Below are 53,236 nucleotides of genomic sequence, written 5' to 3' on the forward strand. Positions count from 1 at the left end.
TAAACAAGGATTATAACAATAATCTCCACTGGTGGAGGAGAGAAAATCTAGGGCCGGCAAAATACCATGGGCCCCCAAACCGGTCAAAAGACCTCCCAGAAGGGGAGGAGCAATGGTAGTGGATCCGTGATGTATATACCAGAACATAAAATGGCTAATAACACCTAAAACAAACATACAGAATTATCCAAAAATCGGGACAATATACAAAAATATGCAACTAACAGAAGAAAAAACTGCCGGCTAAGACCAGGGCCATAGTAATGACCATCTAAGGCGCCAGCTAACAATAAAAAGGTAATGCTAAACAACCGTTAATAATATATGGCGTCAAGGAAGCCATGCCTAATGAATTATCTTAGCAAAACAGAGCAGAAACCTATAGGTAATTCGTCCCTCGTCCGTCTCCAAACGGAATATTAGACCAAGCGAACAGGAGTCCCAGATCAAGGCGGGGCCGAATCATTTTTATGGGCCATAACGAACTTGTTGCCAAGACACTTAAGGAGGTCGGGTACGTTGTGGTTTAGGAGAACTCGGTGGGCCAGAACCAGTATTAGGTTCGGGAAGAATATCTAAGTCCTCAAGTAACTTTTGCCCCTGTTCCAGTGTCTTGGCCGTACGCACCGTGTTGTCCGCTAAAACTTGGAGTTGGAAGGGAAAGTTCCATCTACATTTTATATTATGTTGGCGCAGGATTCTAGTGATAGGCTGAAGGTCCCTTCGTTTCTGTATAGTAGAAGGTGCTAGATCCTGGAATAATTGGACCTGTGTGTCCCGAAATGTGATGGTCGGCGTATCTCTAGTCGCAACCACGAGCTTCTCTTTCGTCTGGTAATAGTGCAGGCGAGTGATGATATCCCGGGGCTGTTGGCCCGGGGGAGGTCTGGCACTGAGCGCCCGATGCGCCCTATCGAGAAGAAGGTTGTTATCTTGGATACCGGGGAGAATGTGCCTGAAGAGGTCCTTGAGAAATGCGGATATAGACGGAGCAGGAATAGTCTCAGGGACACCTCGGATCCGTAGGTTATTCCTACGCGACCTGTTCTCCATATCCTCTTGTTTTTCCTTAAGGTCGGCAATTTCAGATCTAAGGAGGGAGAGCTCTCGCTCCACTGAGTCTTGGTATTGGCATATTTCGTCCGTTTTGGACAACGGACGTCAGGTTAGGTTTAGGGCTGGGGGGGGGGGTAGATTTAGCTGCCACACAGGGTGTTAGAGTCAGGCTGCAGGGGGAGGTTAGGGTTAGGCTGCAGGGGGAGGGAGGCTTGGGTTTTGGCAGCGGGGATGCAGGTTTAGGTTTAGGCACCTGCGGGGGGATTAGGGTCAGGCACTAAGGGGTGAGGTTAGGGGGCTAGGGAGAAGGGAGAATACCCTCTACTCACCCCTGTCAGCCTTTCGGCCCAGTGTCAGTGTTATGACCGCCGGAATCCCGACAGGTGGCATTACATACTGATTCCGTCACCATTATACACACAGTATAACTGAGCACAATTTGGGTGCATCATCACTTGTCATATCGGATGTTACTGGCTTGTAGGTGGGTTGCCTAATTTTAGTCCATTTCAGTCTGTATTTAAATTAAAACAAAAACAGACTAAAAAACATGAAAAAGTCAAGGTTGCTAATTCAGAAGAATAATACTTCTCAGATTTATAATCTGGAGTAGGGTGGTTTACGTGAGGATTAAGGCTGAATCACAATTGGAGGTAAAATGTGGCCCCTGATGCTTGACCCGTGAGTACACATTTCTTTATCTAACAAACATTTAATTTGAAATATTGCTTGCTAGGAATAATGGTCAGTGTTATCTGAGCAGATATTGTGCATGTGCTGGGTACACACCTGTGCGTTCAGCACCCTGTGTGGAGTCTAGTCGGTTCAGAACGTGGCCAATACTTCTGGACTGCAGCTGTGGATGGCACTCTCATCACTAGTGCAGACCCTGGGATAGAGCCATGGGAGAGCCGCTTGGTCTCCCCCCAGAGAGAGCACATACACAGGCACATACTACTGTTCTCTCCAGGTGTAACTTAGGCAAGATCCCCCCAATTTGGCGGCAGAACCAAAGATAATATATTAAAAGGATAGCGAAGTAAATTTTCTAATTTTGTACTACATATAGTGTTCATATAGATTTTCTATATACCCCTTAACGGCCGAGGGCCGTCCAGTTAAACTCATTCAGTGACAAACAATTATACTCAACATCTAAAATAAAGACTCGGAGGCTTAAATTTGGCAGAAAAACTTGACGGCTATTCATTTATAAGTAGTAAACTAATAAATCTAAAAAGTAGTAAAGAAATTAAGAGTATGGTGGTCAGAAAGAACGTCAGTAACAGTCCACACCAAAAGCTCTATACAAACCCAGCCAAGTCACAACACTAAAACACTAAACAAAGGTATCCACTCAACCTCCACTTGACTACCCACCCGTCTGGGTGGTGAGGCTGCCCCCGTTAAGGTGATCCAGCAAATATTAGTTAGTAAGATCTACTTGATGAAGAAAAGACACTGATATTTTGCAGGATTTTTTTTGTGTATTGTGTTTTACAACAGCTTCCATATACTGTAAGTGGCCACGAGAAACCTTATATAAAATGCATGTAGCTATAGGGATCATTGTGCCTTACCAATGCAGGGGAATTGCACTGATGATCCCAATTCAATGTATGTATCTCTGATCCCCCCCCCCCCCCCCCCAAGAATATAACAGCTGCATAATGGGGGTCAGGTGCAATCAGGGAGTTTGCTGGTTTATTCAGGGAGTGAGGGAGATTGCTGCTATTTCAGGGAGTCCCCTGCTTAATGAGGGAGAGTATGCAACTATAGTTAATAGTGGAATAATATATTGGCCCTCATTCCGAGTCGTTCGCTCGGTATTTTTCATCGCTTCGCAGTGAAATTCCGCTTAGTCCGCATGCGCAATATTCGCACTGCGACTGCGCCAAGTAATTTTACAATGGAGATAGTATTTTTACTCACTGCTTTTTCATCGCTCCGGCGATCGTAGTGTGATTGACAGGAAATGGGTGTTACTGGGCGGAAACAGGCCGTTTTATGGGCGTGCGGGAAAAAACGCTACCGTTTCCGGAAAAAACGCAGGAGTGGCCGGGGAAACGGAGGAGTGTCTGGGCGAACGCTGGGTGTGTTTGTGATGTCAAACCAGGATCGACAAGCACTGAACTGATCGCAGATGCCGAGTAAGTGTGGAGCTACTCTGAAACTGCTAAGTAGTTTGTAATCGCAATATTGCGAATACATCGTTCGCAATTTTAAGATGCTAAGATACACTCCCAGTAGGCGGCGGCTTAGCGTGAGCAACTCTGCTAAAATCGCCTTGCGAACGATCAACTCGGAATGAGGGCCATTGTCTTTTGTAGGGGCTGACACTAAGGCCCTCATTCTGAGTTGTTCGCTCGCTAGCTGCTTTTAGCAGCCGTGCAAACGCTAAGCCGCCGCCCTCTGGGAGTGTATCGAAAGGATCGCAGCGCTGCTACAAAGAAAGATTGTGCAGTTTCTGAGCAGCTCGAGACTTACTCCTACCTAGCGATCACTGCAGACTTAGTTCCTGTTTTGACGTCACAAACACGCCCGGCATTCGGCCAGCCACGCCTGCGTTTCCCCAGGCACGCCCGCGTTTGTATCTGACACGCCTGCGTTTTTACACACACTCCCCAAAAACGGTCAGTTACCACCCAGAAACACCCACTTCCTGTCAATCACTCTGCGGCCAGCAGTGCGATTGAAAAGCGTCGCTAGACCTGCATTGGCTTTTGTGAAAGTATGTCGCGCGTGCGCATTGAGCCGCATACGCAGAAGTGCCAATTTTTAGCCTGATCGCTGCGCTGCGAACAACGGCAGCTAGTGATCAACTCGGAATGACCCCCAAAGCCAGGAAGGATCTCCATGGAACACAAACCACGTCCCTGAGAAGTATGATCATTTGCCGCTGCCCAAGCTCCCATCTGTACCAGCCACTGGGAGTTTGACAGTGGCTGTATTTTCCTGATATAATGGAGGCATTACTATATATTGTTATTAAATTGGGGGCATTACTGTATATTTCTATTATACTGGAGGTATCACTATATATTTCTATTATACTGGAGGCATCTCCTATATATTTGGCCAAGTCTGTGATTCTGTGCCTTGCCGTAACGCTGGGTGGAGTTACAGCGCTGGGCGGAGGCAACGACCTCTGCTCTATGCCAGCACACCACTAGGGAGGCGGACACAATCCCCAGGGAACAGCCGCCACTGGACGGACGCCTTACCGTGGCCGGCCACACAAGAGCGGGATTAACGGGGGGTGGGTGGAGGGTAACTACCCCGGGGCCCCTCAGCCATAGCTCTGTCCCCATTCAGGTTGCCGGGGCAGGAGGGATCCACGCTGGCGGGGGCAGAGTGCAGGCTGTGCATGCGGCTTCCTCCTCTCGGGCGGGGTGCTGGAGATGCTGCTGGCGGCGGAGGCTGGAGATTGCTCGACCGTGCTGCCCAAGAGGAAGAAGCCGCATGCACAGCCCGCACTCCGCCCCCGCCAGCGTGGATCCCTCCTGCCCCGGCAACCTGGTGTCCTCTCTCCCTGCTGCAGCGCTCCCGTTGCCTGTGTGACCAGCCCAGGTGAGCAGCGCTTGCAGCGGGGAGGAGGGGGGGGGTTGATGGTGATGGTCATTTGGGGGGGGTGATGGTTATTGGCGGGGGGGGGGGGGGGGATGATGGTTATTGGCGGTGCCCCCAGTGCAGGTCTCTGTGGAACGAGGTGACATTCACCAAAAGCCTGTTGTCTAAATGCTGCAGCCTAAAAAGCCAGAATGACTCTCACAATGAGTCCTACTCCCCCAGTCCCCCCACCCCTCCCACACCCGCATCACCCCTGCTCCCAACCCCTCACCCATGGCACCCCCGCCCCTCCCCTACGCACAGCACCCCTGCTCCCGCACCCCCACCCCACCCTCGCACCCACCTCCCACCCAACCGCACCACCACGGCAACCGGCCCACTCCCCCACCCGCAGCACCCCTGCAGCCGCTCCTCCCCCCCAAACACCCACGCACCTGCCCCTCCACCACCCGCAACACCCCCACAGCCGGCCCTCCCCAACTGCGGTAACCCCACACCCGTCCCTCACTCACCCACAGCGCCCTCGGATCCCCTCCCCATCCCCGCACCTGCCCCTCCCCTACCCGCGGCGCTTCCGGACCACCACCACACCCCCGCAGCCACCAGTCCCCCACCCACAGCACCTCCAGCCCCTCCCCCACCCCCATCATCTATAGACACCTTTCCCCGTTCGCGGACCTACCACACCTTCTCCTCCACCACCCCCAGCACCTCTGGACCACCACCTACAGCACCTCAGGACCCCCTCCCCCATCCACGGCTCCCCTGCAGCCACCCGCAGCATCTACATACCCCATCCCGCACCCACACCTCCCCCACCCGCAGCACTTTTACAATCCATCACCCAACCCCCCCTGCAACCCCCCCTCCCCCTACACACACCCACTACCACCCCTCCCCCATCCACAGCATCTACATCCCCCATCCGTCCCATCCCACACCCACACATCCCCCACCCACAGCACTTCTGAAACCCATCACCTAAGCTCACCCCCCTGCACCTCCAAACGCACACCCCTACATCGCCCCTCCCACACACACATCACCTCCATACCCCCTCCTTCATCCACAGTCCCCCTCCCCCACCAACAGCATCTACACTCCCATCCGCACCCGCCCCTCCCCCACCCACAGCACCTCTAGACCCCCTCCCCCATCTGCCCCCCCTCTACACCTACCCCCTCCCCCACCCACAGCACCTCTGCACCCTTTCCGCCATCTGTGCCCCTGCAACCACCCCTCCCCCACCCGCAACACCTCTGGACCCCCTCCCACACCCACCCCTCCACTACACGTAGCACCTCGGACACCATCCGCAGCTGCTACAAGTGATTCCCTGATTCGGGGGTGATCAGCGGCACGGATAGGCACCTCCACACCACTGAACCCACCCCCTTTCCAAACTCCCCCCACACACTCTGAACTTCTGTGACTATAGTTGCTACCAATGGACATTGGATTAATAAGAAACACTAATACTGTGGCCATTATGTGTCTAAGCGACACTGCTACCTGTGGCCACTGTGTATAACTGGCGCTGCTACCTGTGGGCACTGTGTGTATAAACACAGCTACTACCTGTGGCCATTGTATCTAGAACCAACTCTGCTATCTGTGGGCACTGTGTGTATAAGCGACACTGCTACCTGTGGCCATTGTATATAAGTGGTGCTGCTACCTGTGGGCACTGTGTGTATAAACACAGCTACTACCTGTGGCAATTGTATCTAGAACCAACTCTGCTACCTGTGGGCACTGTGTGTGTATAAGCAACACTGCTACCTGTGGCCATTGTGTATAAGTGGCGCTGCTACCTGTGGGCACTGTGTATAAGCGGCTCTGCTACCTGTGGCCATTGTGTGTAGAACCAACTCTGCAACCTGTGGTCACTGTGTGTATATGCGGCTCTGCTACCTGTGGGTATTGTGTGTATACGCGGCTCTGCTACCTGTGGTATTGTGTGTATACGCGCCTCTGCTACCTCTGCCCATTGTGTGTATAAGCGCCTCTGCTACCTGTGGCCACTGTGTGTATAAGCACCTCTGCTACCTGTGGATATTGTGTGTATAAGCGGCTCTGGTACCTGTGGCCACTGTGTGTATAAGCGCCTCTGCTACCTGTGGGCACTGTGTGCATAAGCGCCTCTGCTACCTGTGGGCACTGTGTGCATAAGCGCCTCTGCTACCTGTGGGTATTGTGTGTATAAGCGGCTCTGCTACCTGTGGGTATTGTGTGTATAAGTGGCTCTGCTACCTGTGGCCATTGTGTGTATAAGCGCTGCTGCTACCTGTGGCCACAGCACTTTGGTGTCTTATCTATAGCAGTATATACTACACTATGTTATTCATTGTGCCCTGTGGCCACTCTGCATGCCCTCACAAAGGGCTATGCCCCCTTGACAATCGCACACCCTTCCCCCTTGCAATATTTACCCACTGCCATAAAAACATTTTCAGGTAATACTCCATATAATAACAATTATAGCACAGTTGAAGCCCGTGCAGGGGTTACCGGGTCTTAGCCTCTTGCAACAGTATTTTCTCTCTAACAGCATGCCTCTCTTTATCCTCTCCCTACCACCCTGACTCTCCCTATCCTTTACCGATCGCACAGCGTTTCTGTACATTCCCTTTCTCCCCCCCCCCCATGCCTCTCTATCTTTTCTCAACCAGACACCATTTCTGTATGCCCTCTATACTGCCCTGCGTTTCTGATTCTGTTACCTACCGGCCTGCGTATGTTCAAAGACCTGCAGGGGTTAACGGGGTGTAGCCCCTTCCGACGGTGTGAAGAGCGCCCGTAGGGTGCGATGAATCACCTAGTTACTATATATTTTTAGCCTTGCCTCCAGATTCCCCCAAAAAAGGGTCTGTGTCATGTGGCCACGCCGCTAGTGTCATGTAGCCACTCCCACTAGCAGCATGTGGCCGCGCCTCCTCACGCCCATTTTTTTTTGCTATCAGTACCACTAAGAAAGACTGTGACGGTCAGTTACCACCCAGAAACACCCACTTCCTGTCAATCTCTCTGCGGCCAGCAGTGCGATTGAAAAGCGTCGCTAGACCTGCATCGGCTTTTGTTAAAGTATGTCGCGCGTGCGCATTGAGCCGCATACGCAGAAGTGCCAATTTTTAGCCTGATCGCTGCGCTGCGAACAACGGCAGCTAGTGATCAACTCGGAATGACCCCCAAAGCCAGGAAGGATCTCCATGGAACACAAACCACGTCCCTGAGAAGTATGATCATTTGCCGCTGCCCAAGCTCCCATCTGTACCAGCCACTGGGAGTTTGACAGTGGCTGTATTTTCCTGATATAATGGAGGCATTACTATATATTGTTATTAAATTGGGGGCATTACTGTATATTTCTATTATACTGGAGGTATCACTATATATTTCTATTATACTGGAGGCATTACTATATATTTTTAGCCTTGCCTACAGATTCCCCCCCAAAAAAGGTCTGTGTCATGTGGCCACGCCGCTAGTGTTATGTAGCCACTCCCACTAGCAGCATGTGGCCGCGCCTCCTCACGCCCATTTTTGTTGTTGCTATCAGTACCACTAAGAAAGACTGTGTAGGGCATCTTGTGTGACTGAACAGCATAAACTCACCGGACTGGGCATTTTAGCATGTCAGTCAATGTATCACTGGGGCCTGTCAGGGGTTAAGGCTTTTGGGGGTGGAACGTTGTGTATGTGCTGTTTGGATATGATTGGTCGTGATAGAGTCAGGGGGGATATGGGAATTCAGCCTAGTAGTTTCTGCCTCTTTCCAGTTTTATCGTTGCCCACCCTCCCGCCCTGTGGGAGGCATGTTTTAAAGTTTTAATACGATTTGTTTGTGTTTGTGTCAGCTATTCGGTGGCCGGTTCAGAACGGTTATTTCATTTTCATTTATTAATCCTTACGAGTTGTGTTGTGGTCAGGGGTAGTGGCAGAAGGTCGACCCCTGGCCATTGAGGGGCAGATGGCCCATGGTTGGGTTGGATTCTGGGTGGTCAGGGATGGTGGTAGAAGGCCGATCCCTGAACATCTGGGCAGAAGGCCCTCCAGCATTTAGGATATTATTTCAATTGCATTTTTAGATATTTTATTTTCATGTGCTGTCTGCTTTATGCAGGGGCGTATCTACCCATTGGCCAGGATGGCACTCGCCAGGGGCGCCGGCAGAAGAGGGGCGCCGCCTGGAGGTGCCACTCGCGGCCAATGGGTATACTTACATAGACTAGGCACTAGTAGGTGTCACGAACCTCGGGCAGCGGCGACCGCGCTTGTCCCTGCGGGTGGCCTGGTCTGCCCGGCGCCTCTCTTCCCCTGACGGTCTCCGGCTTCAGCGGCGGGTCGGCGCTGCTCTCCGGCGGCTTCCCGGAAGCAAGGACGCCGCCATCACAAGCGAGGGCAAGGAGGCGGAGCAGGTCTGACGTCACCTGCCTGCTCCGCCAATCAGGCTAGGGCGGGGAATTTAAAATCAGATACCAGGCAGAGATCCGGTGCCTGAGTATCTTCGTTTCTCCTGCGGAAGCTGTGATTCCAGAGCTCCCTCGTCCCTGCAAGCATCCTGTGCTTCCAAGCATCCTGTGCTTCCAAGCATCCTGTGCCTCCAAGCATCCTGAGCCTCCAAGCACCTCGTGCCTCCAAGCACCTCTGTGCCTCCAAGCACCTCCGTGCCTCCAATTATCTCCGTGCCTCCAATTATCTCCGTGCCTCCAATTATCTCCGTGCCTACAAGCACCTCGTGCCTCCAAGCACCTCGTGCCTCCAAGCACCTCTGTGCCTCCAAGCACCTCTGTGCCTCCAAGCACCTCGTGCCTCCAAGCACCTCTGTGCCTCCAAGCACCTCTGTGCCTCCAAGCACCTCATCCCTCCAAACACCTCGGTGTCTTCAAACACCTCCGTGCCTCCAAGCACCTCCGTGCCTCCAAGCACCTCCGTGCCTCCAGTTACCTCCGTGTCTCCAAGCACCTCGTGCCTCCAAGCACCTCATCCCTCCAAACACCTCGGTGTCTTCAAACACCTCCGTGCCTCCAAGCACCTCCGTGCCTCCAAGCACCTCCGTGCCTCCAGTTACCTCCGTGTCTCCAAGCACCTCGTGCTTCCAAGCACCTCATTCCTCCAAACACCTCAGTGTCTCCAAACACCTCCGTGCCTTAAAGCACCTCCGTGCCTCCAAGGGCCTCCCAGCACTCCCTGTACTCCCAGCACCTCAGTGCCTCCAATACCACAGTGTCTCCAATATCTCAGTACCCCAGCCTTCAGTATTTCTACAAGTCTTGTCTTACAGGAGACCTTCAAGAATTCCTCTGGGCCTCCCGCCTGCCGTCTTAGTCCTGCATGAGGAAGACCTACATCCGGCCATCTCTACTACGACCCAGTGGCGGTTCCTCTTCCCGGTCATCGGAAGAAGCCCCGAGTCCACAACACTCCCAAACCAGGTCAGTGATAGTATACTCAGGCCCCATGGACTCGGGGAATCGGAACACGGACTCGAGTGCCATCCAGAACCTGGCTTCTCGAGTGCAAAGTCAGGAAGCAGCGCAAGGCCAGGTGATGCAGTACCTCCAGCAGTTGTCCGGGCGTCTGGATCAGATTCAGGCATCTCTGGCCTCAGTAATTCCGGCACCTGTTCCAGTAGTCGCACCAGTTGCCGTTGCCAGCAATGTTCAACCATCGGCCGGTGTCACTCCACGCCTTCAGTTGCCTACTCCGTCCCGCTATAATGGGAATCCCAAAAATTGTCGTGGTTTCTTGAACCAATGCGAGGTACATTTCGAGCTACTTGCACACAACTTTCCTACAGACCGGTCCAAGGTAGCATATATTATTTCTCTGTTGGAAGGTTCTGCTTTGGATTGGGTGTCTCCATTATGGGAACGATCTGATCCCATGGTTTCCAACTACACCAACTTCATCTCGTCCTTTCGAAGGATTTTCGACGAGCCCGGCAGAATGACCACTGCTTCTTCCGATTTGCTCCGTGTTCGGCAGGGCGCCCGTTCCGTGGGCCAGTACGTGGTTCATTTCCAGACCATTGCTTCCGAACTACGCTGGAATAATGACGCCCTGAGAGCTGCCTTCTGGAACGGCCTTTCCGACCGGCTAAAAGATGAGCTGGTTACTAGAGATCTGCCGGATCCATTAGAAGATTTGATTTCCCTTTGCGTCAAGGTGGATCTTCGGATGCAGGAGCGTGGAAGAGAACGTAGCCGTTCGGATCGTTCCAGGTTCCGGAATCCTACTCCTAGGCCGGTGGCCTCACCTAGCTCAGATGAGCCCATGCAAATTAACCGCTCCCGACTGTCTCCGGAAGAACGACAGCGTCGTCGTGAGGGTAAACTCTGCCTTTACTGTGGAGCCGCAGATCATTTTCTTAAATCTTGTAAAGCCCGTCCGGGAAACGGGCAGGCCTAGCTTGTTCCGGAGGAGTCAAGCTGGGAGTTACGACAAAAGCTTCTCCAACTTCGGACTGCTTGCTTCCAGTAACTCTAGTCTCCAATTCAGTCTCCAGGTCTTGTGAAGCCCTATTGGATTCCGGAGCTGCAGGGAACTTCCTTTCTTCCTTCTGTGCCCAAAGTTTGGGTTTAAAGTTACGGCCTATCGAGCGGCCAATTTCACTGACGGCTATCAACGGGACTAGAATTTCCAAAGGTCTTATAATGTGGCGCACGGGGCCAGTTAAGCTGCAGGTCGGGGCTCTACATCAGGAAGATTTGGAACTCTTGGTAATCCCAGAAATGCCCCATGATCTGGTTCTTGGAATGCCTTGGCTGAAAAGTCATAATCCCCACATCGACTGGAAGTCGTCACAAATTCTGTCCTGGAGTCCCTTTTGTCACACTAACTGTCTTACTCCTGTTTGTCCGCTCCGTGTTACCTCCAAAACGGATGAAGAGCACATTCCGGAGGCATATCAAGGGTACAAGGACGTATTTTCGGAACAAGCTGCTGACCTGTTACCACCTCACAGGCCTTGGGACTGCCCTATTGACCTTGTCCCAGGGAAGACGCCACCTCGTGGTCGCACATATCCTCTGTCTCTTCCCGAGACTCAAGCCATGTCGGAGTATATTAAGTCCAATATGCTCAAGGGATTCATTCGCCCCTCTTCCTCCCCTGCTGGTGCAGGCTTCTTTTTCGTGAAGAAAAAGGACGGGGGGTTGAGACCATGCATCGACTACCGCGGCCTAAACGACATTACTATTAAGAATAAATACCCCTTGCCACTAATCACAGAGTTATTTGATAGGGTTCGTGGTGCCCGCATTTTTTCAAAACTCGACTTGAGAGGAGCTTATAATCTTATACGCATCCGAGAGGGGGATGAATGGAAGACTGCCTTTAATACCCGAGATGGGCATTACGAATACTTGGTGATGCCGTTTGGTCTTAGTAATGCTCCCGCGGTTTTCCAGGGATTCGTCAACGAAATCTTTCGTGATATGCTGTATCAGAGCGTTGTGGTATATCTGGACGACATACTGATTTTTTCCAAGAATCTTGTCGAACACAGGACTCAAGTCAAAGAGGTGCTACACCGTTTACGAGAGAATCATCTCTACGCCAAGCTTTCCAAATGTACCTTTGAAGTAACATCTATTCCGTTCCTCGGTTATGTCATCTCGGGGACGGAGCTTCGCATGGATCCGGAAAAGTTGTCGGCCATTCGTGACTGGACTCAGCCTCTTTCCTTGAAAGCAATACAAAGGTTCCTGGGCTTTGCGAACTACTACAGGAAATTCATTAAGGGTTTCTCCACCATTGTTGCGCCCATTACTGCCCTGACGAGGAAGGGTTCTAATCCTAGTTTGTGGCCTCCGGAAGCCATTGTAGCTTTTTCTCGCCTAAAGTTAGCTTTCATGACGGCTCCAGTTCTCCAACAACCAAATTTCGAGGAACCCTTCTTCTTAGAAGTTGATGCATCTTCAGTCGGGGTTGGGGCTGTTCTCTCCCAGTATTCCTCTGATAAAAAATTACATCCGTGTGGCTTCCATTCTCGTAAATTCTCTCCAGCCGAACGAAATTACACTATTGGAGACCAGGAACTCTTGGCAATCAAATCTGCCTTGGAAGAATGGAGATATCTTCTAGAAGGGGCTAAACATGTGTTTACCATCTACACGGATCACAAGAATTTGCTGTACATCAAATCCGCACAATGCTTGAATCCTCGCCAGGCGAGATGGGCACTTTTCTTTTCCCGATTCTCGTTCATTATCAAGTACCGGGCCGGGACTCTCAATATTAAAGCAGATGCGCTTTCTCGTTCACAAGTTCCCACAGACGAGGATGAACCTCCGGAGCGGGGTTTAATTCTGAATCCAATTTCTGTCTCTGCTGCTTTAACTACTCCAGCTCCTCCTCCTGGAAGAATGTCCGTGCCAGCTAGATTCCGCCCAGGAATACTACTGTGGGCCCATAACTCCAAGTTTTCCGGTCATCCCGGCGCTCAGAAGATGTACAAGTTTCTGCAAAGGTCTTACTGGTGGAACACCATGAGGAAGGATGTACAAGATTGCGTTAATTCGTGTCCCCAATGTACACAACATAAATCTCCTCGTCTGCCTCCTGCAGGGTTACTTCGTCCTCTGCCTATCCCTGTGAGACCCTGGACTCACATTTCCATGGACTTCATCACTGACTTGCCTTGTTCCAAGGGTTGCAACACCGTTTGGGTTATCGTTGACCGTTTTTCGAAGATGGCACACTTTGTGCCCTTGACTGGTCTCCCGACAGCACCGAAACTGGCTCTGTTGTTTATCCGAGAACATTTTCGTTTGCATGGGTTGCCACAAGAGATTGTTTCTGACCGTGGAGTACAGTTCACCGCCAGGTTTTGGAAAGCCCTTTGTTCAACTCTACACATTAAACTTAAGTTTTCGTCTGCTTATCATCCCCAAACAAATGGGCAAACGGAACGAGTCAATCAAGATCTAGAGACTTTTCTTCGTTTGTATCTCTCTCCTTCACAGGACAACTGGGTGGAGTTGTTGCCTTGGGCGGAGTTTGCCCATAACCATTTGTTTCATTCTTCCACTGGGGAATCACCATTTTTCGTCAACTACGGGTTCCATCCCCGTGTTCCGGAATTTCCAAGCCTTCCGATAATAGAGGTTCCTGCTGTAGCGTCCACTCTACGACACTTTGGACAAATTTGGAGAAAGGTTCATGCTAATCTTAAGCAGGTTTCTGTTCGGTACAAGTTCTTCGCAGATAAGAAACGGCAAGCCGCACCTCAATATAAAGTTGGGGACAGGGTATGGCTGTCCACACGGAATCTCCGGTTGAAGGTGCCCACCATGAAATTTGCTCCAAGGTTCATTGGTCCTTACCCTGTGCTACAAGTCTTAAATCCTGTGGTCTGTAAACTAGGTTTGCCTGCCCATCTTCGAGTACCTAACGCCTTTCATGTTTCTCTACTCCGTCCCCTCATTCTGAATCGGTTCCACTCAGCACTCCCTAGGCCAACGTCCGTAGTGGCAGAAGCTGGAGCGGAGTTTGAAATCAAAGCTATTCTTGACTCTCGTTATCTTCATAAAAAATTACAGTACTTGGTGGACTGGAAGGGTTATGGTCCTGAGGAGAGAAGTTGGATTGGGGCTACTGAAGTAACGGCTCCTCGTCTGATTCGGATCTTCCACTCCAGACATCCGACTAAGCCCGGGAAGTGTCCAGGGGCCACTCCTGGAGGAGCGGGTACTGTCACGAACCTCGGGCAGCGGCGACCGCGCTTGTCCCTGCGGGTGGCCTGGTCTGCCCGGCGCCTCTCTTCCCCTGACGGTCTCCGGCTTCAGCGGCGGGTCGGCGCTGCTCTCCGGCGGCTTCCCGGAAGCAAGGACGCCGCCATCACAAGCGAGGGCAAGGAGGCGGAGCAGGTCTGACGTCACCTGCCTGCTCCGCCAATCAGGCTAGGGCGGGGAATTTAAAATCAGATACCAGGCAGAGATCCGGTGCCTGAGTATCTTCGTTTCTCCTGCGGAAGCTGTGATTCCAGAGCTCCCTCGTCCCTGCAAGCATCCTGTGCTTCCAAGCATCCTGTGCTTCCAAGCATCCTGTGCCTCCAAGCATGCTGTGCCTCCAAGCATCCTGAGCCTCCAAGCACCTCATGCCTCCAAGCACCTCTGTGCCTCCAAGCACCTCCGTGCCTCCAATTATCTCCGTGCCTCCAATTATCTCCGTGCCTCCAATTATCTCCGTGCCTACAAGCACCTCGTGCCTCCAAGCACCTCTGTGCCTCCAAGCACCTCTGTGCCTCCAAGCACCTCGTGCCTCCAAGCACCTCTGTGCCTCCAAGCACCTCATCCCTCCAAACACCTCGGTGTCTTCAAACACCTCCGTGCCTCCAAGCACCTCCGTGCCTCCAAGCACCTCCGTGCCTCCAGTTACCTCCGTGTCTCCAAGCACCTCGTGCCTCCAAGCACCTCATCCCTCCAAACACCTCGGTGTCTTCAAACACCTCCGTGCCTCCAAGCACCTCCGTGCCTCCAAGCACCTCCGTGCCTCCAGTTACCTCCGTGTCTCCAAGCACCTCGTGCTTCCAAGCACCTCATTCCTCCAAACACCTCGGTGTCTCCAAACACCTCCGTGCCTCCAAGCACCTCCGTGCCTCCAAGCACCTCCGTGCCTCCAAGGGCCTCCCAGCACTCCCTGTACTCCCAGCACCTCAGTGCCTCCAATACCACAGTGTCTCCAATATCTCAGTACCCCAGCCTTCAGTATTTCTACAAGTCTTGTCTTACAGGAGACCTTCAAGAATTCCTCTGGGCCTCCCGCCTGCCGTCTTAGTCCTGCATGAGGAAGACCTACATCCGGCCATCTCTACTACGACCCAGTGGCGGTTCCTCTTCCCGGTCATCGGAAGAAGCCCCGAGTCCACAACACTCCCAAACCAGGTCAGTGATAGTAGGCAGTTACCTGTTCGGACCGGAGACATGCACAGCAGTCACTCGGTATAATTAGCGCCGATGACCGGCACCAGACTTTAGTGAAGCAGCACTAAAACTACAACTCCCAGCAGCCCTTACTGCCGGGAGATCCGGACAGCAAGGGCTGCTGGGAGCTGTAGTTTTACTTAGAGCTGCTTCACTACTGTAGCGCACGCAGGGGGGTTTCTGAGTACCCAGAAACCCCCCACCCCCCTGACAGAGACACTCTTGTCCAGGGTCCCCAGCCACAAAAGGAGCTGCCCGGCGATAGTCGGCTACAACTAGCAGCGCTTCCGCGTCAGGTGGCTTTCATGTCCATACCACCTGACGCGGAGCACCCATAACGGAACCTGCAGCGGCCGAGCAGCTTCAGCGTGCCATTATTACAGCGCCTCCCAGCTTGTGGAGAGAGAGAGGGAGAATCGCCCCACCAAGCAGTGTAACGGAGGATGGAAGCTCTGTGTGTATCCATGCTGTGTGTGTAAGTATGCTATGTGTGTATGTGTATGTAAGTGTGTTTGTAAGTGTGCTGTGAATGCATGTGTGTATGTGTTTGCCCTGTGTTTGTAAGTAAGTGGCCTGTGAGTATGTATGCTACAGTGTCGGTGTGTGTTTAAGTATGCTGAGAGAACATAATAGACGCATTCCTTATAGAGGCAGGATGATTTTTCTTATATGGTGGGCACTTTAGTTCAGAAATCCAGGGTCCTTTTAGCTAATGGTTCATTTAAACTGTGCCAGACGCCTTATCAATAGTGCCTCATAATGTTCCAATACATGCAATAATAGGCAACAAAACCCAACAACCGCATGGCATAATATGTTTTAATGCATCAATACAATGAAATACACACAAAATATAAACACTCAAAAAAACTGGGATCAAAGTAGTGGTAGCTGTAATTAGTAAATTACCCGAAATAACGGATCCCAACCTTCAATAAAGTAACTACATCCCCTCCTCTATTTGTCTTTCACCGAAACCAATACCTGCTACTGGGCTGAGTGACCACTCGCACTCAGGACATTAATAGCAGTGATGCAGTGAGTGGGCCATGCAAGCAATCCCAGGTCAGTGCTACCATCCCCTGTCCCAGCCCAGTGCCTCCCTATCTAACCAACCCTCACCTATCCCAGTGTCTCCCCCTCCACCATCCCAATGTCTTTCACCCTGTTAGTCCAGTGTATCCCCCCTTCCCTCACCAATCGGCCAATGTTCCCCAAGCACCTGCCCCCCCATCTAACCCCCACAGCCAGTACGGTGTGTGTGTGTATATATATATATATATATATATATATACACACACACACACATACACACACACATGTGGCGTAACATGTATAAGGGGTACTACTGTGACACACATGTGGCGTAACATGTATAAGGGGTACTACTGTGTGGCATAACGTGTATAAGGGGTACTACTGTGTGGCGTAACATGTATAAGGGGTACTACTGTGTGGAGTAATGTGTATAAGGGGTACTACTGTGTGGCGTAACCTGTATAAGGGGTACTACTGTGTGGAGTAATGTGTATAAGGGGTACTACTGTGTGGCGTAACGTGAATGACGGACACTACTGTGCGGTGTAATGTGAGTAAGGGGCACTACCATGTGGTATAATTTGAATTGTGGGTACTATTGTGTGACCACTGACCACACTCTTTTTCGGCCTTCCTCATTTTAAATATGGGGGGGGGGGGGGCGCCAGTCCCTTACTTTGCCTGGGGCGCTCCGATCCCTAGATACACCCCTGGCTTTATGCTATGTGTTATAAATATTTTAACCGTTCTTCTCCCTGCCACCTTAGTTAGAGAGGGAGTTTTCATCCAAGTTTAGCATTATTAGGCCTTCCTCTCAGTCAATAAGAGCCGACCCATTTCACGCCACATTTGGTTGACAGTGTCATTATTTATTTAGATAAGTGGGCTTGAATAATGTGCGGACGCATCTGGACCTGTGAAGTTTAAATATTTCTACTTGCACCACTGCGTACCATGGAGTTATACAGACGTTTGTTGCTACATAGCCATGGTCGGTCTTAAGGGGGGTACTCACGGAGCGATATTCTAAGCAATCTGACTAGATTGCTTAGAATATCGGGATGATCGCTCCGTGTGTAGCCCCCTCGGCGATAGCGATGCGCGGCCCCGCACATCGCTATCGCCGCTGCTAGATTGGCCTGCATGCAGGCCAATCTAGCGGGTCGCTCACTACAGCCGCTGGGAGAAGTGAGCGCCCCCCCCGTCTCCCCCCGCACGCTCAGCACAGATCGCGCTGTGCTGAGCGGCAGGAGAGATGTGTGCTGAGCGCTTCGCTCAGCACACATCTCTCCTATATCGGCCCGTGAGTACTGGGCTTTAGGAAGGGGATCAGAACCTCCTGTAAGTGACTGCTAATTAGGTAATAAAGTTTTTGCTGCATGTCTCCTAGCTAGGCTGTTCTTGTTAGTATTTTTAGTATTTTATTTCTCTCTACTCTGTCGCTCTTTTTTGCTTTTTATCGCTTGTTGTCTCTCTCGCTGATTACTTGTACAGTACGTGCAGCTGAGATATTGCATTTACTCCAAACATCCGCAACAGAAAAATGTCATGCCATGATACAAAAATGTCCGCCATCTTCACATGAAGGTAAATAAAAATAAAGTAATGTGGTTTCTGACTACTAACTTACAGGGGTCATCATACACAAAAAATAACATTGTTAACAAATGGTCAAGCAACCAATTAATTTAATTCTGGACCATTTGATACGGATTGACCCACAAGATTTATCTTATTTACTAACAAATATCTGGCATGCATTTACTAAGTGGACACTCAGTAGGTCAGCATCAATAATGTTGACACCAGAATATCGAATATTATAATGTCAACATGGACAAATTGTCGACATGTGACACATTAACAAAATTAAAATGTCAGGGTTAGATGTTGACATTGTGTTGACATGATGAACATGTTGACATGAACTCTGTTGACGTTTAGTACATGAAGTTGAAGGTAGACACTAGCAATGCATTGCATGGTGCTAGCCACACCCCACAGCACAGGCCACACCCCTGTGCAGGCCACACCCCTGCAGTGCTGGTCACACCCCCTATGGCAGCACACAATAGGCCTTTCATGAATTTTATCTCCAGGCCCACGCTGACCTTACTCCGGTACTGAGGTCACTCACACACACAGCACTGTAGTTATTTGCTACACATATAATTAGGCGTTATGGCAGATGAAATGTAATGAGATAAGCGTAGGCAGTAGGGAATAGTATACACTGAGAGGGAATGGACATAGGAATTCCATCTGACAGAAAGGCGATGTATAAATTCTTGGCATGCACATGGAGTATAAATACGCTCACATACCTCATTACTACAGTTATAGTGCTAAATTATAAAGAATGGTCAGAACAAAAAAAAGTTTTATTTTAAGTCAACAATTTACAAAATATATTCAAAGATCAATAAAAAATGGAGAGCAGCCATGAGCCTGACTGCCGACACCATTGTTACATCATAGATGTTTCCATGGTAACTCCCAGCTCACTGCATCAACTGCCGTGTTCAAGGGTTTGAAGCTCACTAGTTATTTGGACTAGATAACTGCCGACATGCCGTCCAGGTTTTGCCAGTTTTTTAGCTGCTTTTGCTGCTGTTTTCGCCCTATGAAAAAATCTAAACCTGTAAAGGTAATATTATTATTTCTATTTATATTCTTAATATTATTACTACCTATTTTCCCTATATTTGTATAGTGCCAGTATTATTTATTTATACACTTCACACAGCGCTGTACAGAGAATATATGAATAGGCGAGTAGATGAAGGCGTTATGTAACATTTTTCAGGGTTTTTTTTTTTTTTTTATAAATAAAGGTGAATTAGGGATTATAGTAACAATGTTACTATGGCCTTTATTTATTGTTCCTCTCTGCCTCTCCCCTCTGACTGCCATTACATTTTATTGTGATGACATCATTTTCATCAGCAATTTCATTTATTATATAGATTTACATCTGTTCCTATACCATTGGGGGAGGTGTATCAAAGCTTGGAGAAAGATAAGGTGTAACTAATCAGTCAGCTCCTAACTGCCATGTTACAGGACGTGTTTGAAAAATGACAGTTAGGAGCTGATTGGTTGGTAGTTTATCTCTCTCCCCTTTATTACTCTCTAAGGATTAGTACATCTGCCTCTAAGTGTTGCAATTTTGGCCCCATTAACAATTAATTATATTTCCAACATAATTTAATAAATATGAAATGCTCTGTTAATATAATTAAATTGGATCCATCGTATACTCAACAATAATCAGTAAGCATTTACTATAAAAACAAAAACCTGTTAATAAATGAATATATTATGTACTCCATAATGCTTTTACAGATGTAATCGTTTAAAGCTGTATAGCAGTGGTGGGGAACCTTTTTTCTAGCCAGGGCCATTTGGATATTTATAAAATCCTTTGGGGGCCATACAAAAATTATCAACTTAAAAATGAGCCTGTCCCCAGTAGATATGCCCCCAGTCAGTAGTTATGCCCCCAGTAGATATACCCCCAGTCGTTATTCCCCAGTAGATATGCCCCCAGTAAGTATTCCCCCCGTCACTTGTTATGCCCCATTAGATATGCCACCAGTCAGTTGTTATGCCCCATTAGATATGCCCCCTAGTAGCGACGCTTACACACACACATTAAAAGAAAAAAACCACAATACTCACCAGCCCCGCTCCTGCTTCCAGACCATTGCCTTCCGCCTGGACGCTCGCTCCTCAGAACTATGGGAGAGAAGTCATGACATCTCTCCCATAACACCGCACAGCAGCACACGCACACTGCCAGAGCCGGAAGCCGGAGCTCAGGAGTGAGCTCCTGCTTCCGGCTGCTACTGAGGGTAAGAAGCCAGGCGCCCACTAGTAACAAAATCTCAGTGGGCGCCCGGCTAGGTGAGCCTAGCCGAGCCGGATCAAGTGGCTCTGCGGGCCTTATACGGCCCTCGGGCCTGAGGTTCCCCACCCCTGCTGTATAGTATCAAACACCTGAATAGGTAAATGCAGAACACAGCTTTTTCATGTGAGCAGCATCTTCCATTGCTTTTATGGAAGCTATAGTAGACCAGAGGTTCTCAAACGCAGCCCTCAAGGCACTGACAGTCCAGGTTTTAGGTATATTCATGGTTTCAGCACAGATGGTTACATGAAAATGACTGAGGTGCTAGTTAAGTCACCTGTGGCCAAGCATGCATATACTTAAAAAGTGGACCATTGGTGTGCCTTGAGGGCCGCATCTGAGAACCTCTGCTATAGACTATCCCTAAATAAGAAATGGAAAATTATAGCAAGTCAGTGTCCAACTAACTCCATCAGTCTCACGGGGTGTGGTATGGCTGACCGATGGTCTCCTGAACGCCGGTCAGCATACCGATGCCAGGATCCCGGCAGCAGACCAACGCCGGGATCCCAGCGGGGAGGGGCGAGTGCAGCAAGCCCCTTGCAGGCTCGGTGGTGACCTGCGGTTGCCACGGGTTCTATTCCCACTCTATGGTTGTCGTGGGTACCCACAAGAAGAAATAGTCCCTGTTGGTCAGCATGCCAATCGTCGGGATAGTGAGGGGGCGGGATTTTGGGGGAGGTCATGTGACCATTGGTCTGCTGACCGCCGGTCACAAGAATACCACCCATCTCAAGGGCACCAGTCTGATTTCTAATGCAGCATGCTAATATCTACAATTAAAATAATTATATTTATAGAAGAAAAAAAACAACCTCTTGCTTTAAACAGAATGTACACTATATTTAGGCTTCCCATACTATCCCTTTACACTGGGACACGCATGCATTACACAGGTTCTGTGGCTGGACGACTTTAATCCTGCATTTCATCTGGCTTTTATCAGCCGCAGAACCTGTGTAATCCATGAGTGGCCCGATGTAAAGGGATAGTATGGTGAGCCTAACCCTAGTAGTCATCTTTTGCAGAGTTTTGTTTTGGGATTTTTTAACGCCATATATTTATATATTTCAGCACAAGACTTTTTCCTTGGTGCCGTTTATGAAACCTCTTCTGAGTTTGGAGTCTGTTGCTGGTTATTCTATGCTACGTTTTCACAATTTGTAATGTTTTTAGCAGGTTAGAGCGCAGGATGTTAAGGCGCAGGAGGTTCCAGCGCTAGAAGTGAAAGAGCCGGAGCCCAAACCAATACCAGGTCTGTGCTTCTATACCATGTTTTATATATATGTTGCTTTACTCAGTGATAATAATGATAAAAGACGCGTACTTGGTGTTTTATCTGTTTAATCATTTTCTCCTCTGTTAGTTATGAAACTGATGGATCCCTTTATTAAAGTGGAAGATGTCAGCCGGTGAGTGTTATTGTCACATACACCCAATGTATGATCAGTCATGTGTCACATACGTGTGCCTATACATGTGTGATATGTTTTATACGTTTCATTTTCTTACCAGTGTAGAAAACTCATATTTCTAACTAGCAATCCCAAATAGCTTCTTCTTCTTCCTCTTCTTCTTCATTCAGCTGAGCGGTGAGAGTGTTACTGTATGTCCCATCACTGTCTGCCCTCCCACACTCTCCTGTGCAGTCAGCGACCACTACTGTAATAATATAACCTCATATCTTCCTGTACAGCCACTACAGACCATTGTTTGGGCTTCGCCTTATATTTGAGTGTCCCTATGGCCCTAGTCACCCGATGGACACCAAGGAAAGGTCTGTTTTATTTTGCTATACTTTAAGGTCCACTTATCAAATTTGAGTGATAGAAAATCTAATGAGCTACTTTCTGGCGGCCAGTCAGGGTCTTTCTGTGCACACATGACCCAGGTCACATGTATGTACAGCTGTGGAATCTTAGGGTGGGGTGTACTAAAGGAAAAAAGCAGTAAAACTCCTGTTTACGTGTGTTTTACCGCATTTTCAAATGTACTAAGACCTGGCTGCCACTTTTCTTTGCGGAAGGTATAGCCATCTTTCTATGGAGATACCCTATAGAAGCCTATGGACTTCTTACCGCATCCCATCGCACCCGCCGCCCAGCGCCACTCACGTCGACCCCCCCATACCTATATGCAGGCAGCTCCCGTCGTAGTCCCGAATCCCAGCCTACTCCTCCCCCAGGAACACAGCCTTCTGTATTTCCAGCTGCAGGGAAGAGGAGGAGGAGCCTGGGACTGACAGAAGATGTCGCCTCCCGGTGTTGGGAGGTGACAGAGACCCCTGGAGGCAGCCACACACCCAATCTATGCAGGGGGCCACTGCCATTGCATTGCATTACTAATGGCATATGTTAGTACATATGCGATCAGTGCAGACGATGGCCCTCAAAGATTATTAGTACATCCCGCCGCCAGTCTAAAGAGAATAGATGCTCTATGTTTATAATAATTATTTTGTGAGCACCTCATCTGCTATTACCACCTTGAGATGGGCAGTCTGTGCTACAGGTAACACCGCTGTCCTGCTATATATGTGCAGCAAGTAGTGTCACCAGCTTTGCCAGCGGAAGTTATTGCAGGAGATCCCCTGGTGATGGTCAGCGTGGTGATACCAGGAGTTGGCCATCACAGGCTGCAGGGAATGGTACATAGGGAGATTCCCTAATCCGGCAACTGCTGTTTCTTTGATAAATCAGCTTGTTTCCCCATATAGATGTGTATAATGTAGGTGTAACATGTTGCTGCTGACAGTGACTGCTCCTTGAGCGGACTCTTTCTTTAGATTTAGTTATGTATTTGGTTATGGCGCTATTAGAAGGCATGTAATGCGTTGCTGTAGTTGTATTTATTGCCTCTAATCTGACTGTTATTCCCTCAGTGAGCATAAGACCACAGCTCACCAGGGCCCCACCAAGATGCCAGGGTACTGCGAATGCTGCAGGTGCATCTACCCTGATCTGGAAGAAGTAAGTACTGAATGATGTATGTGCACTGCCTTAGTGTAGTAGGTATTAGTTACAATCCTGTGTAAGGAGCAGCGGATGACCTGGGGATCCTCACTTTGGGAGGGGGCAGCAAGGTAGGAGGTGCTCGGGAAGTGGGCGGCTGCGGGTGGCTGCTCACAGGACGAGGGGAAGAGTTGCCTACTTTACCAGGCATCCAGAACAGTAGGGAAGTATGGATGTCCTGCCTATTACTGTGTCTATTGGGCATGATAATTGTCTGCAGCGTTCAGAGTGCAGGGGCAAATGCAGGATTTCTAGATGGGGGTTTCCAAATGAAATAACAATCTCCCGTCTACGGAAAACTGGAGCAAGCGCAGTATGCGGGGGGGAGCTGGAGAAGAACATAGTGGGGAAGAGTCTTTAGCCCTGAGCTTACTTATCTCAAAATTAAGGGTAGCTCTGAGAGATGTACCTTTGTTAAACTTAATTCAGACGGGCTGAAAAGTGGGTATTGGTGGGTGGGTGGGAGGGTCGGTGGTGGTGGGTATGAGAAGGTGGGGGGGGGGGGAGCTGTAGGCTAAAATTTTGCAAATAATGCCGAGAAACCTTGTAATGGCCCTCAGTGCAGGGATCAGGGATGTGCATTACCTGGTATCACTGTGGTGGTTATTGGGTAACTCACATGTAAAGCTGTGTCCCTTACTTATGTATTTCCAGTTATTTATATAGTGCACACATATTCCACAGCACTTTACAGAGAATATTTGACTATTCAGATAAATCCCTGCCCCAGTAGTGCTTACAATCTATAATCCCTAACAGCATTATAGGCCTGGGTAAAGCAATGCACTGGGACCCCTACACACCCATTCACAGGAACCATTAAAAAGTTAGAACATGCTCCTCCTACGGTCATGCAATGTCTGTCCACAAGCTTCCATACAGTAAATGGGCTGTCGGATCTCTGATTGGTGGATAGCACCAGCCATCCACCAATCAGCATGCTGCCTCAGGCTGGGAGGCAGGTAGAGAATGAGTCCTCTCTGGTCTGACTGTGTGACCACCACCTACCCCTGCTTGATGGCCCCTAGAATTGTGGGACCCAGGGCAGCTGCCCAGTGTGCCTATACATTAAGATGACCTGATCACATATACACACACATACACACTAGGGTTAATTTGTTTTGGTGGGAACCAATTAACCAACCAGTAAATATTTATTCGGAGGAAACCGGAATACCCGGTGGAAACCCACGCAAGCACGGGGAGAATATACAAACTCCACACAGTTAGGGCCATTATAAGTCTTTATCACATTCCTTTTACACCTTTTCACATTACTTTCTAAACACAAGGGACTTTTCTATCCTGTATAGTAAAAGGCTCAATTCAAGTGTTGTGCATGGCAGCGGCCACTAGATGGCGTCCGATGGAGGCGATCCAAGTGTCGCTCCACTCAGCACGCACAGCCGTCATTGCTGACATTACTGTGTTGTTGTTCTGTCATTTTGACGGGCTGGTAACTAGTTTAAAAATAAATAAATCGCTAGTGGGGACAGCTATGTGTATCTTTATGTTAACTTTATTCTAGAATGAACGGATGTAGTGACCAGAATAAAATTGTGCCCTAATCATTATACAGGTCCTGCACTTTCTAACTGACATTAATGTGTCTTCTGTTGGGGAAAATACAAATGAAGATCTTTATTCTCAGATGCACATTTCTTTCCTTTGTCTCCATATTGCAGCATCTTGAAAGCCCTCAGCACAAAAACGTTGTGGAGGGCCCAGATTACAAGGCCCTGGATGACCTTATTGCCACCCTGTGCGCGGACTGGGAGGAGCACTGAAGGTATCATGATTTCTGTATTTACTTTCACATTCTGTTATACTATTTACACAAAACAATATAAACTTGTATCTTATTAAGCTACTCATAGAGCAGGGTGTGTAATGCTGGGCACCAGTGTCGGACTGGGGCGTGAAGGGCCCACCGGGGAAATGCAGTGGTAGGGGCCCATTCTTAGATGCTTGGCTAATCATTAGTGCATGTCTGGGCCCAATGATAAATAATATATATAGTAAATACGGCTAGTGCACACATGATAATGTACCAGATTCATAACAGCAATGCACTGTAGAAAATATACCATAGTCCTGTGTATAATGTAACATATGCAATTAATTTATAATTCAAGTGTACAATCTGGAAGATTCTAGAGGAGGGGGTGGGCCCCCCAGGCAGTGAGGCCCACCGAGGGTTTCCCCTGTACCACTGTGGGCCAGTCCGACCCTGCTGGGCACACACCTATACAATCCAGGATCTCGGATGGTGATCCTATCTTTGGCACTTCCCCATAATGACAGCGACACGCTTCTGTTATGAGAAACGGAGGCAGCCGCTGCCTCCTCCCCGCCTCCAAATGGCAGCAAACTGTCAATCACTTACAGTCTGACGCCTTACTGCATCCTACGTCACAGACCTGCTCTACACATGAGCAGTACGGGTCCGGTGCATGCGCAAATATTTTCCTCCCATTTTTATTGTAGTATAAACACTATATGAAATATATTTTATGAGACTGCGTTTTTATTAACAATTATTAGTATTCATATCTTATGCCTTTAATCTATATTCATTTATATTGTTGTTCTAATTATAGATCAAAACACTTTCACCCAGCTCCTGTGTGTGCTGGACTGCTTGGGAGCCATTATCCGATATGCTCTGCTGTCACCTGCTGCGACTCCCGTATCTCCAGCCGGATATGAAAAACCTTATCCTTATGTACCACCAAAAAGCTCTGTGAGCATATCACTATCACCATCTATCTTTAAAAAAAAAAAAAAAAAAAATATATATATATATATATATAGATTGTATGCAGCAGAGCTAGTGATCTATATACGGCTCCTTCTTGTTTATATTATGCAGGCACCATAATTGAGAAGGTCACCATATGAATTTTAATCTTACGCTTATGCAATAAACTGTCATTTATTTGCTTTCGGTTAGCATGGAAGTTCTGATTTTTTATGATATAAACATAGCACCAGGGGTCAGTACTCCTATATGTTTTTACTGAAGGATGCAGGGCCGGTTTCGGGGCTTCTTGCGCCCCGGGCGGAATTAGGGTCGTGGCTTCATACAGGAGGCGTGGCCAGTTACGCCCCCCTGTACTGTAGTAGGATGTGCGTTGCGCAATGACGTCATCGCGCACCGCACAGCAAAGGTCCTCTCCACGAAGGAAAACTAGACGCTAAGCGTCTAGTTCACTTCGTGGAGAGGACCTTTGATGTGCGGTGCGCGATGACGTCAACGCGCACCGCACATCATTACAGTTAAGGTCCTCTCCAGGAAGGGAAACTAGACGCGTAGTGTCTAGTTTCCCTTCACAGCGGTCAGCCCACGAAGGGAAACTAGACGCGTAGCGTCTAGTTTTCCTTCACAGGACAGCGGGACAGCGGGCAGCGGCAGCGGGGGGCACCACAGCAGCAGCGGATCTTGCCATGGTGCGGCGCCCTCCGGAAGGTGGCGCCCCGGGCAAAAGTCCTGCTTGCCTGTGGCAAGATCCGCTACTGGAAGGATGGTAACTCTAGGGCGGGCATTAGGGTAGTAGGGCCAATGTGCCGTGCTCTTTCTTTCACTATATCGCTACAGGAGGCATGAAGATCCAAAAGTGAGGTATTCAGAAAGCACGTTAGGGCCTCTCCCTTAACCAGTTCAACCAGTCCCACAATGTGGAGGTTGTTTCGTGTTAACGATTCTCCAAATCATCCAGTTTGTCATGACAGGCAAATGCTGCTTATGGCAATCCTCACGCTGTTGCTCGGGAGAGAACACATCCTGACATGTCTTAAGCTGGGTACACACTGGCCGATATATCAGCCGTTATATTGCCCTCCCAGTTAGTAACATCAGTCATGATGGATTGGGCAGTGTATATGCACAACACACTGCCCGATCCGGCTATAGATATATCTGCAGATCCATTGATCAGCAAATATATCTACCAGTGTGTTTCCAACTTAAGTGTGAGCTACTGGCACTGGGGGCAATGTCTAGTTACGACACTGGGTGAAGCCATGGCTGTTAAAGGGAAAGATGCTGCAGAGGTTAGCGTGGGCAAAGCAACAGCCTTTACCTCCAGCAGTGCGGGTGCCATTGCCATCTTGGAATCGCACCATACTCTCTCCAGGTGCTGGCACTGCTGCTTTCTGGGCATATGAGAGGGGAGAAACCTCTCCATGCACTCGGGTAAAGCTGGCGATGGTGGAGTTCCATGTCTAGGGACACACAGGAGGGCTGGTGGGGATGGATTAGCTGATGCGTCAGGAGTGCAGCATTAGGCAGAGGCCATCTCCGTCATTGCCAGACCTAATCTTATTATAGAGTAACACTAGTTACCAGACCGCCAAAATGACAGAACAACATTACAGTAATGTCAGTGCCGGCGGCTGTGTGCGTCCGAATGGAGCAACACTTGAATTGCTCCTTTAGATGCCATCTAGTGTCCGCTGTTCAGCAAAACACTTTAATTCCCCTCATAGAGGTGAGGAGCAGCGTTAGGCTTTTTTTTTTTTTACATTTGTTTATTAGGCAGATGAGATACAAACAGGAACATGCAATAGTAATGTGTCAGAATATTCTCACAAAATCATAAAGATACATTGAACATCCCCCTAGGGGTGATCAAAAACTTAAATAGTCAAAGCATTGTGAGCTTAATTACTATCTGGACAAACTTATACTCATCAATGTTTTAAGATATTATAAGACAGTATAGGAATAGAAAGAGCGGCAGAGGGCGAACGAGAAGAGAAGAGAGACAGGAAAACTAGATTAAAAACCAGAGGAGGGGAAGAAAAGAAGTAATGGTGAAGGATGGGGTGACCCGGCCGGCCCCGCTCAAATGGAAAAAGACGTAAAAAAGGTATGTGAGAACGCACAATTGTTGAGAGCTTACGATAGGGCCAACCCCCCTTAACGGAAAGGTGGGGAGGTCTTGAAAAAGGACGTCCATGGTTCCCAGGTCCTAAGAAAGGCCTCCGAAGAGCCCTTTAAGATGCTAGTAATATGTTCCATAGTATAGATGTGCCATATCTTCCCTACAATTTCTCCCAGAGTGGGAGCCTCTGTGGATTTCCAGGCCGAAGCAACAGCACATCTGGCTGCCAGGACCATATGGGTGAACAATTTAGTCTGACATCGCGAGGCCCCAGGGAGGGATACGGAAAGAAGGAAGTGCTTGGGACACATGGGGATGGAAATCTCCAGGATCGAACTGAAGAGGGATCCCAGTTCCCTCCAGAGAGGGATTGGTCTAGGGCATTCCCACCAAATATGCAAAAACGTCCCATCCATTGTATTACATCTCCAGCAGAGTTGAGATGTGTCTGGGAACATCTTGGCAAGTCGGGTGGGAACATAATACCATCTATAGAAGAGCTTGTATGCATTTTCCTTTGCTCTGGCTCAAATGGAGCTAGATGCTAGGCTAGTGTAGATATCTGTCCACTCCTCGGAATCAAATGTTTCCCCCAGATCCGATTCCCACGCCCTCTCATGAGGTTCCTTAACCGATTGTCCTGGGGGTACCAGTGATCTATAAATAGTGGAAATAAGTCCTTTAGTCGAGTTCGTGTTCAGTGCAAGAACTTCTAGAGAAGTTAACGGCCTATGGTTAATCTGTGTAAGAAGCGTGGAGTGGAAATGTCGGATTTGCAGGTATTGGAAGAAGAGTGTATGAGGCAAAGCATATTTAGATTGCAATTCTGCAAAGGTTGGAAACAGAGAGTCTGAGGTCAGATCATTTAATAGTATAATCCCCTCCCTCCGCCACTGTGGCAAGGCATTAGGGTGACGGCCAGGCTGAAACAAGGGATTATCAAATATCGGGACCAGAGGACCAGGGGGCGGTGCCAAATGGAATTTACGATTAGCTGAATCCCAGACGTCTAGAGAATGGGAGACTACTGGGTGTGATTTAACGGAGCGTGAACGTGTTACAGAGGAAAGCCACAATAAAGAAGAGAGATAGTTCAAATTAAGAGAGTCGGCCTCAATTGAGACCCAAACCCTCTCAACTCTCGGAGTATTCCATTGAGTACATTGTGCTAGGGTGGCCGCTATATAATAGGCTTTGAAGTCTGGGACCCCCAATCCGCCCTCTGAAGTGTGTTTTTGCAGTGCAACACGTTTCACTCTGGGCTTCTTTTTGGACCAGATAAATTGGGACGTGGCGTGCTGAAGGTTTTTAAAGACATAAGGTGGGACCCGAACAGGGAGAGTTTGTAACAATTAGAGGAGTCTGGGCAAAAGGTTCATTTTGACGCCGTTGATACGGCCGATCCAGGAGATATAATGGCTTCCCCAGTTTTCAAGGTCTCTTTGAAGTTGGGCGAGCAGTCTGGGGAAGTTGGCCTGAAAAAGATGAGAGTAATTTTTGGTTATAGCTACTCCCAGGTATGTAAGTTTCCTTACATTCCATCGAAAATTAAACCTATGTGTTAAACTATCTTTCATGTTTTGCGGAATATAAAAGTCTAAGACCTCAGTCTTATCAGTATTAATTCTATAGCCAGAGTGTGCACCAAACTCCTCTATTTCTCGAAAAAGATGGGGCAAAGAGTGTACCGGGTCGGAAATTGTAAGCAGCACGTCGAATGCCTTTTCGGCGTCTAAACCCAGGATCATAGCCGGCTTCTTTTGTTTGTGTATTTCATGTATCAGATCCACCGTTCTACGCGTGTTATCTAAGGCTTGGCGCCCAGGTATAAAACCAACTTGATCAGGATGGATCAATTGAGGGAGCAAGGGCCCCAGCCTATTAGCCAGTAATTTTGCGTAGATCATTATGTCAACATTTAAAAGTGATATGGGCCTATAATTGGTAACAAGCTCAGGATCTCGACCGCGCTTAGGAATCACAACTATATTTGCCAAAGAAGTCAAGGCATCAAAAGAAGCACCGCGCAATATATCGTTAAAAAAATCTAGAGAGAAAGGGAGTGAGTACCGCCGCACACTTTTTATAGTATATGGGGGGAAAACCATCCGGGCCTGGGGCAGCTGACACCTTAAGATTCTTAATGACACTTAGAATTTCTATATCCATAAAGTCAGCGTTTAGGTCCAAGAGGTGCTGGTCAGAAACATGGGGGAGTATAACATTAGTGAAAAAAGAGGAAAGAGAAGGGGTATCCCGTATGTCGCGCTGGTGTGTGGTAGTAGGGAGATTATAAAGTGTTTCATAGTAGGTTTGAAATTCTCGACCAATTGTCTCTGGGTCATATGTAACGGTCCCCGTGTGATGAGACCTTAATTTGTTAATTAAGTTCGAGGCCTTTTTTTTCCGGAAGCTTATTGGCTAAAACAGAATCAGCTTTGTCCGCTTTATCGTAATATTTCTGTTGTAGTCGTCGTAAAATGAAGGCTGATCTGCGAGACAATATAGTATTGAGACTGCCTCTTAGCGTGTTTATTTGAGAAAGTAAGGTAGGGGAGGGGTGCAATTGATGTTCTAGCAATAGAGACGATATTTCGGTTTCTAGAGAAGAAATTTCACTTTGAGTCTGCTTTCGACGGTGAGATGCTGCACTAATGAGCTTACCTCTAATCGTGGCTTTATGAGCCTCCCAAACAATACTATTAGCAATCTCATCAGATACGTTAATCTCAAAGTATTCCGATATGGCGGATCTAACGTCTCGGAGAGTTGTCGGATCCAATAATAGGCTATCATCCAACCTCCAGGACCCAGACCTACCACTGGAGCTACAGAGATCAAACATGAGAATAGTTCCAGAGTGGTCTGTCCATGAGATAGGCTTTATACCTGCATGAGTAACCATCGGAGCTAGGGAACGAGAGACTAGTATCATATCAATTCTGGCATATACTTGGTAAGGGGTAGAGTAATGGGTATAGTCTCTAGCCATAGAATTTTTGAGGCGCCAGGAATCTAGCAACATCATCCTATTCATACCATCTCCTAAAACCTGTGCCGTTCGCAGTACCTCGGGGGAATGTTTAATTTGCGTAGGGGCCTTTTTATCAAGGGACGGGTCGAGCACTGCATTAAAATCCCCACCAATAAGAACATGGCCTTGTGAGAATCGCTCAATTTGCCGAAACGTACTTCGGAAGAAGCGTCCTTGGCCAGTATTTGGAGCATACAAGTTGACTAGGGTAATCATCTCATCTAAGAAATCTGCCTTCCGGGTCCACCAGGGATTTAGAGAGAGTAAAGGGAACCTTATTAGAGATCAAGATTGCAACCCCTCTTTTTTTGCATGGGGCAGAAGCAAAATAGGATTGGGGAAAGCGCCTACCTCGTAATTGGGAATGAGTGCCAGTCATGTGAGTCTCCTGGAGCATCACGATGTCAACCTTCTCCCGTCTACAGGTGTCCAGGACCATTGTACGTCGCCTAGGGGAGTTGAGACCATTATCGTTCAGAGAGAAGACCTTCAGACCCATAGGGGAGGCCGGATTTGACAAGCTTTCAAGTTCCGCTGAAAAAACCTTGAAAAATTGAACAGGGCCGGTCGAGTCAGGGGAAGAAAAGAGGAAAGAGGAGAGAAGGAGAGAAAAGAAAGAAGGAGAAAGGAAAAGGACAGAAGAACAAGAAGGAAAGGAAAAACAAGAAAAGAAGGCCTGAACAGACCAGAACCCCTTGTAGAGTAAGCCCAAGCGACAGGGCTATGTATAGTGATAGTAAGAAACATACTAAAATATAGAAGGGGGGGAAAAAAGAACATTAGGTAAACAAGGATTATAACAATAATCTCCACTGGTGGAGGAGAGAAAATCTAGGGCCGGCAAAATACCATGGGCCCCCAAACCGGTCAAAAGACCTCCCAGAAGGGGAGGAGCAATGGTAGTGGATCCGTGATGTATATACCAGAACATAAAATGGCTAATAACACCTAAAACAAACATACAGAATTATCCAAAAATCGGGACAATATACAAAAATATGCAACTAACAGAAGAAAAAACTGCCGGCTAAGACCAGGGCCATAGTAATGACCATCTAAGGCGCCAGCTAACAATAAAAAGGTAATGCTAAACAACCGTTAATAATATATGGCGTCAAGGAAGCCATGCCTAATGAATTATCTTAGCAAAACAGAGCAGAAACCTATAGGTAATTCGTCCCTCGTCCGTCTCCAGACGGAATATTAGACCAAGCGAACAGGAGTCCCAGATCAAGGCGGGGCCGAATCATTTTTATGGGCCATAACGAACTTGTTGCCAAGACACTTAAGGAGGTCGGGTACGTTGTGGTTTAGGAGAACTCGGTGGGCCAGAGCCAGTATTAGGTTCGGGAAGAATATCTAAGTCCTCAAGTAACTTTTGCCCCTGTTCCAGTGTCTTGGCCGTACGCACCGTGTTGTCCGCTAAAACTTGGAGTTGGAAGGGAAAGTTCCATCTACATTTTATATTATGTTGGCGCAGGATTCTAGTGATAGGCTGAAGGTCCCTTCGTTTCTGTATAGTAGAAGGTGCTAGATCCTGGAATAATTGGACCTGTGTGTCCCGAAATGTGATGGTCGGCGTATCTCTAGTCGCAACCACGAGCTTCTCTTTCGTCTGGTAATAGTGCAGGCGAGTGATGATATCCCGGGGCTGTTGGCTAGGGAGAAGGGAGAATACCCTCTACTCACCCCTGTCAGCCTTTCGGCCCAGTGTCAGTGTTATTAACGCCGGAATCCCGACAGGTGGCGTTACATACTGATTCCGTCACCATTATACACACAGTATAACTGAGCACAATTTGGGTGCATCATCACTTGTCACATCGGATGTTACTGGCTTGTAGGTGGGTTGCCTAATTTTAGTCTATTTCAGTCTGTATTTAAATTAAAACAAAAACAGACTAAAAAACATGAAAAAGTCAAGGTTGCTAATTCAGAAGAATAATACTTCTCAGATTTATAATCTGGAGTAGGGTGGTTTACGTGAGGATTAAGGCTGAATCACAATTGGAGGTAAAATGTGGCCCCTGATGCTTGACCCGTGAGTACACATTTCTTTATCTAACAAACATTTAATTTGAAATATTGCTTGCTAGGAATAATGGTCAGTGTTATCTGAGCAGATATTGTGCATGTGCTGGGTACACACCTGTGCGTTCAGCACCCTGTGTGGAGTCTAGTCGGTTCAGAACGTGGCCAATACTTCTGGACTGCAGCTGTGGATGGCACTCTCATCACTAGTGCAGACCCTGGGATACAGCCATGGGAGAGCCGCTTGGTCTCCCCAGAGAGAGCACATACACAGGCACATACTACTGTTCTCTCCAGGTGTAACTTAGGCAAGATCCCCCCAATTTGGTGGCAGAACCAAAGATAATATATTAAAAGGATAGCGAAGTAAATTTTCTAATTTTGTACTACATATAGTGTTCATATAGATTTTCTATAAACCCCTTAACGGCCGAGGGCCGTCCAGTTAAACTCATTCAGTGACAAACAATTATACTCAACATCTAAAATAAAGACTCGGAGGCTTAAATTTGGCAGAAAAACTTGACGGCTATTCATTTATAAGTAGTAAACTAATAAATCTAAAAAGTAGTAAAGAAATTAAGAGTATGGTGGTCAGAAAGAACGTCAGTAACAGTCCACACCAAAAGCTCTATACAAACCCAGCCAAGTCACAACACTAAAACACTAAACAAAGGTATCCACTCAACCTCCACTTGACTACCCACCCGTCTGGGTCGTGAGGCTGCCCCCGTTAAGGTGATCCAGCAGATATTAGTTAGTAAGATCTACTTGATGAAGAAAAGACACTGATATTTTGCAGGATTTTTTTTGTGTATTGTGTTTTACAACAGCTTCATATACTGTAAGTGGCCACGAGAAACCTTATATAAAATGCATGTAGCTATAGGGATCATTGTGCCTTACCAATGCAGGGGAATTGCACTGATGATCCCAATTCAATGTATGTATCTCTGACCCCCCCAAGAATATAACAGCTGCATAATGGGAGTCAGGTGCAATCAGGGAGATTGCTGGTTTATTCAGGGAGTGAGGGAGATTGCTGCTATTTCAGGGAGTCCCCTGCTTAATGAGGGAGAGTATGCAACTATAGTTAATGGTGGAATAATATATTGTCTTTTGTAGGGGCTGACACTAAGGCCCTCATTCTGAGTTGTTCGCTCGCTAGCTGCTTTTAGCAGCCGTGCAAACGCTAAGCCGCCGCCCTCTGGGAGTGTATCGAAAGGATCGCAGCGCTGCTACAAAGAAAGATTGTGCAGTTTCTGAGCAGCTCGAGACTTACTCCTAGCTTGCGATCACTTCAAACTGTTTAGTTCCTGTTTTGACGTCACAAACACGCCCGGCATTCGGCCAGCCACGCCTGCGTTTCCCCAGGCACGCCCGCGTTTGTATCTGACACGCCTGCGTTTTTACACACACTCCCCAAAAACGGTCAGTTACCACCCAGAAACACCCACTTCCTGTCAATCACTCTGCGGCCAGCAGTGCGATTGAAAAGCGTCGCTAGACCTGCATCGGCTTTTGTGAAAGTACGTCGCGCGTGCGCATTGAGCCGCATACAGAAGTGCCAATTTTTAGCCTGATCGCTGCGCTGCGAACAACGGCAGCTAGCGATCAACTCGGAATGACCCCCAAAGCCAGGAAGGATCTCCATGGAACACAAACCACGTCCCTGAGAAGTATGATCATTTGCCGCTGCCCAAGCTCCCATCTGTACCAGCCACTGGGAGTTTGACAGTGGCTGTATTTTCCTGATATAATGGAGGCATTACTATATATTGTTATTAAATTGGGGGCATTACTGTATATTTCTATTATACTGGAGGTATCACTATATATTTCTATTATACTGGAGGCATCTGCTATATATTTGGTCAAGTCTGTGATTCTGTGCCTGGCCGTAACACTGGGTGGAGTTACAGCGCTGGGCGGAGGCAACGACCTCTGCTCTATGCCAGCACACCACTAGGGAGGCGGACACAATCCCTAGGGAACAGCCGCCACTGGACGGACGCCTTACCGTGGCCGGCCACACAAGAGCGGGATTAACGGGGGGTGGGTGGAGGGTCACTACCCCGGGGCCCCTCAGCCGGAGCTCTGTCCCCATTCAGATTGCCGGGGCAGGAGGGATCCACGCTGGCGGGGGCAGAGTGCAGGCTGTGCATGCGGCTTCCTCCTCTCGGGCGGGGTGCTGGAGATGCTGCTGGCGGCGGAGGCTGGAGATTGCTCGACCGTGCTGCCCAAGAGGAAGAAGCCGCATGCACAGCCCGCACTCCGCCCCCGCCAGCGTGGATCCCTCCTGCCCCGGCAACCTGGTGTCCTCTCTCCCTGCTGCAGCGCTCCCGTTGCCTGTGTGACCAGCCCAGGTGAGCAGCGCTTGCAGCGGGGAGGAGGGGGGGGGTTGATGGTGATGGTCATTTGGGGGGGTGATGGTTATTGGCGGGGGGGGGGGGGGATGATGGTTATTGGCGGTGCCCCCAGTGCAGGTCTCTGTGGAACGAGGTGACATTCACCAAAAGCCTGTTGTCTAAATGCTGCAGCCTAAAAAGCCAGAATGACTCTCACAATGAGTCCTACTCCCCCAGTCCCCCCACCCCTCCCACACCCGCATCACCCCTGCTCCCAACCCCTCACCCATGGCACCCCCACCCCTCCCCTACGCACAGCACCCCTGCTCCCGCACCCCCACCCCACCCTCGCACCCACCTCCCACCCAACCGCACCACCACGGCAACCGGCCCACTCCCCCACCCGCAGCACCCCTGCAGCCGCTCCTCCCCCCCAAACACCCACGCACCTGCCCCTCCACCACCCGCAACACCCCCACAGCCGGCCCTCCCCAACTGCGGTAACCCCACACCCGTCCCTCACTCACCCACAGCGCCCTCGGATCCCCTCCCCATCCCCGCACCTGCCCCTCCCCTACCCGCGGCGCTTCCGGACCACCACCACACCCCCGCAGCCGCCAGTCCCCCACCCACAGCACCTCCAGCCCCTCCCCCACCCCCATCATCTATAGACACCTTTCCCCGTTCGCGGACCTACCACACCTTCCCCTCCACCACCCCAAGCACCTCTGGACCACCACCTACAGCACCTCAGGACCCCCTCCCCCATCCACGGCTCCCCTGCAGCCACCCGCAGCATCTACATACCCCATCCCGCACCCACACCTCCCCCACCCGCAGCACTTTTACAATCCATCACCCAACCCCCCCTGCAACCCCCCCTCCCCCTACACACACCCACTACCACCCCTCCCCCTACATCCCCCATCCGTCCCATCCCACACCCACACATCCCCCACCCACAGCACTTCTGAAACCCATCACCTAAGCTCACCCCCCTGCACCTCCAAACGCACACCCCTACATCGCCCCTCCCACACACACACATCACCTCCATACCCCCTCCTTCATCCACAGTCCCCCTCCCCCACCAACAGCATCTACACTCCCATCCGCACCCGCCCCTCCCCCACCCACAGCACCTCTAGACCCCCTCCCCCATCTGCCCCCCCTCTACACCTACCCCTCCCCCACCCACAGCACCTCTGCACCCTTTCCACCATCTGTGCCCCTGCAACCACCCCTCCCCCACCCGCAACACCTCTGGACCCCCTCCCACACCCACCCCTCCACCACACGTAGCACCTCGGACACCATCCGCAGCTGCTACAAGTGATTCCCTGATTCGGGGGTGATCAGCGGCATGGATAGGCACCTCCACACCACTGAACCCACCCGCTTTCCAATCTCCCCCCACACACTCTGAACTTCTGTGACTATAGTTGCTACCAATGGACATTGGATTAATAAGAAACACTAATACTGTGGCCATTATGTGTCTAAGCGACACTGCTACCTGTGGCCACTGTGTATAAGTGGCGCTGCTACCTGTGGGCACTGTGTGTATAAACACAGCTACTACCTGTGGCCATTGTATCTAGAACCAACTCTGCTATCTGTGGGCACTGTGTGTATAAGCGACACTGCTACCTGTGGCCATTGTATATAAGTGGTGCTGCTACCTGTGGGCACTGTGTGTATAAACACAGCTACTACCTGTGGCAATTGTATCTAGAACCAACTCTGCTACCTGTGGGCACTGTGTGTGTATAAGCAACACTGCTACCTGTGGCCATTGTGTATAAGCGGCGCTGCTACCTGTGGGCACTGTGTATAAGCGGCTCTGCTACCTGTGGCCATTGTGTGTAGAACCAACTCTGCTACCTGTGGTCACTGTGTGTATACGCGGCTCTGCTACCTGTGGTATTGTGTGTATACGCGCCTCTGCTACCTGTGGTATTGTGTGTATACGCGCCTCTGCTACCTCTGCCCATTGTGTGTATAAGCGCCTCTGCTACCTGTGGCCACTGTGTGTATAAGCACCTCTGCTACCTGTGGATATTGTGTGTATAAGCGGCTCTGGTACCTGTGGCCACTGTGTGTATAAGCGCCTCTGCTACCTGTGGGCACTGTGTGCATAAGTGCCTCTGCTACCTGTGGGCACTGTGTGCATAAGCGCCTCTGCTACCTGTGGGTATTGTGTGTATAAGCGGCTCTGCTACCTGTGGGCATTGTGTGTATAAGTGGCTCTGCTACCTGTGGCCATTGTGTGTATAAGCGCTGCTGCTACCTGTGGCCACAGCACTTTGGTGTCTTATCTATAGCAGTATATACTACACTATGTTATTCATTGTGCCCTGTGGCCACTCTGCACGCCCTCATAAAGGGCTATGCCCCCTTGACAATCGCACACCCTTCCCCCTTGCAATATTTACCCACTGCCATAAAAACATTTTCAGGTAATACTCCATATAATAACAATTATAGCACAGTTGAAGCCCGTGCAGGGGTTACCGGGTCTTAGCCTCTTGCAACAGTATTTTCTCTCTAACAGCATGCCTCTCTTTATCCTCTCCCTACCACCCTGACTCTCCCTATCCTTTACCGATCGCACAGCGTTTCTGTACATTCCCTTTCTCCCCCCCCCCCACGCCTCTCTATCTTTTCTCAACCAGACACCATTTCTGTATGCCCTCTATACTGCCCTGCGTTTCTGATTCTGTTACCTACCGGCCTGCGTATGTTCAAAGACCTGCAGGGGTTAACGGGGCGTAGCCCCTTCCGACGGTGTGAAGAGCGCCCGTAGGGCGTGATGAATCACCTAGTTACTATATATTTTTAGCCTTGCCTCCAGATTCCCCAAAAAAAGGGTCTGTGTCATGTGGCCACGCCGCTAGTGTCATGTAGCCACTCCCACTAGCAGCATGTGGCCGCGCCTCCTCACGCCCATTTTTTTTTGCTATCAGTACCACTAAGAAAGACTGTGACGGTCAGTTACCACCCAGAAACACCCACTTCCTGTCAATCTCTCTGCGGCCAGCAGTGCGATTGAAAAGCGTCGCTAGACCTGCATCGGCTTTTGTGAAAGTACGTCGCGCGTGCGCATTGAGCCGCATACGCAGAAGTGCCAATTTTTAGCCTGATCGCTGCGCTGCGAACAACGGCAGCTAGCGATCAACTCGGAATGACCCCCAAAGCCAGGAAGGATCTCCATGCAACACAAACCACGTCCCTGAGAAGTATGATCATTTGCCGCTGCCCAAGCTCCCATCTGTACCAGCCACTGGGAGTTTGACAGTGGCTGTATTTTCCTGATATAATGGAGGCATTACTATATATTGGTATTAAATTGGGGGCATTACTGTATATTTCTATTATACTGGAGGTATCACTATATATTTCTATTATACTGGAGGCATTACTATATATTTTTAGCCTTGCCTCCAGATTCCCCCCAAAAAAGGTCTGTGTCATGTGGCCACGCCGCTAGTGTCATGTAGCCACTCCCACTAGCAGCATGTGCCGCGCCTCCTCACGCCCATTTTTTGTTGTTGCTATCAGTACCACTAAGAAAGACTGTGTAGGGCATTTTGTGTGACTGAACAGCATAAACTCACCGGACTGGGCATTTTAGCATGTCAGTCAATGTATCACTGCGGCCTGTCAGGGGTTAAGGCTTTTGGGGGTGGAACGTTGTGTATGTGCTGTTTGGATATGATTGGTCGTGATAGAGTCAGGGGGGATATGGGAATTCAGCCTAGTAGTTTCTGCCTCTTTCCAGTTTTATCGTTGCCCACCCTCCCGCCCTGTGGGAGGCATGTTTTAAAGTTTTAATACGATTTGTTTGTGTTTGTGTCAGCTATTCGGTGGCCGGTTCAGAACGGTTATTTCATTTTCATTTATTAATCCTTACGAGTTGTGTTGTGGTCAGGGGTAGTGGCAGAAGGTCGACCCCTGGCCATTGAGGGGCAGATGGCCCATGGTTGGGTTGGATTCTGGGTGGTCAGGGATGGTGGCAGAAGGCCGATCCCTGAACATCTGGGCAGAAGGCCCTCCAGCATTTAGGATATTATTTCAATTGCATTTTTAGATATTTTATTTTCATGTGCTGTCTGCTTTATGCGGGGGCGTATCTACCCATTGGCCAGGAGGGCACTCGCCAGGGGCGCCGGCAGAAGAGGGGCGCCGCCTGGAGGTGCCACTCGCGGCCAATGGGTATACTTACATAGACTAGGCACTAGTAGGCAGTTACCTGTTCGGACCGGAGACATGCACAGCAGTCACTCGGTATAATTAGCGCCGATGACCGGCACCAGACTTTAGTGAAGCAGCACTAAAACTACAACTCCCAGCAGCCCTTGCTGCCGGGAGATCCGGGCAGCAAGGGCTGCTGGGAGCTGTAGTTTTATTTAGAGCTGCTTCACTACTGTAGCGCACGCAGGGGGGTTTCTGAGTACCCAGAAACCCCCCACCCCCCTGACAGAGACACTCTTGTCCAGGGTCCCCAGCCACAAAAGGAGCTGCCCGGCGATAGTCGGCTACAACTAGCAGCGCTTCCGCGTCAGGTGGCTTTCATGTCCATACCACCTGACGCGGAGCACCCATAACGGAACCTGCAGCGGCCGAGCAGCTTCAGCGTGCCATTATTACAGCGCCTCCCAGCTTGTGGAGAGAGAGAGGGAGAATCGCCCCACCAGGCAGTGTAACGGAGGATGGAAGCTCTGTGTGTATCCATGCTGTGTGTGTAAGTATGCTATGTGTGTATGTGTATGTAAGTGTGTTTGTAAGTGTGCTGTGAATGCATGTGTGTATGTGTTTGCCCTGTGTTTGTAAGTAAGTGGCCTGTGAGTATGTATGCTACAGTGTCGGTGTGTGTTTAAGTATGCTGAGAGAACATAATAGACGCATTCCTTATAGTGGCAGGATGATTTTTCTTATATGGTGGGCACTTTAGTTCAGAAATCCAGGGTCCTTTTAGCTAATGCTTCATTTAAACTGTGCCAGACGCCTTATCAATAGTGCCTCATAATGTTCCAATACATGCAATAATAGGCAACAAAACCCAACAACCGCATGGCATAATATGTTTTAATGCATCAATACAATGAAATACACACAAAATATAAACACTCAAAAAAACTGGGATCAAAGTAGTGGTAGCTGTAATGAGTAAATTACCCGAAATAACGGATCTCGTGTTAAGCAGTCGGGATTCCGGCATCGGTATCTTGACCGCCGGGATCCCAACCTTCAATAAAGTAACTACATCCCCTCCTCTATTTGTCTTTCACCGAAACCAATACCTGCTACTGGGCTGAGTGACCACTCGCACTCAGGACATTAATAGCAGTGATGCAGTGAGTGGGCCATGCAAGCAATCCCAGGTCAGTGCTACCATCCCCTGTCCCAGCCCAGTGCCTCCCTATCTAACCAACCCTCACCTATCCCAGTGTCTCCCCCTCCACCATCCCAATGTCTTTCACCCTGTTAGTCCAGTGTATCCCCCCTTCCCTCACCAATCGGCCAATGTTCCCCAAGCACCTGCCCCCCCATCTAACCCCCACAGCCAGTACGGTGTGTGTGTATATATATATATATATATATATATATATACACACACACACACATACACACACACATGTGGCGTAACATGTATAAGGGGTACTACTGTGACACACATGTGGCGTAACATGTATAAGGGGTACTACTGTGTGGCATAACGTGTATAAGGGGTACTACTGTGTGGCGTAACATGTATAAGGGGTACTACTGTGTGGAGTAATGTGTATAAGGGGTACTACTGTGTGGCGTAACCTGTATAAGGGGTACTACTGTGTGGAGTAATGTGTATAAGGGGTACTACTGTGTGGCGTAACGTGAATGACGGACACTAATGTGCGGTGTAATGTGAGTAAGGGGCACTACCATGTGGTATAATTTGAATTGTGGGTACTATTGTGTGACCACTGACCACACTCTTTTTCAGCCTTCCTCATTTTAAATATGGGGGGGGGGGGCGCCAGTCCCTTACTTTGCCAGGGGCGCTCCGACCCCTAGATACACCCCTGGCTTTATGCTATGTGTTATAAATATTTTTACCGTTCTTCTCCCTGCCACCTTAGTTAGAGAGGGAGTTTTCATCCAAGTTTAGCATTATTAGGCCTTCCTCTTAGTCAATAAGAGCCGACCCATTTCACGCCACATTTGGTTGACAGTGTCATTATTTATTTAGATAAGTGGGCTTGAATAATGTGCGGACGCATCTGGACCTGTGAAGTTTAAATATTTCTACTTGCACCACTGCGTACCATGGAGTTATACAGACGTTTGTTGCTACATAGCCATGGTCGGTCTTAGGAAGGGGATCAGAACCTCCTGTAAGTGACTGCTAATTAGGTAATAAAGTTTTTGCTGCATGTCTCCTAGCTAGGCTGTTCTTGTTAGTATTTTTAGTATTTTATTTCTCTCTACTCTGTCGCTCTTTTTTGCTTTTTATCGCTTGTTGTCTCTCTCGCTGTTTACTTGTACAGTACGTGCAGCTGAGATATTGCATTTACTCCAAACATCCGCAACAGAAAAATGTCATGCCATGATACAAAAATGTCCGCCATCTTCACATGAAGGTAAATAAAAATAAAGTAATGTGGTTTCTGACTACTAACTTACAGGGGTCATCATACACAAAAAATAACATTGTTAACAAATGGTCAAGCAACCAATTAATTTAATTCTGGACCATTTGATACGGATTGACCCACAAGATTTATCTTATTTACTAACAAATATCTGGCATGCATTTACTAAGTGGACACTCAGTAGGTCAGCATCAATAATGTTGACACCAGAATATCGAATATTATAATGTCAACATGGACAAATTGTCGACATGTGACACATTAACAACATTAAAATGTCAGGGTTAGATGTTGACATTGTGTTGACATGATGAACATGTTGACATGTACTCTGTTGACGTTTAGTACATGAAGTTGAAGGTAGACACTAGCAATGCATTGCATGGAGCTAGCCACACCCCACAGCACAGGCCACACCCCTGTGCAGACCACGCCCCTGCAGTGCTGGTCACACCCCCTATGGCAGCACACAATAGGCCTTTCATGAATTTTATCTCCAGGCCCACGCTGACCTTAATCCGGTACTGAGGTCACTCACACACACAGCACTGTAGTTATTTGCTACACATATAATTACTTTAATTAGGTGTTATGGCAGATGAAATGTAATGAGATAAGCGTAGACAGTAGGGAATAGTATACACTGAGAGGGAATGGACATAGGAATTCCAGCTGACAGAAAGGCGATGTATAAATTCTTGGGATGCACATGAAGTATAAATACGTTCACATACCTCATTACTACAGTTATAGTGATAAATTATAAAGAATGGTCAGAACAAAAAAAAGTTTTATTTTAAGTCAACAATTTACAAAATATATTCAAAGATCAATAAAAAATGGAGAGCAGCCATGAGCCTGACTGCCGACACCATTGTTACATCATAGATGCTTCCATGGTAACTCCCAGCTCACTGCATCAACTGCCGTGTTCAAGGGTTTGAAGCTCACTAGTTATTTGGACTAGATAACTGCCGACATGCCGTCCAGGTTTTGCCAGTTTTTTAGCTGCTTTTGCTGCTGTTTTCGCCCTATGAAAAAATCTAAACCTGTAAAGGTAATATTATAATTTCTATTTATATTCTTATTATTATTACCATCTATTTTCCCTATATTTGTATAGTGCCAGTATTATTTATTGATACACTTCACATAGCGCTGTACAGAGAATATATGAATAGGCGAGTAGATGAAGGCGTTATGTAACATTTTTCAGGTTTTTTTTTTTTTTTTTTTATGAATGAAGGTGAATTAGGGATTATAGTAACAATGTTACTATGGCCTTTATTTATTGTTCCTCTCTGCCTCTCCCCTCTGACTGCCATTACATTTTATTGTGATGACATCATTTTCATCAGCAATTTCATTTATTATATAGATTTACATCTGTTCCTATACCATTGGGGGAGCTGCATCAAAGCTTGGAGAAAGATAAGGTGTAACTAATCAGTCAGCTCCTAACTGCCATGTTACAGGACGTGTCTGAAAAATGACAGTTAGGAGCTGATTGGTTGGTAGTTTATCTCTCTCCCCTTTATTACTCTCTAAGGATTAGTACATCTGCCTCTAAGTGTTGCAATTTTGGCCCCATTAACAATTAATTATATTTCCAACATAATTTAATAAATATGAAATGCTCTGTTAATATAATTAAATTGGATCCATCGTATACTCAACAATAATCAGTAAGCATTTACTATAAAAACAAAAACCTGTTAATAAATGAATATATTATGTACTCCATAATGCTTTTACAGATGTAATCGTTTAAAGCTGTATAGCAGTGGTGGGGAACCTTTTTTCTAGCCAGGGCCATTTGGATATTTATAAAATCCTTTGGGGGCCATACAAAAATTATCAACTTAAAAATGAGCCTGTCCCCAGTAGATATGCCCCCAGTCAGTAGTTATGCCCCCAGTAGATATACCCCCAGTCATTATTCCCCAGTAGATATGCCCCCAGTAAGTATTCCCCCCGTCACTTGTTATGCCCCATTAGATATGCCACCAGTCAGTTGTTATGCCCCATTAGATATGCCCCCTAGTATCGACGCTTACACACACACATTAAAAGAAAAAAAACACAATACTCACCAGCCCCGCTCCTGCTTCCAGACCATTGCCTTCCGCCTGGACGCTCGCTCCTCAGAACTATGGGAGAGAAGTCATAACATCTCTCCCATAACACCGCACAGCAGCACACGCACACTGCCAGAGCCGGAAGCCGTAGCTCAGGAGTGAGCTCCTGCTTCCGGCTGCTACTGAGGGTAAGAAGCCAGGCGCCCACTAGTAACAAAATCTCAGCGGGCGCCCGGCTAGGTGAGCCTGGCTGGGCCGGATCAAGTGGCTCTGCGGGCCTTATACGGCCCTCGGGCCTGAGGTTCCCCACCCCTGCTGTATAGTATCAAACACCTGAATAGGTAAATGCAGAACACAGCTTTTTCATGTGAGCAGCATCTTCCATTGCTTTTATGGAAGCTATAGTAGACCAGAGGTTCTCAAACGCAGCCCTCAAGGCACCTGACAGTCCAGGTTTTAGGTATATTCATGGTTTCAGCACAGATGGTTACATGAAAATGACTGAGGTGCTAGTTAAGTCACCTGTGGCCAAGCAAGCATATACTTAAAAACTGGACCATTGGTGTGCCTTGAGGGCCGCATCTGAGAACCTCTGCTATAGACTATCCCTAAATAAGAAATGGAAAATCATAGCAAGTCAGTGTCCAACTCCATCAGTCTCACGGGGTGTGGTATGGCTGACCGATGGTCTCCTGAACGCCGGTCAGCATACCGATGCCAGGATCCCGGCAGCAGACCAACGCCGGGATCCCAGCGGGGAGGGGCGAGTGTAGCAAGCCCCTTGCAGGCTCGGTGGTGACCTGCGGTTCCCACGGGTTCTATTCCCACTCTATGGGTGTCGTGGATACCCACAAGAAGAAATAGTCCCTGTTGGTCAGCATGCCAATCGTCGGGATAGTGAGGGGGCGGGATTTTGGGGGAGGTCATGTGACCATTGGTCTGCTGACCGCCGGTCACAAGAATACCACCCATCTCAAGGGCACCAGTCTGATTTCTAATGCAGCATGCTAAGATCTACAATTAAAATAATTATATTTATAGAAGAAAAAAAACAACCTCTTGCTTTAAACAGAATGTACACTATATTTAGGCTTCCCATACTATCCCTTTACACTGGGACACGCATGAATTACACAGGTTCTGTGGCTGGACGACTTTAATCCTGCATTTCATCTGGCTTTTATCAGCCACAGAACCTGTGTAATTCATGAGTGGCCCGATGTAAAGGGATAGTATGGTGAGCCTAACCCTAGTAGTCATCTTTTGCAGAGTTTTGTTTTGGGATTTTTTAACGCCATATATTTATATATTTCAGCACAAGACTTTTTCCTTGGTGCCCGTTTATGAAACCTCTTCTGAGTTTGGAGTCTGTTGCTGGTTATTCTATGCTACGTTTTCACAATTTGTAATGTTTTTAGCAGGTTAGAGCGCAGGAGGTTAAGGAGCAGGAGGTTCCAGCGCTAGAAGTTACAGAGCCGGAGCCCAAACCAATACCAGGTCTGTGCTTCTATACCATCTTTTATATATATGTTGCTTTACTCCGTGATAATAATGATAAAAGACGCGTACTTGGTGTTTTATCTGTTTAATCATTTTCTCCTCTGTTAGTTATGAAACTGATGGATCCATTTATTAAAGTGGAAGATGTCAGCCGGTGAGTGTTATTGTCACATACACCCAATGTATGATCAGTCACGTGTCACATACGTGTGCCTATACATGTGTGATATGTTTTATACGTTTCATTTTCTTACCAGTGTAGAAAACTCATATTTCTAACTAGCAATCCCAAATAGCTTCTTCTTCTTCCTCTTCTTCTTCATTCAGCTGAGCGGTGAGAGTGTTACTGTATGTCCCATCACTGTCTGCCCTCCCACACTCTCCTGTGCAGTCAGCGACCACTACTGTAATAATATAACCTCATATCTTCCTGTACAGCCACTACAGACCATTGTTTGGGCTTCGCCTTATATTTGAGTGTCCCTATGGCCCTAGTCACCCGATGGACACCAAGGAAAGGTCTGTTTTATTTTGCTATACTTTAAGGTCCACTTATCAAATTTGAGTGATAGAAGATCTAATGAGCTACTTTCTGGCGGCCAGTCAGGGTCTTTCTGTGCACACATGACCCAGGTCACATGTATGTACAGCTGTGGAATCTTAGGGTGGGGTGTACTAAAGGAAAAAAGCAGTAAAACTCCTGTTTACGTGTGTTTTACCGCATTTTCAAATGTACTAAGACCTGGCTGCCACTTTTCTTTGCGGAAGGTATAGCCATCTTTCTATGGAGATACCCTATAGAAGCCTATGGACTTCTTACCGCATCCCATCGCACCCGCCGCCCAGCGCCACTCACGTCGACCCCCCCATACCTATATGCAGGCAGCTCCCGTCGTAGTCCCGAATCCCAGCCTACTCCTCCCCCAGGAACACAGCCTTCTGTATTTCCAGCTGCAGGGAAGAGGAGGAGGAGCCCGGGACTGACAGAAGATGTCGCCTCCCGGTGTTGGGAGGTGACAGAGACCCCTGGAGGCCCCCACACACCCAATCTATGCAGGGGGCAGTGGCGGATTTAGCGGGGGGCGATCAGGGCGAACGCCCCCCCTACATATACCAGCAGCAGGATGGAGGCCGGGTCCCGCTGCGGTATTGGGAACGGGTTGGAGAGCGGTGCAGCACGGCGGGGGACGAGGAGAGAGAGGAGCGTCCTGACGCGCGTACAGTGACCTCTGATCTGAGCACGCCCCCTCCTTCCTGTACGCGCGTCAGGGCGCTCTCTCTCTGTCTTCGTCCTCCGCCTCGCTGCACCGCTCGGAACCCGTTCCCAATATCGCGGCGGGACCCGGCCTAGGTGTGTGTGTGTGTGTGTGTTGTGTGTGTGTGTCCCATTTCTCCCCCCTCCTCTCTTCTCCCAGCATTGTGTCCCTGCATTCTGTTGCCTCATTCAGTGTGCTATAATGTGCACTTCGGCTCATACAATGTGCTATAAAGTGAATTTTGGCTCATACAGTGTGCTATATTGTGCACTTCGGCTCATACAGTGTGCTATAACATTGGCTCATACAGTGTGCTTTAACGTTGGCTCATACAGTGTGCTATAAAGTGAATTTTGGCTCATACAGTGTGCTATAAAGTGAATTTTGGCTCATACAGTGTGCTATAACATTGGCTCATACAGTGTGCTATAACATTGGCTCATACAGTGTGCTATAACGTTGGCTCATACAGTGTGCTATAAAGTGAATTTTGGCTCATACAGTGTGCTATAAAGTGAATTTTGGCTCATACAGTGTGCTATAAAGTGAATTTTGGCTCATACAGTGTGCTATAACGTTGGCTCATACAGTGTGCTATAAAGTGAATTTTGGCTCATACAGTGTGCTATAATGTGCACTTCGGCTCATACAGTGTGCTATAACATTGGCTCATACAGTGTGCTATAACGTTGGCTCATACAGTGTGCTATAAAGTGAATTTTGGCTCATACAGTGTGCTATAAAGTGAATTTTGGCTCATACAGTGTGCTATAAAGTGAATTTTGGCTCATACAGTGTGCTATAAAGTGAATTTTGGCTCATACAGTGTGCTATAACGTTGGCTCATACAGTGTGCTATAAAGTGAATTTTGGCTCATACAGTGTGCTATAACGTTGGCTCATACAGTGTGCTATAATGTGAATTTCAGCTCATACAGTGTGCTTCAATGTTGAATTTCTTTGTAAGAATATCCTAATGTCTATCCCATGCATGTTTAAATTGCCCTACTGTCTTATCCTCTACCACCCCTGATGGAAGGAATGGCGATTTGGCAGTCTGTATCACCAGTGCGCAGGGTTCTCTCCACTAACTGGCAACATTTTATTAGTAATGGCAACAATAGGACATTTTAGAAGCGAACGGGAAGGGCATTACTAAGTGGGAGGGGCTATGATTAGGGGGAGGAGTCATAATTCTTAAACCGCCCCCCCCTAAAAGTTAAGTCTAGATCCGCCACTGGCAGGGGGCCACTGCCATTGCATTGCATTACTAATGGCATATGTTAGTACATATGCGATCAGTGCAGACGATGGCCCTCAAAGATTATTAGTACATCCCGCCCCCAGTCTAAAGAGAATAGATGCTCTATGTTTATAATAATTATTTTGTGAGCACCTCATCTGCTATTACCACCTTGAGATGGGCAGTCTGTGCTACAGGTAACACCGCTGTACTGCTATATATGTGCAGCAAGTAGTGTCACCAGCTTTGCCAGGGGAAGTTATTGCAGGAGATCCCCCGGTGATGGTCAGCGTGGTGATACCAGGAGTTGGCCATCACAGGCTGCAGGGAATGGTACATAGGGAGATTCCCTAATCCGGCAACTGCTGTTTCTTTGATAAATCAGCTTGTTTCCCCATATAGATGTGTATAATGTAGGTGTAACATGTTGCTGCTGACAGTGACTGCTCCTTGAGCGGACTCTTTCTTTAGATTTAGTTATGTATTTGGTTATGGCGCTATTAGAAGGCATGTAATGCGCTGCTGTAGTTGTATTTATTGCCTCTAATCTGACTGTTATTCCCTCAGTGAGCATAAGACCGCAGCTCACCAGGGCCCCACCAAGATGCCAGGGTACTGCGAATGCTGCAGGTGCATCTACCCTGATCTGGAAGAAGTAAGTACTGAATGATGTATGTGCACTGCCTTAGTGTAGTAGGTATTAGTTACAATCCTGTGTAAGGAGCAGCGGATGACCTGGGGATCCTCACTTTGGGAGGGGGCAGCAAGGTAGGAGGTGCTCGGGAAGTGGGCAGCTGCGGGTGGCTGCTCACAGGACGAGGGGAAGAGTTGCCTACTTTACCAGGCATCCAGAACAGTAGGGAAGTATGGATGTCCTGCCTATTACTGTGTCTATTGGGCATGATAATTGTCTGCAGCGTTCAGAGTGCAGGGGCAAATGCAGGATTTCTAGATGGGGGTTTCCAAATGAAATAACAATCTCCCGTCTACGGAAAACTGGAGCAAGCGCAGTATGCGGGGGGAGCTGGAGAAGAACATAGTGGGGAAGAGTCTTTAGCCCTGAGCTTACTTATCTCAAAATTAAGGGTAGCTCTGAGAGATGTACCTTTGTTAAACTTAATTCAGACGGGCTGAAAAGTGGGTATTGGTGGGTGGGAGGGTCGGTGGTGGTGGGTATGAGAAGGTGGGGGGGGGGAGCTCTAGGCTAAAATTTTGCAAATAATGCCGAGAAACCTTGTAATGGCACTCAGTGCAGGGATCAGGGATGTGCATTACCTGGTATCACTGTGGTGGTTATTGGGTAACTCACATGTAAAGCTGTGTCCCTTACTTATGTATTTCCAGTTATTTATATAGTGCACACATATTCCACAGCACTTTACAGAGAATATTTGACTATTCAGATAAATCCCTGCCCCAGTAGTGCTTACAATCTATAATCCCTAACAGCATTATAGGCCTGGGTAAAGCAATGCACTGGGACCCCTACACACCCATTCACAGGAACCATTAAAAAGTTAGAACATGCTCCTCCTACGGTCATGCAATGTCTGTCCACAAGCTTCCATACAGTAAATGGGCTGTCGGATCTCTGATTGGTGGATAGCACCAGCCATCCACCAATCAGCATGCTGCCTCAGGCTGGGAGGCAGGTAGAGAATGAGTCCTCTCTGGTCTGACTGTGTGACCACCACCTACCCCTGCTTGATGGCCCCTAGAATTGTGGGACCCAGGGCAGCTGCCCAGTGTGCCTATACATTAAGATGACCTGATCACATATACACACACATACACACTAGGGTTAATTTGTTTTGGTGGGAACCAATTAACCAACCAGTAAATATTTATTCGGAGGAAACCGGAATACCCGGTGGAAACCCACGCAAGCACGGGGAGAATATACAAACTCCACACAGTTAGGGCCATTATAAGTCTTTATCACATTCCTTTTACACCTTTTCACATTACTTTCTAAACACAAAGGACTTTTCTATCCTGTATAGTAAAAGGCTCAATTCAAGTGTTGTGCATGGCAGCGGCCACTAGATGGCGTCCGATGGAGGCGATCCAAGTGTCGCTCCACTCAGCACGCACAGCCGTCATTGCTGACATTACTGTGTTGTTGTTCTGTCATTTTGACGGGCTGGTAACTAGTTTAAAAATAAATAAATCGGTAGTGGGGACAGCTATGTGTATCTTTATGTTAACTTTATTCTAGAATGAACGGATGTAGTGACCAGAATAAAATTGTGCCCTAATCATTATACAGGTCCTGCACTTTCTAACTGACATTAATGTGTCTTCTGTTGGGGAAAATACAAATGAAGATCTTTATTCTCAGATGCACATTTCTTTCCTTTGTCTCCATATTGCAGCATCTTAAAAGCCCTCAGCACAAAAACGTTGTGGAGGGCCAAGATTACAAGGCCCTGGATGACCTTATTGCCACCCTGTACGCGGACTGGGAGGAGCACTGAAGGTATCATGATTTCTGTATTTACTTTCACATTCTGTTATACTATTTACACAAAACAATATAAACTTGTATCTTATTAAGCTACTCATAGAGCAAGGTGTGTAATGCTGGGCACCAGTGTCGGACTGGGGCGTGAAGGGCCCACCGGGGAAATGCAGTGGTAGGGGCCCATTCTTAGATGCTTGGCTAATCATTAGTGCATGGTCTGGGCCCAATGATAAATAATATATATAGTAAATACGGCTAGTGCACACATGATAATGTACCAGATTCATAACAGCAATGCACTGTAGAAAATATACCATAGTCCTGTGTATAATGTAACATATGCAATTAATTTATAATTCAAGTGTACAATCTGGAAGATTCTAGAGGAGGGGGTGGGCCCCCCAGGCAGTGAGGCCCACCGAGGGTTTCCCCTGTACCACTGTGGGCCAGTCCGACCCTGCTGGGCACACACCTATACAATCCAGGATCTCGGATGGTGATCCTATCTTTGGCACTTCCCCATAATGACAGCGACACGCTTCTGTTATGGGAAACGGAGGCAGCCGCTGCCTCCTCCCCGCCTCCAAATGGCAGCAAACTGTCAATCACTTACAGTCTGACGCCTTACTGCATCCTACGTTACAGACCTGTTCTACACATGAGCAGTACGGGTCCGGTGCATGCGCAAATATTTTCCTCCCCTTTTTATTGTAGTATAAACACTATATGAAATATATTTTATGAGACTGCGTTTTTATTGACAATTATTAGTAGTCATATCTTATGCCTTTAATCTATATTGATTTATATTGTTGTTCTAATTATAGATCAAAACACTTTCACCCAGTTCCTGTGTGTGCTGGACTGCTTGGGAGCCATTATCCGATATGCTCTACTGTCACCTGCTGCGACTCCCGTATCTCCAGCCGGATGTGAAAAACCTTATCCTTATGTACCACCAAAAAGCTCTGTGAGCATATCACTATCACCATCTATCTTAAAAAAAATAAAAATAAAATAAAAATAAATATATATATATATATATATATATTGTATGCAGCAGAGCTAGTGATCTATATACGGCTCCTTCTTGTTTATATTATGCAGGCACCATAATTGAGAAGGTCACCATATGAATTTTAATCTTACGCTTATGCAATAAACTGTCATTTATTTGCTTTCGGTTAGCACGGAAGTTCTGATTTTTTATGATATAAACATAGCACCAGGGGTCAGTACTCCTATATGTTTTTACTGAAGGATGCAGGGCTGGTTCCGGGGCTTCTTGCGCCCCGGGCGGAATTAGGGTCGTGGCTTCATACAGGGGGCGTGGCCAGTTACGCCCCCTGTACTGTAGTAGGATGTGCGGTGCGCGATGACGTCATCGCGCACCGCACAGCAAAGGTCCTCTCCACGAAGGAAAACTAGACGCTAAGCGTGGAGAGGACCTTTGCTGTGCGGTGCGCGATGACTTCAACGCGCACCGCACATCATTACAGTTAAGGTCCTCTCCAGGAGGCATGAAGATCCAAAAGTGAGGTATTCAGAAAGCACGTTAGGGCCTCTCCCTTAACCAGTTCAACCAGTCCCACAATATGGAGGTTGTTCCGTATTAACGATTCTCCAAATCATCCAGTTTGTCATGACAGGCAGATGCTGCTTATGGCAATCCTCACGCTGTTGCTCGGGAGTGAACACATCCTGACATGTCTTAAGCTGGGTACACACTGGCCGATATATCAGCCGTTCTATTGCCCTCCCAGTTAGTAACATCAGTCATGATGGATCGGGCAGTGTATATGCACAACACACTGCCCGATCCGGCTATAGATATATCTGCAGATCCATTGATCAGCAAATATATCTACCAGTGTGTTTCCACCTTAAGTGTGAGCTACTGGCACTGGGGGCAATGTCTAGTTATGGCACTGGGTTAAGCCATGGCTGTTAAAGGGAAAGATGCTGCAGAGGTCAGCGTGGGCAAAGCAACAGCCTTTACCTCCAGCAGTGCGGGTGCCATTGCCATCTTGGAATCGCACCATACTCTCTCCAGGTGCTGGCACTGCTGCTTTCTGGGCATATGAGAGGGGAGAAACCTCTCCAAGCACTCGGGTAAAGCTGGCGATGGTGGAGTTCCATGTCTAGGGACACACAGGAGGGCTGGTGGGGATGGATTAGCTGATGCGTCAGGAGTGCAGCATTAGGCAGAGGCCATCTCCGTCATTGCCAGACCTAATCTTATTATAGA

General features: G+C 48.2%; 1 protein-coding gene and 1 long non-coding RNA gene across 5 annotated transcripts; both read left to right on the top strand.

Annotated features, from left to right (window-relative positions):
* The first annotated feature begins 19,037 nt into the window (after nucleotides 1-19,037).
* On the top strand, nucleotides 19,038-22,279 carry LOC134970189 (uncharacterized). Its single transcript, XR_010189715.1, has 4 exons — nucleotides 19,038-19,239; nucleotides 21,682-21,757; nucleotides 21,869-21,914; nucleotides 22,199-22,279. It is a non-coding gene; the product is annotated as an uncharacterized LOC134970189 (long non-coding RNA).
* A 2,670-nt stretch (nucleotides 22,280-24,949) lies between these two features.
* LOC134970190 (protein DBF4 homolog A-like) lies at nucleotides 24,950-52,149 on the top strand. 4 transcript variants are annotated; one of them, XM_063946208.1, is made up of 10 exons: nucleotides 24,950-25,092; nucleotides 25,199-25,302; nucleotides 26,114-26,256; nucleotides 42,343-42,435; nucleotides 45,944-46,022; nucleotides 46,134-46,179; nucleotides 46,464-46,544; nucleotides 49,092-49,179; nucleotides 50,900-51,003; nucleotides 51,816-52,149. In XM_063946208.1, exons 4-9 carry the CDS (start codon nucleotides 42,430-42,432, stop codon nucleotides 50,999-51,001), a joined length of 402 nt encoding a protein of 133 aa, XP_063802278.1. In that variant the 5' UTR covers nucleotides 24,950-25,092; nucleotides 25,199-25,302; nucleotides 26,114-26,256; nucleotides 42,343-42,429; the 3' UTR covers nucleotides 51,002-51,003; nucleotides 51,816-52,149. The 4 variants fall into 4 exon arrangements, with proteins under 4 accessions (XP_063802278.1, XP_063802280.1, XP_063802281.1 ...); XM_063946210.1 differs by having other exon boundaries at nucleotides 45,947-46,022; XM_063946211.1 differs by lacking the exon at nucleotides 46,464-46,544.
* The last annotated feature ends 1,087 nt before the right edge of the window (nucleotides 52,150-53,236 follow it).

Source organism: Pseudophryne corroboree, chromosome 11, assembly GCF_028390025.1.
Source record: "Pseudophryne corroboree isolate aPseCor3 chromosome 11, aPseCor3.hap2, whole genome shotgun sequence".
Lineage (NCBI taxonomy): Eukaryota > Metazoa > Chordata > Amphibia > Anura > Myobatrachidae > Pseudophryne > Pseudophryne corroboree.

What these genes read in the sequence shown, in the direction of transcription:
- LOC134970190 (XM_063946208.1), top strand. An exon ending in CCGATGGACACCAAGGAAAG is followed by an intron (nt 46,545 to 49,091) that starts GTCTGTTTTATT and finishes TTATTCCCTCAG; the next exon opens with TGAGCATAAGACCGCAGCTC. An exon ending in TCTACCCTGATCTGGAAGAA is followed by an intron (nt 49,180 to 50,899) that starts GTAAGTACTGAA and finishes TCCATATTGCAG; the next exon opens with CATCTTAAAAGCCCTCAGCA.